Source organism: Physcomitrium patens, chromosome 15, assembly GCF_059467195.1.
Source record: "Physcomitrium patens ecotype Gransden chromosome 15, ASM5946719v1, whole genome shotgun sequence".
Taxonomy (NCBI): domain Eukaryota; kingdom Viridiplantae; phylum Streptophyta; class Bryopsida; order Funariales; family Funariaceae; genus Physcomitrium; species Physcomitrium patens.
The window spans coordinates 2,705,911-2,775,778 of record NC_143424.1 but is presented as its reverse complement, the minus strand read 5'-3'; the positions used below and the strand labels follow the sequence as shown (position 1 = coordinate 2,775,778).

General features: G+C 37.1%; 8 protein-coding genes and 1 long non-coding RNA gene across 13 annotated transcripts; 4 read left to right on the top strand and 5 right to left on the bottom strand.

The window, feature by feature from the left end:
• Positions 1-21,905: 21,905 nt before the first annotated feature.
• Positions 21,906-24,680, bottom strand: LOC112292536 (heat shock protein 90-2). Its single transcript, XM_024541114.3, has 2 exons — positions 24,354-24,680; positions 21,906-24,089 (listed from the first exon to the last, which is right to left on the bottom strand). The coding sequence occupies exons 1-2, from the start codon at positions 24,486-24,488 to the stop codon at positions 22,119-22,121; spliced, it is 2,106 nt and encodes a 701-aa protein (XP_024396882.1). The 5' UTR covers positions 24,489-24,680; the 3' UTR covers positions 21,906-22,118.
• Positions 24,681-26,253: 1,573 nt separating this feature from the next.
• Positions 26,254-30,251, bottom strand: LOC112292537 (uncharacterized). The gene is made up of 7 exons (XM_024541115.3): positions 29,302-30,251; positions 28,472-28,736; positions 28,211-28,334; positions 27,698-27,870; positions 27,405-27,467; positions 27,056-27,124; positions 26,254-26,891 (listed from the first exon to the last, which is right to left on the bottom strand). The coding sequence occupies exons 2-7, from the start codon at positions 28,667-28,669 to the stop codon at positions 26,829-26,831; spliced, it is 690 nt and encodes a 229-aa protein (XP_024396883.1). The 5' UTR covers positions 28,670-28,736; positions 29,302-30,251; the 3' UTR covers positions 26,254-26,828.
• A 1,201-nt stretch (positions 30,252-31,452) lies between these two features.
• Positions 31,453-33,057, bottom strand: LOC149987703 (uncharacterized). 2 transcript variants are annotated; one of them, XR_016506554.1, is made up of 3 exons: positions 32,502-32,638; positions 31,997-32,227; positions 31,453-31,718 (listed from the first exon to the last, which is right to left on the bottom strand). It is a non-coding gene; the product is annotated as an uncharacterized LOC149987703 (long non-coding RNA). The 2 variants fall into 2 exon arrangements; XR_016506553.1 differs by lacking the exon at positions 31,453-31,718 and adding an exon at positions 32,779-33,057 and having other exon boundaries at positions 32,072-32,227; positions 32,502-32,541.
• Positions 33,058-36,429: 3,372 nt separating this feature from the next.
• LOC112292664 (uncharacterized) lies at positions 36,430-37,949 on the bottom strand. The gene has a single exon (XM_024541380.3). The coding sequence runs from the start codon at positions 37,724-37,726 to the stop codon at positions 37,034-37,036; it is 693 nt and encodes a 230-aa protein (XP_024397148.1). The 5' UTR covers positions 37,727-37,949; the 3' UTR covers positions 36,430-37,033.
• Positions 37,950-38,062: 113 nt separating this feature from the next.
• LOC112292663 (uncharacterized) lies at positions 38,063-40,942 on the top strand. Its single transcript, XM_024541379.3, has 8 exons — positions 38,063-38,448; positions 38,640-38,713; positions 39,001-39,100; positions 39,209-39,334; positions 39,621-39,672; positions 39,911-40,110; positions 40,244-40,487; positions 40,594-40,942. Exons 1-8 carry the CDS (start codon positions 38,083-38,085, stop codon positions 40,692-40,694), a joined length of 1,263 nt encoding a protein of 420 aa, XP_024397147.1. The 5' UTR covers positions 38,063-38,082; the 3' UTR covers positions 40,695-40,942.
• A 1,027-nt stretch (positions 40,943-41,969) lies between these two features.
• LOC112292687 (trihelix transcription factor ASR3) lies at positions 41,970-44,773 on the top strand. 2 transcript variants are annotated; one of them, XR_016506552.1, is made up of 3 exons: positions 41,970-43,417; positions 43,785-44,327; positions 44,512-44,773. XR_016506552.1 is itself a non-coding variant. In XM_024541429.3 (2 exons), the coding sequence occupies exons 1-2, from the start codon at positions 42,769-42,771 to the stop codon at positions 44,093-44,095; spliced, it is 960 nt and encodes a 319-aa protein (XP_024397197.1). In that variant the 5' UTR covers positions 42,061-42,768; the 3' UTR covers positions 44,096-44,773. The 2 variants fall into 2 exon arrangements, 1 of the variants encoding a protein (XP_024397197.1); XM_024541429.3 differs by having other exon boundaries at positions 42,061-43,417; positions 43,785-44,773.
• Positions 44,774-45,360: 587 nt separating this feature from the next.
• On the bottom strand, positions 45,361-50,281 carry LOC112292686 (putative copper-transporting ATPase HMA5). Its single transcript, XM_024541428.3, has 5 exons — positions 49,761-50,281; positions 49,144-49,278; positions 47,748-48,848; positions 46,331-47,485; positions 45,361-46,158 (listed from the first exon to the last, which is right to left on the bottom strand). The coding sequence occupies exons 1-5, from the start codon at positions 49,959-49,961 to the stop codon at positions 45,748-45,750; spliced, it is 3,003 nt and encodes a 1,000-aa protein (XP_024397196.1). The 5' UTR covers positions 49,962-50,281; the 3' UTR covers positions 45,361-45,747.
• A 3,954-nt stretch (positions 50,282-54,235) lies between these two features.
• Positions 54,236-64,724, top strand: LOC112292284 (DNA-directed RNA polymerase V subunit 1-like). The gene is made up of 17 exons (XM_024540598.3): positions 54,236-54,527; positions 54,809-54,960; positions 55,178-55,304; positions 55,487-55,605; positions 55,729-55,857; positions 56,034-56,291; positions 56,685-57,026; positions 57,483-57,656; positions 57,928-58,083; positions 58,238-58,897; positions 59,010-60,275; positions 61,482-61,657; positions 61,774-61,867; positions 62,945-63,069; positions 63,274-63,440; positions 64,106-64,389; positions 64,527-64,724. The coding sequence occupies exons 2-17, from the start codon at positions 54,847-54,849 to the stop codon at positions 64,722-64,724; spliced, it is 4,389 nt and encodes a 1,462-aa protein (XP_024396366.1). The 5' UTR covers positions 54,236-54,527; positions 54,809-54,846.
• A 70-nt stretch (positions 64,725-64,794) lies between these two features.
• Positions 64,795-67,294, top strand: LOC112292285 (uncharacterized). 3 transcript variants are annotated; one of them, XM_090256203.1, is made up of 5 exons: positions 64,795-65,074; positions 65,338-65,854; positions 65,987-66,253; positions 66,476-66,538; positions 66,784-67,294. In XM_090256203.1, exons 1-4 carry the CDS (start codon positions 64,925-64,927, stop codon positions 66,502-66,504), a joined length of 963 nt encoding a protein of 320 aa, XP_090112329.1. In that variant the 5' UTR covers positions 64,795-64,924; the 3' UTR covers positions 66,505-66,538; positions 66,784-67,294. The 3 variants fall into 3 exon arrangements, with proteins under 3 accessions (XP_090112329.1, XP_024396367.1, XP_090112328.1); XM_024540599.3 differs by lacking the exon at positions 66,476-66,538; XM_090256202.1 differs by lacking the exon at positions 66,476-66,538 and having other exon boundaries at positions 66,772-67,294.
• Positions 67,295-69,868: the final 2,574 nt, after the last annotated feature.

Genomic DNA, 69,868 nt, shown 5'->3' with positions numbered 1-69,868 from the left:
TTTAATAAGTCACTTATAAAACTATTTTTTTAGATATAGTAATTAAAGATCATAATAGCATATTAATATTTAATATGATAAGATCTCCTTCAAATTTGGTTATTTTAAGATTATTGAGGTTACAAAAAATATAATCCTCAAATAGATTGGATTTCTTATAATCCTCAAATAAATTGGATTTCTTATAATCTTAAATTTTTTGATAATTTAATCTAAAATTTTATTAGCCAAGTAAAAATATATTAGTCTAATATATCTAAATCCTTATTGGTAGGTACAAAAGCATTCATACATGCCACAAAAGAAAGGTCATCTTTTGCTATATATGCCACACTCATTTTTGATAGTAAAAAGACATCAAATAATATTCTTAGTTAATATCAAGATTTTTAAGATTTTTTTGAAAAAAGAAATATAAATATTCTTTTAAAGCATTGACTTTATGATTATTCAATTGATTTACAAGAAAGAGCTCAACCACCATTTGAATTGATCTACAACTTATCACAAAATGAGTTGATTAGACTAAAAGAGTACATTGATGAAAACTTGGCTAAAAATTTTATGTACCATTTAAAATCCCAAAAGTTCCTATCTTATTTGTGAAGAAAAATGATCGATTTCTACAAATATATATAAACTATCAAAGATTTAATAAGATCACTATTAAAAATAGGTATCTTCTATCTCTAATTTTAATACTTTTGGTCAACTTAATTAAGCAAAGATCTATACAAAAATAGATCCACAAGGAACATATAAATTGGTCTGCATCAAAAAAAGAGATGAATAGAAGACTACTTTTTGAACTAAGTATGGACATTTCAATTATAATGTCATGCTTTTTAGATTCACAAATGTACCAATTACTTTTCAACATTTCATGAATGATGTTTTTTGTGAGTTTCTTGATGATTTTCTTATCTATTATATAAATGACATTCTAATCTATTCTAAAAATACAAAAAAAATATAAACTTAATATTTGTTGTGTATTAGAAAAACTTAGAGATGCAAGATTATATGCCAAGATAGAAAAGTGTATATTCTATACTACTCAAGTTGACTTTTAAGGATATATCATTTCCAATAATGATTAATAATAGATTCAAAGAAAGTTTAAACTATCATAGATTAGAATATTTCTAAAAATAATTAAAAATATATAATATTTTTTAGAATTTTCTAATTATTACAAAAAATTTATTAATTTTTTTAAAAAATTATGGCTCTTCTTACATGTCTAATATATAAAATCAATCTTAAGTGGAAGAAAGAAACGAAAGTATCTTTTGGAGCCTTAAAGATAGCATTTATTTTTGTATTAATTTTGTGCCACATTAATTTTTTTAAGGCATTCTTTATAGAAATAAACTCATCAAACTTTGCTGTAGGTACTGTTTTATCATAAATAGGAGCAAATGACAAGCTCCATTGAATAGATTTTTTTAAAAAATAATTTTCAACAATTGAAATTATTCATGAGATCTATGACAAAGATATTTTTATAATTGTGGATTTATTTCAAGAATAACATCATTATCTAGAAGGTGCCTTGAGTTAAATCACTCTATATATAGATCACAAGAATCTTAACTACTTCATATCAACATGTGTTTTGAATCACTACCAAGTCTATTTGAACATTTTTTTTATCAAGATTTGATTTCAAGATCATTAATTGATTCAAAAAACAACAAGATTTATTAGATGCCTTTTTTAGATGTTTTTTTTTTATACATCTTTTGGTCACTATAGAATGATTTTTTTGAAGCCAAAGTATTTTCACCTTTGAGCAATAAAATCAACATTGTCTATTGATTCAATCTTTTTCAACCAAGTTTAATTAAGTATGTCCTTTGATCTTCTTGTTCATAATATTAAGAATAATTCTTTTAAGTTTTATGGTTCTTCTAAATTTGAATTCAAAAATAATCTATTTTATTTTTAAGAATGATTATATAGTTTAGAAGGAAAAGCATGATTTTATATGTTTTAAGCTCATCATGATTTTATAATAGTCGGATATTTTGGATATAATAAGACTTTAAAGATAATATTGAGAGGTTTTTGGTGGCTTCAAATATAGAAGGCAGTCTAAGGCTTTGTACAATCATGTGATATTTATCAAAATAAAAAACTCATCATCATTGACCTTATTGATTTTTTTAGCCATTATCTATTTTAGAACAATAATAGTCTTCTATTTCTATAGATTTTATCATGTATCTTTGAATTTTAAGTTTGTATGATTTTATATTTATAATAATAGATCATTTTATTAAGATGGTACATTTTGTACCATGTACAAAATTTATTATAAGTAAAAAATGCCTAAGATTTTTTATAACAACATCAATCGCTATTATAGATTATCCAAAGATATTATATTGGATAGGAAGATTCAATTTGTATCATTATTTTGGAGAATTCTTTTTAAAATTTTAAAAGTAGGTATTAAGATTTCTTTGAATTTTCATCCTTAAACTAATAGGTAAATAAAATAGATGAATAAAGTTTTGAAACAATCTTTGAGGTGTACCATCACCTATCATCAAGATGATTGAACAACTCTATTGTCATTGGTAAAGTTTATGTTCAATAATTTGGTACATTCTTCTACTTAATAAATACTTTTTTTTTACCAATTTTAGTTATCATCTATAATTTGATAGTTTAAGCTTTTTAAATTTTTTTAATCTTATAGCAAAAGATTTAAAAAAATATTTGTTAGAATTATATTCAATAATAAAGGTGTAGTTAAAAGAAGATTAAAAATAATAAAAGACCAATGTGAATGCCTATTGCAAGAAAAAACCATAATTCAATATAGGTGATAAGGTATGGTTATTTCTTTGCAATATCAAGACTACTTGTCTTTGTGACAAATTCGACTATTGTAGGCTTAGACCTTATAAAATCCTATTTCTTGCTAATTTTATTTTTTGAGGTCTATAAAGATCGATCTTATATTTTACATGTCTCTTTTGAAGCCATATAAGATTGTGAATATCTTGAAAAGATGACAAATTCCACCTCTTCCTATAGAAGTGAATAATAATTAAGAATTCAAGGTAGAAACAATCTTAGATTGAAGGCAACATCAATATAAATTAAAATATTTAGTTTATTGATATAAATATGATAATAATAAATACACATGGAAGTTAGTAAAAAAATCTTGTAAATGCAATAAAGAAAATTGAGGCATTTCAACAACTTTAATTAAATCAAAATGAAGAAAAAAAAGATCTATGAAAGATGATGAGTACTTTTTATAAAACTTGTAGGTAGAAGAGAGGATAATTTCATAGACGTATGTATTTATTCCAATAATAACCTACATGATTAAGAAGAAATAAATAAAAGTTGGTTAATTTTTTAACATCTTATAAAGAAGCTTTTTAAAAGCTTCATGGATATTTCTTTGATTTTTTACATATTTGTAGTTAATTAATAGGCTAGAAACTTGATCAATAAGTTAGCCATATATTGCACATATTAATAGCTTATGGAGCAAGTTAATATGTGGTCCACATAAAAATAACTTATCTTACAAGTTAAGATATGTAGTAAGACAAAGCATTAGAAAGACATTGACAAGAGTTAAAAAGGCTTTACTCTTCTCTCTCTATATATTTTCTAATTAGGAGCTATGTAATGATATATGATTGTACAAAGTCTTTGACTGCCTTCTATATTTGAAGCCACCAAAAACCTCTCAATATTAGCTTCAAAGTCTTATTATATAATTATTCTTCAAAATATATAATATCTGATTATTATAAAATCATGACAAGCATAAAAAATACATAATTATGCTTTATCTTCTAAAATATATAATTATTCTTCAAAATAGATTAGTTTATTTTTAAATTCAAATTTAGAAGTATCATGAAACTTAGAAGAATTATTCTTAATATTATGGACAAGAAGATCAAAGGACTTACTTGATTGAACTTGCTTAAAAAAGATTGAATGAATAGTCAATGTTGATTTTATTGCTCGAAGGTGAAAATACTTTGGCTTCAAGAAAATCATTCTTTGCTGACCAAAAGATGTATTTCTTTCTTTTGATACAAAATAAGAACATCTGAAAAAGGCATCTAATAAATCTTATTAGTTTTTGAAACAATTAGTGATCTTGAAATCAAATCTTGATAAAAACATGTTCTAATAGACTTGGCAATGATTCAAAATATATGTTGATATGAAGTAATTAATATTCTTGTGATCTTTATACATATTTTCATAATGTAATAGGATTAATAAATAAAAGAGAGAAAAAAAATTATTTTATAGATCTTATTTTAAAATGTTATAAAAATTTTCTTAAAAAATAAATAATAGTCAAAAAGATAGTAAAACTAATAGCTTTTATTTTTGACTTTTTATAAAATAGACTTCTATTTACTTTGTAGAGCCATTAATAACATAAAATAAAATAGATTAAAAAATAAAATAATATATACTTGTATAAGAAGAAATTAAGAGTAGATTTTAACAAAAATTACCTAAAAAAGCCAAGAATTGATACTTGGAGAGTATTAGTTGTCAACCTCAATCAAAATCAGATCCCAAGGTACAAATCCATGCATCTACAATGACTCTAGTATTGTTTTGGTAAATTAGATAGTATAATTTGATAGAAAAATTGATAAAGGTTCTTTGGGCATTGATTTTGATTGATTGAAGTGTATAATGATTTTGTAAGAGCTTTGCAAAGTCACAATTATTTTGGGTGACTTTGAAATTTATGAAACAAAAAGGATATCAAATTTTGGAGAATTTTGTAAGTTTGGTAGTAGTTCTATAACTAAAATCGCAAGGACTTATGAGAATAGTTGTCAAAAATGAATGTTAAAATTTTGAGCTTGATCGAATAGTTGAATTGAAGGTTATTGAATTTCAAGTAGGTTGAGGTCTTGGAAATGTGACTTTGAGAGGTAGTTAGGATTTCTAAGATATTTAGCAATCTACTAATTGGATTAGAGTGAAATTTATGTATAAAGATAATAGACTTGATTTTCTATACATATGTAAATTTTAAGAACAATTGAACACTATAAGAAGGAGAAATTGGTGCTAGAAGACTAGAATTAAGTTTGAAGAAAGAGGCTGACCTATACTTGAGTAGATTTTGATATGTTTTTTTTTATTTGGTAAGTTTTATTCTCTTCAAATTTTGTGTGCTTGTTGCCAAATTGGTTGTTAAGAAGCTCGTAAAATTTTAAGAAAGATCAATGAATTAATCAATAAATATTGAAATTCTAAACTATGCTAGGCTTGAGTTGAGTTGATTAAGTTTTGATTAGGATTTGGTTTAGAATTAGAATTGGATTAGAATTTAAGATTTGCTTAGGATTTAAAAATGGGATAGAATTTAGAATTTGATTTAGAATTTAAGATTTAGGATTGAATTAGGATTTAAGATTGAATTAAGATTTAGGATTTGGTTTTGGATTTAGGATTTAGAATTTATTTAGGGTTTAAGATTTGGCCTAGGATTTGATTGAAGTCCATTAAGATTTCAACTAATATTAAATTAGGATTTTATTGAGATTTATTTAAGATATATTTTTAATTATACTAATATTTCTTTAGGATTTTTGAAGGATTCTTTTAAGATTTATTGTGAATTATTTTTGTCCTTTAATATTTTTTATTATTTTTTTGTAATTTCTTTAAGGCTTTTTTTGAATTTGATTAAAACTTGCATAGCATTTTTAAGGTTTAATTATAATTAATTTATTATTTTATTAGAATTAAGATTTTTTTGTTGCAATTTCTATTTTACCTTCTATAGACAAGTACTTTGTGCATTCTTGAGCAAGACTTTAAATAATACAATAATGGTGACTTGATTTAAGGCACCTTCTAGATAATGATGTTATTCTTGAAATAAATCCACAATTATAAAAATATCTTTGTCATAGATCTCATGAATAATTTCAATTGTTGAAAATTATTTTTTAAAAAAATCTATTCAATGGAGCTTGTCATTTGCTCCTATTTATGATAAAACAGTACCTACAGCAAAGTTTGATGAGTTTATTTCTATAAAGAATGCCTTAAAAAAATTAATGTGGCACAAAATTAATACAAAAATAAATGCTATCTTTAAGGCTCCAAAAGATACTTTCGTTTCTTTCTTCCACTTAAGATTGATTTTATATATTAGACATGTAAGAAGAGCCATAATTTTTTAAAAAAATTAATAAATTTTTTGTAATAATTAGAAAATTCTAAAAAATATTATATATTTTTAATTATTTTTAGAAATATTCTAATCTATGATAGTTTAAACTTTCTTTGAATCTATTATTAATCATTATTGGAAATGATATATCCTTAAAAGTCAACTTGAGTAGTATAGAATATACACTTTTCTATCTTGGCATATAATCTTGCATCTCTAAGTTTTTCTAATACACAACAAATATTAAGTTTATATTTTTTTTGTATTTTTAGAATAGATTAGAATGTCATTTATATAATAGATAAGAAAATCATCAAGAAACTCACAAAAAACATCATTCATGAAATGTTGAAAAGTAATTGGTACATTTGTGAATCTAAAAAGCATGACATTATAATTGAAATGTCCATACTTAGTTCAAAAAGTAGTCTTCTATTCATCTCTTTTTTTGATGCAGACCAATTTATATGTTCCTTGTGGATCTATTTTTGTATAGATCTTTGCTTAATTAAGTTGACCAAAAGTATTAAAATTAGAGATAGAAGATACCTATTTTTAATAGTGATCTTATTAAATCTTTGATAGTTTATATATATTTGTAGAAATCGATCATTTTTCTTCACAAATAAGATAGGAACTTTTGGGATTTTAAATGGTACATAAAATTTTTAGCCAAGTTTTCATCAATGTACTCTTTTAGTCTAATCAACTCATTTTGTGATAAGTTGTAGATCAATTCAAATGGTGGTTGAGCTCTTTCTTGTAAATCAATTGAATAATCATAAAGTCAATGCTTTAAAAGAATATTTATATTTCTTTTTTCAAAAAAATCTTAAAAATCTTGATATTAACTAAGAATATTATTTGATGTCTTTTTACTATCAAAAATGAGTGTGGCATATATAGCAAAAGATGACCTTTCTTTTGTGGCATGTATGAATGCTTTTGTACCTACCAATAAGGATTTAGATATATTAGACTAATATATTTTTACTTGGCTAATAAAATTTTAGATTAAATTATCAAAAAATTTAAGATTATAAGAAATCCAATTTATTTGAGGATTATAAGAAATCCAATCTATTTGAGGATTATATTTTTTGTAACCTCAATAATCTTAAAATAACCAAATTTGAAGGAGATCTTATCATATTAAATATTAATATGCTATTATGATCTTTAATTACTATATCTAAAAAAATAGTTTTATAAGTGACTTATTAAAAAGACAATAAATGACCATACATGACTTCTACATGTACAAATTTAGTTTTCTTGATTGAAAGTATTCTTTATTTTTTGACAAAGTCTTTGTCTATAAAACAAGCTAAGGTTCTTGAATCCAATATTGCAAAGACTTTGTAATTTTTAGGTCTTAAATATAAATCTATTATAAAACAAGGTGAATGATTTGAAGAGAGAATAGATCCTTTATTAGATGTTTGCACATGATTCTAATTATACACTCTCTATTGTAGTTACAAGAACTTATTTTTTTATACATTATCTTCATTGGCAATTGTGCTCTTCATTTTGTAATTGCATTACTTCTTTGGACAATGATGAGCAATGTGCTTAGCTTCCCCTTAATATTAACATAAATCCTCTTCATGATATTTAATCTTATCTTGCTTTTTGAAGGATTTAAAACTTATTGTATCAATTTGCATTGATTTTGGCGATGATGAATATATTTTTGAAAAACTATGAATTATCATTGTTACTTGACTTAGTCTTTTTCATCCAAGTCTTTATTCTTAATGCCTTTCAAACAATCAATGGTCACATATAATGATTTGAATAATAAATTATTCTAAAGATTTTACTGTCGGCATTATTAATATTAAATCTTTGATGTTATCCTTCAATCCATATCAAAATTGATTGATAAGGGCTTTTTCATTTCAATCCATGTTCCAATCAAGGTTTTGGAATTTAGCAACATATGTGATGGTTGAATGTGATTCTTGTAGTAAAAATAAGAGCTTAATCTTTGATATTTTTTCTAAAACACTTTCTTCAAATGTGACTGTAAACACTTGTAGGAATGAATTCAAATTATAAAAGAGTCATGAATCTTTTTCTATCAAAGGTACAAACCAAGAGAGAGTATTTTTAGATGGAATTGTGTTTATAAATTCAACTTGAGTAAATCCATTAGGGTATTAGAAGATATACAATCTTAGGTAGAATTTGACTTGTTGCAATAAAAATTCAAAATTTTGATCTTGTTTTATTAAACTTCTCAAGCATATTAATTCTTGTCTTTGTCATACTTGTAGAAATAAAACTTTTTAGTTTTTATTTTAAGGCTAATCTACTTATTTCCTTTAATTACATAATTTCTTCATGTAGAATTTAAACTTCTTTCATAGACATAAGATTAGTGTTTCCATAGTTGACACTAATGATGTGTGAAATATACACCCTAAGAATATTGATAAGCTTATGAAAATCTACAATAATTATAAATCTATTTTCACTTTTGCAAAGTGTAGCATCCATGATTTTTCCTTCTATTTCAAACAACTTAAAAAATTCATAAGTTAAATTAGAAGAAGGTAATGTGCAACCTCTAATACCAAATGAAAATTTCCATAAAGAAGGATCATTTTCTCTTTTCAAGAAAAAAAATCAATATTAAAAAATAAAATAGTTTTTTTAAAATTTGATAATTTATAATCTTGAAAATACAAAAATAGAAATAAGATAATCCACTCACTTATAAAACAAGTTAATAACAATGAGTTAGTACTCTTATCAAGTTGTCAAGGACATGAATCTTGAAGAAAGTAATCTTCAATATATTCTTGTATGACTTAAAAAGAGTAAAAAATCAATAAAAGATAGTAATATATTAAACTTAAATTTCTATTGCTAAAGACAAGAAAACTAGTAAGTCTTAAAATAAATCTAAAGACTAAAAAGACATTGACAAGAGTGAAGAAGGCTTCACTCTTGCCTCTTTGTATACTCTCTAATTAAGAATTACATAGCAATATTCTATTTGACTTCCAATATGTATTGACTTTATTAGGCACATGTCTTAACTTACAAGGCAAGTTATTTATATATGTGCCACATAGTTAGCTTTTTTTATAAGCTACTAATATAAGTAGTATGTCGCTAACTTGTTGACCAAGTTTTTAGCCTTCAATCAATTATAAATATCTATAAAGTGAAAGCAGCATCTATAAAGCTTTTAGAAAGTTTTTTTAGAAGATATCATGAAATTAATCTATTTTTATTTATTTTTATTCAATCATATAGGTAATTATTGAAATAAATATATATATCCATGATCAGCGAAAGTGAAGCCTTTTTCACTCTTGTCAATGCCTTTCTAGTCTTTAGTCTTATTTTAAGACTTTCTAATCTTCTTATCTTTGGTAATAGCCATTCTAATTCAATATGTTACCATCTTTGAGTGATTTTTTAGACTTTTCAAATGACATAAGAATGTATTGAGCTTCTTTTTCTTTGAGATTTTTGTTCTTGAGACTAAAAGCTCAAGCTTGATAATATTACCAAATAAACTAGATAATCTTATATCATGACTATACTAAATATATTTGGTTATTTAAGCTTAATATCATTGCCAAATAAAATATGCAACTTTACATCTTTGGCTACACTTGATATATCTAAATATTTAAGCTTAATATTACTACCAAATGAACCAAGCAATCTTATATCTTTGACTACACTTAAAATATGTTGGTGCTTAAGCTTAACATTATTGCCAAATGAATTAAAAACCCTTATATAATTGATTATACTTAAAATATATAGGTACTCAAGCTTGATATCATTACCAAATGAATTAATTAACCTTGCATCTTTGACCACACTTTAAATATCTTTGTGTTCAAACTTGACATTATTTCCAAAAGAATTAGGTAGCTTTACGTCATTGATGATATTTAAAATATCTTCATGCTTAAGCTTAACATCATTGCCAAATGAACTAGGCAACTATACATCTTTGACTATATTTGATGTATCTTGGTGCTTAAGCTTCACATCATTGCTAAATGAACTAGGCAAATTTACATCTTTGACTACATTTAAAATATCTTCATGGTTAAGCTTGACATCATTGCCATATAAACTAAACAACTTTTCATCTTTGACTACAGTTAATATATTTTTGTGCAAAAGGTTGATATAATTACTAAATGAACTAGGAAACTTTATATCTTTGATTAAACTTAAAATATGTTGGTGCTCTAATCAAATATTATTGCTAAATTAATTAAATAATCCTACATCTTTGACTATACTTAATATATTCTAATATTCAAACTTAACATTATTATCTTTTAAATTAAATAATTTTATATCTTTATCTATACTTCATATATCTTAATAATATAGCTTAACATCATTACTAAATAAATTGGAAAACTTTTAAATCTTTGATTTTAAAATTTTTATCATATCTTTAAATTTAATATTATTTCTAAATAGATTAGAAAACTTTGCATCTTTAACTATTTTAAAGTTATTCTAATACTTAAGTTAAATCCTTTGCCTAATAGATTAATCAAGCTTATTTCTTTGACTAAATTATATTTTTTTTAGTAATAAAATTTGATATTATTTCAAAACGAAATAAGAAATTTTATATTTTTAACTACATTTGATATATGACAGTACTCAAGATTAATATAATTATAAAATAGATTTGAAGACCTTAGAATCTTATATATATTTGGTATGTCAATTCTAATGTTTGACAATATTATCAATTAAATTAAATAGAGTTATATCTTTGGTCACACTTTTCACATGTAAATGTAAAAACTTGACTTCTTTTTTAAAAAAAAATTATAATCTTCTAGCTTTTAATTATTTGATATCTTTAGGTACTTAAATTAGACCATCTTTTTAGATAGATTGGATACTCTTCTACCTTTTTTTAAAATAGATGTATTAAGATGTTTATATTTAAGATATTATAGATGTTTTTTTTTACTTATATGAATAGAATTAAATAGAAGTAAGTAGAAATATGTTATGTAGATAATATTTTCTTCAAAAAACATCTAAAAGTCTTTTTAATCACAAACTAAATCTATAGATGCTACTACACAGTAATGTAAATTAATTATATTTACTGTATTAAATTTATATGATGAAAAAAAATAGAATAATATAAAGTTGGTTTGAAGGAAAAAAAAAAAAAAAAAAAAAAAAAAAAAAAACTTAGATCAGTTTTAATATTTAAAAAAATGTGCTAGATAAAATATTGAATAGAAGTTAATTAAAATAAATTAATAAAAATAATAAATATGAATTATTTTTGTGATCTTGGTAAAAGTGCAGGCTTTATTGGACTTTGCCTTGCAATGGCAGATTAAGCTATTGAATCTCAAAGCTCGATCTGCTAAATGATCAATTGAAAGCACTGATTGTTGTTGCGTGATGATGTGGAAACACACACATACACAATTATGACAGAGCCTCCGTAAAGCAGTGACGATGTGAAATGGTGACAAAACTCCACCCGATGTATTCACGATTCGTGAGTAGATGAATGTGGCATCGAAATCATCCATTCATGGATTTGGACAAGTTCAAAATTGTTTGGTTTGTGTTGAGATCATTAAATGTAGCCGGCACTCTCCATAATATTTACTATAGAATACAGTAATTACTATAGCTACAATATTTAGAGTCTAGTGGAGAAGTATTGTTTATTCTCTCCTCTTTTCTCTTCTTGTATACAAGATACAACTAGATCAATAGAATTGTGTGTGTAAAGCTCTATCTCCTTAGAAACCCTCTTGTGTGTATGACTTACTACTACTCTTGTTTATATGTATGACTTACTACTACTCTTGTGTGTGTGTATGACTTACTATTAGTCTTGTGTCTTTCTAAACATTCTCAACACGTTATCAGGATGATTCTCTTCTATATACTATCACAATTTTTTGCTCTAATCTTTGACTCTTCAAACTTCTTATTATCCTTACTCACTGTCTACTTCATGATCTTGTTCTTCTTGTTGGCCCCTCACACATTAGCTACTTCCTTAGAGCACTTGTTCTACTCTTTGCATTGCTTGCTCTGAATACTTAATCCACCCTAACTCCACCCTATGCTTGTTCCATATTCCCTGCTGCACCCTATGCCTGCCGCTGAACTGCCGTCAAATCCGTCGCTGCCCATCGCCACCCGCCGCTGCCATCCTGCCGCCCTATCGCTGCCTGCTGCCACCCATCTTATTGTTGTTCTGCTGCCTTAATCTATAAATCTCTCTTTAAAAAAAATATATATATATATATATATATATATATATATTCAAGTTCAAGTTTATCATTTTATTTGACTTAATATTTTAAGGTACGTTTTACTCAACTTTTCTACTTGATCTTGTATTTTTTTTACAGATTTATTTATAATGAGTGCTTCTACTATGGTTCGAACTATTACCAGTGCATCCCAACATTTTCAAGCTCTTTTATTTCCACCATTGACTGTGGATGGAAACAATTATCTATTTTGGGTAAAAATGGTAAAAGTAAATTTATTTACAGAACAACTCTCGGATGCCATTATGTTTGAAGAATCTCTTATAAAAAGTATTTCTATATCTCCTGCTATTCGTTGGAAAGCACTTCTTCTCCTTCGTTGTCATCTTGTACCTGCATTACAACATCAATATTTGAAAATGGAAGATCCTACAAAACTTTGGAAGAATCTTAAATCTAGGTTTGATCATCAAAAGATAATTTTTCTTCCACGTGCACGTCATAATTGGACACATTTACGTGTCTTGGATTTTCCAAATTTAAATTCTTTCAATAGTGAAATGTATAGTATTATCTCACAATTACGATTATGTGAACAAAGCATTTCTAAAGAAGAAATGATTGAAAAAACTCTCTCTACATTTCCTCATGTATCTGCTGTGCTTGCGTAACAATACAGGAACATGAAATTTCAGAGTCATTCTGATCTCATGTTCTATCTATTTCTTGTGGAGAAGTAAAATGAGCTACTCTTGCATAATACGGAAGCTCGTCCTATTGGAACTACAGTTCCAAAATCTCATGCACTTAATATTTCAAAGTCTAAGAAGAAATTATATAAACATGGAAAACGTGCTCATAAGTATTAGGGTAGTCATAGTCAATACCATTTTTACCCATATGGAAAGAATAAAAGTTCTACAATAATTATAGTAGAAAACAAAAATCAGAGATGCGTTCTTGCCATAAGATTAGAATGATTGGACATTTAGCACATGCGTGCTGTACTTTAGAATATTTTATTAAAATGTTCCAAGAAAATAAGAAATTGCAAGCTGAGGCTCATGAAGTTCATACCATGGATGCATCCATGGATTCAATTGGTATTGATGACTTAGAGGGTTATATGAATGATAGAACCTCTAATAATGAATCAAATGATGCGCTCATTGATTTTGCAACAACACATACTATCTTGCGAGATAGACAATTTTTTATTGAAAAATCTTCAACTTGGCAAACTAAAAATATGATGACCATGGCTGGAGCAAATACGTTTTGTTTCCAAGAGGGCATAGGAATGGTAAAATTACCTGTGGGTTCCATCATAAAATGTAAACATGCGATGTTTGCACCCTCAGTACCTCGGAGTCTGATCAGCTACCGAGATGTGTGTATTAATGGTTATCACCTCTCAATTGCCACTTTAAATAGAAAAGAGGTTTTGATTCTTACGAAGAACCATAAAGTTGTTGAAAAAGCTTTTACTACAAAAAATGGTTTATATCGAATTGTAATTCGGCCTCCAATTATATTTAATTTTGCATCATCTATCTCAGAGAGTCGTGTTTTTCTCTGGCATGGACGATTGGGACATCCAAGATCCAAATTATTTAGAAAGATCATTCCATGTATAACTGGGCACAATTTAAAGCTTGCAGATGTAGACTTTATAGAATTATGTCGTACATGCATACAAGGTAAAATGATTACTCTGCCTTCAATTTGGAAACTTCCACAAGAATTACCACCAATTCTTGAAAGATTGCATGGTGATATTTGTGGTCCTATTAATCTAATATTAAGACCATTTCGTTATTTTTTGGTCTTTGTGCATGCATCAGGTAAACAATCACATGTTTCATTATTATCAACTCAAAACATGGTGTTTGCCAATCTTATATCTATGCTTATTTACTTTTGGGCATATTTTCTTGATTATCCTATAAAAACATTGCGTATGGATAATGCAAAAGAATTTGCATCAAAGTTTTTTGAAGACTATTGTACTGCAACAGGAATCGAGTTGGCATATTGTGTTCCATATGAACATGCTCAAAATAGACTTACAGAGTCATTTATAAAGCGTATACAACTCATTATCCGGCCACTCCTCCCTCATGGAAATCTACCTGCATCTATGTGGGGTCATGCAGTTTTACATGCTATAGTATTAATATGCCTCCACCCTTCTTTTCTTCAAATTGTTTCACCACATGAGCTCATTTCGGGTCGTGTTCCAAATGTATCTTATTTATGAGTATTTGGTTGCCGTGCTTGGATTTCAGTACCAGAACCTCAATGGCGTACCATTGTAGCTCATCAACAAGAAGGCATATATGTTGGTTTTGATTCACCAAGTATTGTTTATATTATTGATCTATCAACTGGTACATTATTACGTGCACATTTGTAAAATTATCGTTTTGAAGAAAATATATTCCCATCTCTTCGAGGAGTATCCACTCAACAAAGAAATAAAGTACTCATATTTGAAGTATCAGAAACATTTACAATGAATTCCGATCCTAAGACATCTTTGGCAAAGACTGAAATTGCTAAGATTTTGTATTTAAAATGGATCGCGGATGAAACACCTGATGGCTTCAATGATGCACCTAGAATTACAAGAGTTCCTATTAATGAGGCTTAGAATGCACTTGCTCAGATTGCATTGTCATTGACTACAATACCTCAAATTATAACAACAACAACTAAAAGAACTTGTGGATCAGATAAGCAACTACGTAAGAAGAAAGCTATAAAATTAACTAAACTTGGTATTATTTCTCAAGAAATTGCCACTCATCTTGCAAGACTACCAATTTGTGATGATATATCCATGCATAATGTACCTTCAATTCCTATGAAAAACAAACTTGGAATTGGAAGGAATAAGAACAAGTTGAATAAAGAATTATCTATTTTGTCTTGTACTACAGATGATATTTGGAACAGACCATCTATTACAGTAGATGAATCATTTGCATATATGATTATAAAAGCCCTTTCTTATGAGGAAGATGATCCTGGACCTCAAACCATCGAAGACGCGATGTGTCGCTCAGATTGGTCAAAATGAAAAACTGCTATTGACGAGGAGTATGCCTCTTTGCCTAAGAAGAAAGTCTTTAGTCTAATTGTAGACACTCTTACATCTCGTCTTGTGGGATATAAAATGGTATTAATATACAAGAAAGATGCTCAATGCCAAATAACCCACTATAAAGCTCATCTTATTGTTCAAGGATTTACTCAACGTTTTGGCATTGATTATGAATCCATGTATTCTCCAGTCATGGATTCAATTACATTTCAATATATTATTGGAATGACAATTCATGCCACCCTTGAGATGCATCTGATGGATGTAGTACCTGCATATCTATATGGTTCTTATGATGCAAATATTTATATCAAAGTTCCACCTGGCTTAGAAATAGGAATTCCAAATCAACCCGCTGTCGTGTTGTAACACGAGTATACTGTGAAAATATAAAGGAAGAGGATTTTTATTAATGTTCAGTTACCTCGAATATTGGGAGCAACGACCAATTCCAGTGCAAATACTGAGAGGCTAGGTTCAGTCACCTCGTTACAGTCAGCCGGGGCATACTGAAATGCTCCATTCGATTCCAATAACGGGAGTCAGCAGGAAGGGAAAGGACCAATTCACACGACGGGTGAGCCTGGTTCGAAGAGCCAATTGGATCCAATTTCAAGAATTCAATCCGGGTCCTCTTACCCAATATGAGACCTGAATTGGTCGGGCAATCCAATGCAGTCTAATTATGGGAAAATCCAGGTCTTACTACGGGCCTCAGCCAATCTGACGCGAAGGACTAATTTGATCCAATTACTGGAACATCCGGGTCTTACTACGGGCCTCTTATCCAATATGAGACCTGAATTGGTCGGGCGACTCAATGTTGTCCCGATTACGGGGCTCCAATTCCGTTTCAGGCTGTTCCATCCTTTGTGCTATTCCGGGGACGTCCTTTCGGTAAAAGGATCTCTTAAAGGTAAAAACGGAGGAGAAAGCTCTGACGACGGAGCCAATTCTGGATCCAAGACGGAAAGAGCCAATTCCGGATCCAAGACTAAAGATTGAAGAAATTCAGAGGCTAGGGTTTGAAAGAGGGGAGAATTAGAGTTAAAGGGGAGGAAGGTTAAGAAATGAGGGGGGGGGGGGTTTCAGATTGGGTTTTTTGGATCGAAGAGCTAGCTTCAAGCTCTTTTCAAGGTCACTACGTTGGTTTCATTAGGGTTTGTGAGGGGAGAGCAATCGTTACTCAAAGTCAGTGTTTTTTTTGGTGTTTCGGATTTTTTATAAAACATTGATGGTTTGCATTCTCAATCGGTTTGTGCAAGTCGTGTGGCATCTATGGGTCAAAATTTGGTATTGTCTGGATAGTTGGGTGTGCTAAGTGTATACCAAAATTTGTGTTAATCTAACGATGCAATCAAGAGATATCTGGGTTTTAGTACAAAGGGTTGTCGGAAGTTGGCAGTCTAGGGTTGGATAGGGTTTCTATGATATCTAAAGATCTACTAGTTGGATTGACGTAATTTTTGGCTTGGTAATAGAAGATTTGGAGATCAAGTGGCTATTCAATTTTGAGCTGGAGTTAACAGTTGACAAAGGAGAAATCACTTCTGGAGTTTCTACATCAAAATTCAAGGTTGCGGCCGAGTGTCATCAGTGCGGTTTTTGGACGTTTTCTTGCAATTTGTAAGTTGGGTTGGGCTGAAATTTTTTGAGCATATAGAAGGCTTATACTAGTATTTGGGTGCAAAATTTCACACTAAGTGGACGGTTGGATCAAAAGTTACAGCTTGTCAAAGCTCACTGGCTAGGATTAGGGCCTGTTAAGAAAAACAAAAACAACTTAATTATAAAAGAAATAAAGCAATTGGAATATTGTATGGTTAAAATGACTATGAGGAGTGTTTTTAAATACTTGGAAATTGATATTTTAATTATATTCTTCATACATGGATAAAATCTATTAGGGTTTCTTTGTTATTTCCAAAAACAACTATACCTTCCACAGCCAGATATCCAGTGTATTCTCGAACAAGACAACACGTTATACGATACCGCTCCAGAAAAATATTGTGGTATTAAATTATGTAAGGCCTTGTATGGTTTAAAACAATCCGCACAAATGTGGTGTCAACGTCTTTGAGATTATTTATTTACAAATAATTTTATAAGTGATCCACTAATCCCTTATTTGTTTATCAAACGAGATAAAACTGGTTTTGTGATCATCGCTGTATATGTTGATGATCTTAACCTAGTGGGCACTACATCTGCATGTGTTACAGCTACAAACCTACTTATATGTGAATTTGAGATGAAAATGCTAGGAAAAATAACTTTCTGCATTGGTCTTTAGATTATGCATCTTAGAGATGGTAGCATTTTTTTCTACCAATTAACGTATATTAGACGAATCTTGCAAAGATTCAATATGATTGATGCTTATCCATTGTCCACACCAATGGTTGGACGTGGTCGTAATGGTCATGATCCATACCGTCCATGCGAGGAGGAGGAGGAAATATTAGGAGACCAATATCTATACCTCGCAGCGGTTGGAGCACTTATGTATTTAGCTACATCTACAAGACCAGATATTGCATTTGCAGTTAGTGTTCATGCAAGACATAGTGCACGTCCAACACTACGACATTGGAATGGCATCAAATATTTATTATATTATTTAAAAAATACTGAAGACTTGGGATTATATTATACAAAATCTAAAAATTCAAAATTGGTTGGATATTGTGATGCAGGATATATCTCTGATATTGCAATAGCTAAATCTCAAACAAGATATGTATTTTTAAGACATGGAGCTGCAATATCATGGAAATCAGTGAAACAAACAATAACTGCAACTTCATCCAACCATGCAGAAATTATTGCCTTACATGAAGCATCTCAAGAATGTATTTGGTTGCGATCAATTGATAAATTCATTCAAACAACCTGTGGATTTTCATATGATGATTTTCCAACTATCTTGCATGAAGATAATAGTGCTTGTATTGCACAGATGCAAGTTGGTTTCATTAAAGGCAACAGGACAAAGCATATTGATCCAAAGTATTTTAGTTATACTCATGACTTTATTACTGATCAAGCACTTATAATTAAGAAAATTGAATCTACAAATAACCTTGCTGATCTCTTCACCAAAGCTCTCCCATTAAGCAACCATCGTCAACTTACTTATGGCATTGGTATGCAGCAACTTGCTTTTCTTGAATATGAAAGTTAATGAGCTCTTTAAATAATTAAAGAAAATGATGTTGTACTCTTTTTCCTTCATCTATGGTTTTGTTCTTAAATAAAATAAGGTTTTCCTAGATAAGGTTTTAATGAGGCAACAATTCTTGATCTTGCAAGATCACAAAAAAGTATAGATCATAATTCTATACAAATTTTATATTATGTAAATATTATGATGAGCGAAGAAGAGTGTTGAGATCATTAAATGTAGCCAACGCTCTCCATAATATTTATTGTAGAATACAATAATTACTATAGCTATAGTATTTAGAGTCTAGTGGAGAAGTACTGTTTATCCTCTCCTCTTTTCTCTTTTTGTATACAAGACAACCAGATCAATAGAATTGTGTGTGTGAAGCTCTCTCTCCTTAGAAACCTTCTTGTGTGTATGACTTACTACTACTCTTGTGTGTGTGTATGACTTACCATTACTCTTGTATCTTTCTAAACATTCTCAACAGTTTGCATGTATTGTATTGGATTGTATTGTTGGTCCAAAGATGATGAATGTAGGTGGAATATCATATTTGAGGAGATTGTGTTTTATTTTATTCATGCAATTATATTAGAAGTAGCATCTAGTATAATGTTTGTATTAGTGAAATGGTAGACGTTGCAAGTGTGAAAAAAATTGGATTTCTCTGAAGATTTTTTTAAGATTTTAAAATAAATAAAGTAAATTTTAAATTCTAATTCTAATTCTAATTCTAATTATTTTTTTATAGGAATAAGACACTTTTATTCAGTTGAAAATATCACATACATGTTAGTTTGTTTAAGAAAATAAAATAAAATAAATAAATAATATTCTATATATATATATATATATATATAAACAATATTAATATTTGGATTCAATCCCAAGACTTCTAATAGCACAATATATTCATTTAGACATGTTTCATGGCTAATTATTGTTGTTGTTGTTGTTGTTATTATTATTATTATTGCTACTATTCTTTCAAAAAAAATTAAAATATTATAGTAAGGATCTTGCCACCTCCTACAATCTAAACATTTTCTTGCAGATAATTTTCCATAGTGTAAAGCCAATCAATATAATCTTGTAATTTTTTTAAAAAAATATAAAAATCATATAATACTATTGTAGGAATATTTAAATTTAGTACTAATTTCATTTTACTTATGGTTTGTTAAAAGTTAGAATTTTTTAGATTTGCCTATATATTTGATTGAATCTATATTTTATAAAAATTAAATATAAAATTAATTCAAATATCACTAAAATTAGATAAAAAGAGAAACTATAATATTTTTTATTTTTTATAACTAACATAAATTATAGAATTTTAAATCACAAATATACATATAAAAAGTATTAAAATTAATTATATTATGGTTTTCAGAATTAGCTTTTTGGAATCAAAAAATTACAAAATAATACTTAAACCATATAATTATAAAGAAGAACATAAGCTAGTTATTACAAAGACTAGTAGCTTTTCAAAGATGGCATAAATTAATAAGATATCATAAAATGTAGTGACTACACTTGGACAATTTCATTAAAAAGATATGTTTCTTTTAAGTAGCACACATATTAGAAACTTCTTAAGTAATTACTTAGAATATTTTTTTATTTTTTCAATTTATATATATATATATATATATATATACGTGTGTGTGTGTGTGTGTGTGTACATACATAATATGATTTAATTTTTAATTTTCACTACTAATCTATTGTAATTTTTTTTTATTTGTGTTTAAGAAAAATTTACTTTATTATCACTGTTAGTTATATTTATTTGTGTTAAATTAATTTGACCTTAAAGAAATAAAATCACTTTTGTATTTTGTAAATAATTTTTGTGTTTAATAATATATTTAATATAAAGCTGCATAAATTTTCTAAAGATGTGATTATAACTTATACCAAATAAAAATATCTTTATGCTAGTTAAATGGCTCTAAAGTATAATAATATAATAAATAGTGAAAGTTATTTAATTTTAAAAAAATCTCATATTCTTTTACTAATTTCTTTCAATTAAAGATTATAAAATTAAAGAGAAGAAATAAATGTATGAAAATATATCAGTTATATCTTATCATATACATGTATAAGATGTAAAATAAAGTAAAAAACAAAAATAAAAAATAAAAATAAAAATCGTTAATTTTAATATACATATAAATAGTTTATATTTTGTAATCATTTTTTAAAAGCCGTCTTGTTTGCTAAAATAATAAATTAATTCTAAATGCACTAAGCCACCAACACAATTACAACAAATTTTTATACATTATAATGTGGTTTGTTCAAAAAACATTTATTTAACCAAATTAAAGTTATGAATTTTTAAATAATATTAAATAGAAATGTTTTTTGGAGCTATAATTCATTAATATTATTTTTGTTCAAGTTTTGAGAAAATGAATAGAAAAATCTATTGCTTTAAGATATGAACACAACTATGTGAATACCAAATGCTCACTTAAGCATCAAGAATTGTGAGAGCTTTGCTAAGTCACAGATGTCTTAGGTGATTTGAGTTTTGAGAAATAAGAAACAGTTGACATTTTTGAGAAATTTGTGAGCATGGTTTAGGGCTTAGGGGACATGTAAATCTACATGCTGTACATGCGTTTAGAAAATTTGAACAACATTCTGGTAAGCTTGGAATTATTATTTCATTTTAGATTTGGTAAATGAGAATCATAAGTAAAACTTTCAAAAAAATAGAAAAACAATCCAAGATTTAATAATATATGATAATTATAATTTTTTTCAGTTAATCACTTTGTATTTTTTTAAAAGAATTACAATATAAGAGTTCTATTAGTGAAAAATTCATCTTGGTCTCGTTTCACCCTAATACATTTTTATCTGTTAAGACCATTGTAAAATCGAAAACAGAAATTGATTTAGAATTGACTTATTCGGTTGAGTTATTATTGACATTACTTAATGCTATGCACGTCATTCTGGTTTAGCAAGTAAAGTATTTCCTTCTTGCAATCGTCGAATAGATGTCTGCCTCAAGGACTGAACAGCACCGTTTCGAGACTACGCGAAGTACATAGAAAAGACAAAACTAAAAGAGTGTTGAATAAAAACGGCACCCTGCAGATAAACCGGAGATAGGAGACAGTTGAGTCGAAGATATTACGCCTGATATGAAGAAAACGACCTTCAAAAGGTCGATATTATGATCAATTTAGGGGAGGATATTGTCCAATCAAATGAGATAGTTACAACAAATTACCAACTCATCTATTTGCGATCCTAAAAATGCAGGGTAGGATACCCATTCTCAATTCTTGAAACAGCCCCCAGCTAAGAAATGTCAAACCAAAAAATATAAAACCTAAGAAAGGGGGTCATTTACACTTAATCCACTTCCTCCATCTTGGAGCCCTCCTCCTCGACATCAGCCTCCAACGCTGGCATGTCTGCGTCAGCATCCGTGGCGTCATCATCGATGCTCAGACCCAACTTCAACATCCGGTGGATTCTGTTGCCGAATGTGTTAGGTTCCTCCAAACTGAACCCTGAAGTCAACAACGCAGTCTCGAACAACAACAATACCAAATCCTTCACACTCTTATCGTTCTTGTCTGCCTCGGCCCTCTTCCGCAATTCCTCCATGATCTGATTGTCTGGGTTGATCTCCATGGTCTTCTTCGAAGACATGTAGCTCGACATGCTGCTGTCGCGCAGTGCCTGGGCCTTCATGATCCTCTCCATGTTCGCCGACCATCCGTACTCACCCGTCACAAGCACGCAAGGAGAGTCCACAATTCTGTCCGACACCACAACCTTCTCGACCTTGTCACCCAGAATGTCCTTCATGGTCTTGCACAAAGTCTCGAACTGGGCCTTCTTCTCTTCCTTTTTCTTCTTTTCCTCCTCAGTTTCCTCCAATACCAACCCTTCTTTCGTGGCCGACACCAGCTTCTTCCCGTCGTACTCCTTCAATTGTCCCACTGCGTACTCATCGATAGCATCCACCATGTACAGCACCTCGTACCCTCTCCTCTTCAGCTTTTCCAAAAATGGAGAGTTCTCGACTGCTTTCTTACTCTCTCCGGTGATGTAGTAGATGTCGTTCTGTCCCTCCTTCATCCGGGTTACATAGTCCTTGAGACTTGTCATCTCATCCCCGCTCTTCGTCGAGTGGTACCTCAGCAAGTCTGCCAGCTTCGTTCTGTTCGTGCTGTCCTCGTGGATACCCAACTTCAAGTTCTTCGAAAACGACTCGTAGAACTTCTGGTAATCCTCCTTGTTCTCGGCGATCTCTGCGAACATTTCCATGCATTTCTTCACCAAGTTCTTCCTGATCACTTTCAGAATCTTGCTCTGCTGCAATGTTTCACGAGAGATGTTCAAAGGAAGATCTTCCGAATCCACCACTCCCTTCACGAAACCCAAGTATTCCGGAATCAAATCTTCACAGTTGTCCATAATGAATACCCTCCTCACGTACAGCTTGATGTTGTTCTGCTTCTTCCTAGAATCGAACAAATCGAAGGGGGCCCTTTTCGGCACAAAGATCACCGACTTAAACTCCAGCTGTCCCTCGACAGAGAAGTGCTTCACAGCCAAGTGCTCCTCCCAGTCGTTCGACAAACTCTTGTAGAACGACGAATACTCATCCTTCGTGACATCCTCCGGCTTCCGCATCCAGATAGGCTTCTGCTTGTTCATCAAAGCCCATTCGTGCGAAACCTCCTTAACCTTTTTTTTCTTCTTGTCCTTCTCTTTCTCCTCATCAATCTCCTCAATCTTCCCCTCCTCTTCCTTCTTATCCTCCTCTTCTTCATCATCAGAAACTTCCTTCTCAGTAGTCTTCTCTGTCCATAGTGAGATTGGGTAACTGATGAACTCGGAGTGCTTCTTCACCAAATCCTTCAGCCTCCTCTCTTCCAGGTACTCCAACTGGTCCTCCTTCAGATACAACTTAATGTGTGTACCGCGCCCCAACTGCTCACCAGTGGTGTCTCGGGTGATAGTGAAAGATCCTCCAGCTTGAGATTCCCAGATGTACTGCTCGTCATCATTGTGCTTGGATGTAACTACAACCTTGTCGGCGACAAGATATGCTGAGTAGAAACCTACACCAAACTGACCGATCATGCTTACGTCCGCTCCGGCAGAGAGAGCCTCCATGAACTCCTTAGTACCGGATCGGGCGATGGTTCCCAAGTTGTTAACCATATCAGCCTTAGTCATACCAATGCCACTGTCGATAATACTCAGGGTATTGTTCGCCTTGTCGGGAATGATATGGATGAAGAGCTCTGGCTGGCCATCGAGCTTGCTCTTGTCTGTCAGTGACTCGAAGCGGATCTTGTCCAGGGCCTAAACATAAGACAAATACAGTTCAGGGGATGGCAACAACACTCAACACCCTTTCAAACACGTAGACACATCACGGCACATTTCAAAGTAAACCTACACATAGCTTTCCGACTCTATAAGGCCGCGTTGTATGATCACCTTTTTCATGTACGCACGTCGCTTGCGGAAGGAAGCATTCAAAGCATGACACAACTGCCACAGAAGACGAGGAACCCAGAGACAAGCGACCAAGCATAAGGAAAAAAAAGTTCCATGGATACTTACATCGGATGAGTTACTGATCAACTCTCGTAAGAAAATTTCTTTGTTGCTGTAGAAGGTGTTGATAATCAAACTCAGCAACTGATTAATCTCTGCCTGGAAGGCGAAGGTCTCCACTTGCGCATCACCGTCGGCCATCTTCACGGTCGCAGACAACACCCAACCGTTCCAACGAAAACTATCACAGAGATGAACCTCTCAAACCTTCAAAAACTAAAATAAAACTCGAAGGAAACACGCTACAAAGTGGATCAGTTGGTTAAACCCTAAAAGAGACTCCACAGTCGTGTCGAAAAATTCCGGTGCAGCAAAGTGAGTGCAGAGCTGCGTTCGGCGAGAGACGGAGTGCTTCGGCCAGGGTTACATGCTTTCATACCAGAACGAAGGCCCAGTGGACGCTTCCAGACGTCTATAGCGCGCCGTCAGATGCATACAGCCCACGGCTGGGATCCATGGCTCGGCCCTTCTCGAGCCTTCCTCGCCGATCCTGACATGAATAGTTAGTCACGGTCGCCCTCGGTTCCATAGGCATTCGGGGGAAGGGACCGTTAGATGGGGATCATCCACGGGGGAGATGGGTCTAGGGGAGTTGTAGCATTAGGTCGTCGGCTGCGAGGGGCTTGCCAAGTTGTCTGCAAGTCGGCCAGTTTGGTTCGGAAAGGATCCAGATTTTTCCACTTGTCGTCCACGTCGGATTATTGCATACATAAGATTTTTGTTGTTGGATGGAGGCGTTTTTGGGATGTGGGTTTTGTACGAGCCCCGACTTTGGAGGACGATTTGGTGTGGTGTGGTGTGGTCAGTTTTGTTATGGTAATGTTTAGCGCGTTGGAGTGGATCGATGTCGTGCGCTGTAGTTGTGTGGTGTTGATTCTTTGCGATGTCTGTGCATCCCTCTTTTTCTTCCTCTTATTCTTTTTCTATTTCTTTCGTGAACATTTTCAAGCTGGTTGCAAGGGTTTTGCTTCCTGTTATTGAAGAAGTTCTTTATCATTTTCTGTCTGATGGCACACCACTTCAGGTGCCGTGTTGTTAAAATTGGAACTGTTAGACATAACTTAGTCAGTCTCTGCCTGTTAGATAATTTCTATCATGTGTTACTCCATGATCGTCATTCAAACTATGGATTGCTGCATCTTTCGGTATTTTGAATCCACTTGGACAATTTCACATGTGCCTGCAGCTGAAGCTGCGAAGTCCCGCAATAATTTTGGCTGGTTGTGGCACAAACTAAGAGTTTTTAATTGGGTAAGAGACAGTCCAATTTTGCTGGAGATCGTCATTTATCGTCCATAAAATCAATGACTCGAGCAGGTCCTTGCAAATCATTGGATATCAATGAATCCTTCGATCCAACGTGGAAAATACATCTTTAAACTAAACTTTCGTCAAAAGTATAATGTCCCAGTCATAGACAGTCAAGCGGAAAAATCCATGCGTGAACGCGACGATCCAATGGGATGTCTGCTCGAGGTGAAGAATGTCATTTTCCAAGATTATGTACTAGTTCATCACGAGTTTCGACCCTTGCTAGTATTACGTGAGAATTTATTCAGCGCATCATACATGTAATGCATTTGAACAAAATTAAATACTCTGCGTGGTAAGTGGTCGAAATAGGGAAATATATAATGTAATCAACGAGCGGGGAAAAAGAAACACTATGGACGAGCAAAGTAGTGTGACTAGAATTACCTGTTCTACTAAATGCATAATGATAATCTTTTCTGAAATGACTTCTATATAGTCTGACTACTAGCTTTTGCACATCGTGTAGCATCCTTGCGACAAGTGATTACCACAGCACTTATTGCGTAGTGTGAAGCAAGACCATGCGAAAAGGGTGAACGGGGACTGAAAACTGCACCGACATGAAAAAAGAAAGTACAAGCACAGTCACATATTATGTTGTCGCATAAGATTTCCTTGTGTTATATAGTTAATAATTGTACAAGATAACATAGCCACAAATCTCAGGTTTCAGAGCACTAATGCAGTGTAAGCTACTGAGTGAGGTGTACAAGGTAATCCTATAGTATGTCAGGAGAGAATATCACCAGAGCATAGGAATAGTTCAATGTACAAGGAAGCTAGGGCGATGGCTGGCAAAACAGGAAGAATACTACTGCCCTCCCTTTGCCTAGAAGTCATGTACAATTGGTACATAAATGAAACTAAAGGGTTAATGATTAGCCAAATCCTGAATCAATACTGAGCTATTTGTACATACTATATGTGCGAGGCCCACTTCAAAAATAAATCTAAGCCTACTAGTTGGCTCATTATCGACAGCCTTTATACACTAACGTTTTCTAGTATACAAGATGACGGGCAGAATGTGAATTGCCTTTACAATCCACCCATCCAACCACCAAAGCCGATCCACTACTTTCTGTATATATTTGTCAACAATCGCTAGGCTTCTCAGGTCGTTGACTTCAGCGAGACCATGCAATAAACATTTGCGGGGTGCATTTTCTACGTTCTTAAACGCTTTGCAGCCTGCATGAAGCCCATTATCACTTGTACCTCGTCCAACTCCTACAATTCCAGAGCCATAAACCGTTCTCAGGGAATCGACTTTTGTGGCGTCAAAATACAGTGGAAGTTCAAGGTTACCGTGGAGACGACACCTCCGCTATCTAAAATTAAGTAAGAAATTTTTAGACATGCAAGCGAAAACCTCAAATTCGTGTAGCTCTTACCTGTGACATGAAATGTCTACAAACTGCATCCACAAGCTGTTCTTTTGATGAGTTCGGACCAACTTCAACCTTCACAACAGAGTAAACATAAGATCAGGTTGTACACTTAAAGTTATCTATGTAATCAACCCTAAGCAAGACAACAATACCAACGGCCAGAAAATCAACGTTTCTCAAGATTACAGCAGTATAAGAAATCTATAGGCCCAACTGATAATCAGCTAATCTCTTTATTCACTGCAAGAAAAACCTGGAATTAAATTTAGTATTCTTGAGCTAGAAAATCTCAGAAGAAAAGATAACACTCGTTCGATTATATGATTCTTGTTTGACGTGAGCAAATAATTACCAGCTTAAAATGCCTTCGATATCTCTTCAGAACAGCCGTCTCCAGCTTGCTAAGATTCACAGACTGTACCCAAAGAATGGCCATCACTTGTCAGGAACGCCTTCACAGGATCAGGACACGCACACTTGTTTTTGAATTTCCTAAGGTTCTGTTATCGTTCGTCGCATGAGAAACTATGGCAATCAGTGCTTTACTACAGTTTCATCGGACACAGGAGAACACTGCTATGTCAAAATTTAAAAACAATAAACAAATAAACAAAGAAACAAAGAAAAACAAAACAAAAATCTTACCGGTAAGCATCTGCTTGACAGACCTTTGCGGTCAACGAAATTTTCTTTTCTATCATATGAGTCACAGTATTGAGCTGCCCTCCTGATATTTCCTGCCGCTCCAGGATTGGACGACACTGGTGATGTTGGCTTCCGGGGTTGTACTCGGAATGAATTCGTTGGAAAATTGTTTTCTGCGCCCATCCAAATCAATCTTCATTTAAAAGTGAATCTATTTGATTGACGACTTGCAATGCAGGACAGACTACCTAAGAGGCTTTCTATGTAAAAAAACATGAACATAGACAATATCGTAGCAAAAGCATCCTTCAATCCTGATCTTTCTCACTGAATCCTACAGGATTTTACAGCCCCCACTTGATATATCAAGTACCCTTACCTCCCTCAGCCCTCAGTATAAGCAACGAATCAATCTAGGAGAAAGACATTGTGTACATCAATGAGCACAGATCTAGATACTCCCATCTCATTGTGTGCAGCACAGTGTCTCTACCCGAGGAAACAAATACAAACCTTGGCTTGTTTCACTTGAAAATGGATTGTCATCATTGTCATCATCTTTTTCATGACCAGTTGGACCCTCAACCACGCTCAAGGCATTGCGCTGGAGCTTGACTTCGTCCCCATTCGTGAGTACCTGCCACGTGAACACAAAATTGGTGACTTCGATGAACTTTCGAGGAATTAAGAGTAAATGGCAGAAGATACACCGTGAAAATATTAACATTACAAATAGGCACCAGAAAGCTGCCTCAAGTTCTTCAAAATGATTACCAGCCAATGCCAGCCACCCAGACCCACAGCTTTCGTGACGACGCCGTGAAGACCAACCAAAACAGATTTGGTGCGATTGTTTCCTGTAACCAGCACTTTCGTATGCCTTGGCAGTACAGACATTCCATCTTCTCCGCTATCTTCACCAGATTGACTGTGGCAGTGAAGGCCCTCTTCTGCGTACCCCATCACTACCATTCACTTGAACCAAATGTTACGGCCTTTGTAATGCTTCTACTATTCTCCAAACACCAGCCCTATTCTCCTGCAGGGGTAACTCATACATGAATCAATTAAAACATTTATCGAACCTCGCAAACAGTTGCGGTGAATTGCACAGCAGTGCTCAACAATCAATCAAGATCAGAACATTCTCTGTCGTCATCTCCTACCCAAAACCAAGCTGTTTGTTCGACATATGACTAGAGATGTGTTCCGGAAGCAAAACTGCTGCAGTGGTTTGCAACTGGGCTTAATAATCAAAACTGCTTTCGGAGACTACTGTCACAGCATATACTAAACCAGCAATAAGCATTTTCAGAATCCCACTAAGAGTTGCCTAAAGTTGTGGCACGAATCATAAGCAAGTCGACGATCAAATCAGATCTTAAACGACTGCTGGTTTAGCAAAGTTCGCTGGCTAACAGACACTCTCCAACAACAACGCTTTATCACTATACCACTTTTAAAGTGAAGCATTACTACCCCAAAAGAGCAATTCTGAAAGGTCCCTGATACCAACTGAGCCCTGACCAGAGAAATGCTATTAGCATGGCCCAAAATCTTAAATTGCAACGCATGTGCAGCAAGCTATAGGAAATGGCTGCTACCTTGGTGGATTAAACTCAGGATACTGCAAACGCAACCATGAATCAACTCGAAAGCTCCAGGAAAGCTCTATTCAACTCTTCATACTCTTCCAGAGTTGGTTGCAGGCCTGGGCGTGGCGGGGGATCCCAAAAAAGAGCACTCTTCAAGCAATTCCATGATGTTTCCCAACACGATGCACGGTAGTCTGCTTCAAGATCCTTGATTCGAAGAACTTCAACTCCTCCCTTAAGGAAAACAGGCTCAGCGCGTCCACTAGAAAGTGCCTAATTTCACTCACGCTCCTAAGAAATAGAACTCTGATTTACGCCAAAACTCTATACAGACGATATCCAACACGAAGCATGGCAGAGTTTCCAAACAGTGTAATAATTAGCAATGCCACTAGCAATGGTGCACTAATTGACCTTCACACCAACAAACTCAATTATCCTTATAAGAACTCCCTCAATAAAAAATAAACTTCTAAACCCGCAGTACTCCACTAACTAAGCCCCGAAATTCCAAATATGCTACCAAACAACCCCCTCACCACAATCCCACTTCAACTCATCCCACATTCCTCTTAAATCAAGCACCACGCCAACCGGCATCTACGATCCCCTCCAGACACACACAAACGCAACGTCCTCTCCTGGCGGCAGACACAACCCCTGCAACGACAGCAACTCGTGCTAATCCCAGTCAATCAGCAACCCCACACCCTCCTACTCGATCCAGGACCACATTAAAAACAACCCAAACAATCTATCCAAACTCAGACCCCAATTATGCACGTCGCATCGCTCCAGCGCCCCCAACTCCGCTACCCAACAAACGCCATTTCCTATCAAACCCACAATAAGCAGAATTTCCCTACCTACCCCATTCCCGTGTTTCCAGATCACAAACAAACCTCCCGTCTTCGCAATCTCTCTCTTTCTCTCTCGCACTCGCAATCGCTCGCTCGCTCGCCTGAAAGCAGGGGGAACGAATCCATGGTCCCACAGCTTTTGCTGACAACGCCTCAACCGCGACTTACGAGGCAGCGGCTCACAAGGAGCGTTCCCGAAGCTCCCATGTTCCCATGGAAGGCTTGCCTTTATTTATGAGCCGCGCTCGCACGTTCTCGCCGTCCCCGAGGGGGGCCCTTTTTCCCCGGCTTGCATTTATTAGGTCAAGCCTCGTTTGGGAATGGGGTCTGCAGGGCTTGGATTTTTCCTCGATTTCATTTTTGTCTTTCTACTGGCGATCCACGCTCAGCCAATGATTCTGGGCCTCCCGCTTGTGCCCTCATCTCAATGCTTTGGCATCTCTCCTTAATCGTGCTTTGTTTCGTGAGGGTTGTCAGGGGGGGGGGTTACTAAATAAAAACCGGGCTTCGTGAATTTGGTTGTGAGATTGTTGTTTTCGTTGATGAGTTTCGTTTTTTACCCTCAGTTTTGGTAATTGGTGAAGTGGGGGATGGTTAGAACATAATTTAGGGTATTGTATTTTTTGGGTTGAGTGAATTATAAGCGGGATTGTTGGAACGTGCGTGATGTGCTTTCTGCTATGGTGCCCTTCGGATCTTCTGTAGCGATTTTCTGTGAAAATGGTTAAATGCGTTACATCCAGAAAAAAGCGCTCGAAAAATAAACGTGGTGGAGGATTAGCAATTTGTGGGGTGTAAAAGATGGGGCCATCAGTGTGTGGTAAGTCGGTTCCACAACTCTGTTTTCGCTTGGCTAGATCAGAGATTATCAGATTCTGATACAGTTGAATCGTATTGCTTAAAAGAGTGTGTGGGAGAAAGCGCGCATGGAACCCTGCGAAACCTGGGGTCTGATTCGTAGTGACTATCACAAATACAATCCACAAGGGTTTTGGCACACATAGTGCCTGTGGAGCTTTCAAAGAAAAGATACTGGTAATTAACAAATAAAACATGTTCTACGAGGATGGTGAGTAATAGGTTCGGAGCAACTGCACACATTGGATATTTGTATACAGGAATCTTTTGCGCAAATTCAGGGTCAAGTTTTATTCAACACGCGGTTGACTTGATATGCAAGTGTGTCAGAATATCTGCATAAGACACAAGAAAAGTGCTGGCACGACGACACTCGAATGGTTTGACGATCCAAGAGCGCAATTTCTACGACTCGAAACGTTACGGTTTCAAGTGCAGAGGATTTTCATAATATATATTGGTCAGGCTTTGGAAAATTAAATAAATGAATAAATCATAAGTTTTAAACAACGGAGACGGCCGCTGGCAACCATTCATGATGTTCAAGCTGAGGAGGAAGGAAAATGAACAAGCTGAAAACTTCCTCAGCTTTCACCAGCTTTTAATCAAACAATTCTCAACTCCCATTGCTTGGCTTTCTGCTTGCAAATATTTGTGGGAGACGTTCAGCCATTAACCATTGTGGCAAGAGAATCACAAAACGGCACCCTGCACAAGCACAATTGTCGGTAAGTTCAGAGCATTCCATTGACTGAAATCGTCAGTCTTGGCACGCAAAGTTGGGTTCGTACAGTTGTTTCCCATCAAATAAACTTCACTTAAACCCCTTATTTTTTAGCTTTGCGTGGTGGTTGCATTACACAGGTTTTAGAGGTGGTAGTTTTAATTATGCAAAATGAAAAATTGGCAAATTTAAATTTTAGAATGTGTAACCAATAAATGACTGTGTCACAACCATTGCATTAGGAGAACGAATAGGATTTTACCAGTACGACAAGAGTCGTATCATCCTCAAAGACCTCGTTACTGGACAAAGTTGGGCAAGCTGCTCGCCACATCGAGGTTAATCTAGCTGTGAGTGCTGACGACCGTAGATCCTGAAAATTTTGCCCATTTTTGATTACACAATTTAGGAACTTGGGTGCATGCTAGAGATGCCTCAGCTGATTTTTCGGCTGGACTGTCGTGGCCTTGCATCCCACTGCTAGATTCCAGTCCTACAACAGAACAATGGCACTGGAGAAACTAAATTTGCTTCCCGAGGCTGCCCATGTTTTTGCCACAACACCTGTCACAGAGTTGACTGACTGGAGCAGATCAACACTGAAGTACAGTGCAATGAACGACAATGAAGAGTAAAAGTAATTGTAACGCCCAGAACATCTTTAAGCAGCAACAACTTCGCCCCACCAAAAAAACAGTGCGTTGTCCTGAAACACACAGCTTAATTATCCTTGAGGTACATCAGACAGATCGGCACAAGAGTCTCACCAACTGTTGCCACCAAAAGTCTTCTCACACAAGCTTGTTTCTGTCAAGATAAAACTCCACACATGTCTTCATTACAAGAGTGGAATTCACATCATATCTTAAGAGAGTGTACGATGTTTTTGACATTGTTGTCGAGGAAACATCGTAAGAATACTCATGATCGAGACAACACAATGATATTATCTCGAACGACAAGGTTCATTACTTGCTGAAAAAAACAAACGGAAGACACTGCAGCACAATTCAACTGATAGATCTTTGGCTGAATCTCTTTCACCTATCATTATTGATAACTGGTGCTTTATGATAAAAGATGCAACAACGCACGGTTGTGTGAATGTCCCGTCTGTTGGACAACATTTCCTTGTGGCATCTCTGTGCAGCTTTTCATGAATCTGATGAACTACGGCCATTTTCTCAAGTTCGTGGTTACAGCTTCGTTGAGGCTCAAAACGAATACCAACACAATGGGGGAAAAATACAACCTACTGAAAGTTGTGTTTGTAGATTATATGCCGAAGTTTACAGCTAAAAAGTCCCTGATCACAAATCTGTCCACAATGACCTCACTACTAATGCAATTTCTTCCGCATCGTTTCCCACAACCATATCTGCATCTAAATCAGTCATGCATGTCTGTATCACGTTCTGGAGAAGCGACCACTCGAATAAAATACGGGAAGATATTTTTTACAGCGAATTGGTGCAACAATGTTGAGAAAGAAAAAAACATCATCAAGCTAAATCATCTACGTCAAGGTTATCCCTGCCTTACTGTGAGTAACAGAATACCGATAATCGTCGCCGAATTCGTCCGGCTTTACAAAATAGCGAGTTTAACACCCTGGTCTCGGGTGCCATTTTCACGGCCATACGATTAATACAAAGAAACTCTTTCGTAATTATGAAATCGGTGCTTGTTGCAAAATACTGTCTACCCGCTTCAACATTATTAAACCTCTACAGATGTCCAATAACAAAAGAAACTACTGACAAAATCCACCACCATATCATCCTTTGCAGGGTTTCAAATTCCTTCCGCAAATAAGTTCACGCACAAATGGGTCAAGTACTTCTCAGCTTCAGACTAATTCTGAAACGCTGTTTCGGAATGTTCTATCCTTGCCCTAAAACCTAGACTCCGGAATAGTAAAACCGCAATCACGCAGCTCGCTTCTGCAACCCCAAATGCATCAATCAGCGGACCATAAAATCTCACAGAATCGAGCAAATCTGGGATGGACTTGGCAGGGGATTGAAGGGGGGGGATCGGCGAAGGGCTTCGACATATGAAGCTGAGATCAGTGAATGCTGCGTTGGGATTCTGCCCGTCTTTGAAGACACAAAGCGGTTCTGAATTCGACGACGGCCACGAAAACGAGAGCGAAGCATCGGGGAACCGTCCTCTTCTTCGGCGGTGAAGGTCCCTCAACTTTGCCAGGTTCCCCACGAGTGGAAGGGAACTTGATCCCCCTGGCTGTCCCTCCTGTTCTCGGCTCGTGGGAACTTCGAGGACGCACTGGGAGAGAACGTCCATCCTCATACTTTTCAGTTTAAAACAACGTACTAAAGTTCTCTTTAGAGCCAAAAAGTTTGTTAAGGAAAAATCTTGTGGGCTTTGTCATCATGCACTTCCTATTTGGTTTAGTTTTTTGCAATTCTTAACCTTTGACATTTTTTTTCTTTTTTTTTCTTTTCAAATTTTTTAGTTTTGGTTTGCACTAACTTTCTTTGTTGTCAAATTTTCATTGTGGAGATGTGATTTGGTAAACTTTTGAAATATATATATATATATATATATATATATGTTAATATAAAAATAATTATTGAATGAAAAATTAATACCTTCCATAGAAATAGATTTGGTTTACTATAGAATTTGTTATATTAATCATTACTTTTGAAGTTGGGACAATATCAAAAGACAACCTTATGTTATGTTGTGTATTTTTATTGATATCATACAAATTGTGCTCTATGTTATTTTTTCTTCTTTAACAAATCATATCTTTCAAGAGATTTTATAGTAACACCATGTCATTAGTTTTCTATCTTTTTGAGAAATTTCCATCTTCAAATTCTCCTTATTTGATGTCTCTATCCTTGTATATCCAATGGATATTTTTTGTATATTTGTTTTAATGCATAGGGCTAGAGAAGGATTTGAAATTATAATTTAGGTTGTCAGTTTCTTATCTCTTCTTGATGTAAGTATTTTGCTTTGACTATTGTAAATAGAATATAGAAGGATTATTTTTTATTCTTTTATTTTAAGACTTGAATTGTAATCAACATGTTTTATACTTTGATGGGTTCTTTAGTCTAGAACAATTTTTCTTTAGTCTAGAACAATGTTTTGTAGTACAAATTGACATAGTCCACATTTAGTCGCTTCAAGTTTGCTTCATTTGGTAGTTGGATAAATTCAATGTTATCCTTGATTGTGACATTGCTCTAGTCTTAAGACAATATAGATATGAAGACATTAATTTAGTACCAATACAATGTGGATTTAAATTGATGTAGTCTATATTTCTACCTTCAACTTCCTTTCACAAATATAAAATTGTTTAAAAAAATAATGTGCAATCTACAAGTTTTTGGCCTTTGCACTAACTAAACAACATAAATGATGGCTAATACTACATATCTTTGTGTTTTGAAATAAAAAATAAAACATCTTATAAATTTTATCTTAAAAACCAAAATACTTAATTTCATAACTAATATAACCAGTTATTATTATAAGTTTTACCCAGTTGATATTAGGTCTTGATAAAATTTAGAAGACTTGATGATTGATTCTTTATGCTAATAGTATACAGGCTATGCCAATTAGTAACAACATAATATAAAAGAAGCACAAACATTAACTATCCAACCATTATATATATATATATATATATATATATATATTTTGTATTGAGTTAAGAGATAAGTTTATTGTACAAAAAATAAAAAAATATAGGATAAAATTATGAAAATAATTGGAAATACTAAGAAAAAAGTATAACATACTAAATTAATAAAAATAAATACAATAATTATTTTAACATTAATACAAGATGTACAAACAATTATAAGATTTGTGAGGTATATATACATACATATATATATATATATATAGCGAGAGAGAGAGAGAGAGAGAGAGAGAGAGAATTTTTATTTTAGTTTTAATTTAGTATTGATGAATTTAAAAGAAAAAGTTTAAAGAGGTTTTTACATTTTTTATTTTTTATTTTTAATATCATGATGTTTTTTTACAACTGAAGATTTTATTTGGCATTAAGATATTACAGATTTATTTATACTACCAATAAATTATTTTTAAATTTATGTATGTCACTTGATATTAGTCAACAAAAATATATACATGGTTGATCAATGTTGTGTACACTTTAACTTTGATTTGAACTATATTATGCATACTCTACATAACTATTTCTATATTTTATACATTTGTAATGTTCAATTTTATCTAACTTTGCTCAATTAATGTTCTGTTTTGTAACTATTTGAGATTAATTCTTTCAATATGAAATTCACATACCTTTATAATGATCAGAAGCATAAGTGATAGTATATTTTTTTGTACATCACTGTACACTGTTATTTTGTATGTATAAATTGATTGCACAATAACAATCATAGAATATTAGATATATGAACAAAAGGATATTTAATAAATTTGACATGAACATTCAGATTCAACCTTACTGTTAAGTATTTTCTAAAGAGACTAGACAAATACATAATATACCATTAAATGTAGCTGGTATGACATTAAAATTTATAAGAACAAATCCATGAATCCTAGAATAACAAAGGATAGAAATTACATTTCCTATTTATCGCCGAAGTGATTAGAATATGAACATAATTCATGCACAAAACACACTTGAAAACTCCGTGATACAGTTGAAACATCTAACGCAAAAAAGAAAAAAACAGCTCATAGAACAATGTTTCTGACCAAGCATCCACTGTGCAAAGTGGATGGGTTCAGATACAAACGAATCTGTGAAGGTCTTAACCTCACAGCAAACACAACGTCACACAAGAGCTTTGTGAAGAATCAGAATCACTGGGTTCATGTCACATTGCGTTGAACTGTCTGGTACCCAACCCTAATGCATCAGCCACAACATAAGAGCAGCAGCTGAAGCAGCAGAAGAAGAAGAAGAAGAAGAAGAAGAAGAAGACCAGGAATGGGAGATGGTGGAACCAGAATCAAGGCTGGCTGAATCTGTCACCACATAATCGTTTGACAGAAACCCAGCTGGCGAGATGCGAGCAAAGAACTGGAATCAAACCTAACAAGTTTCTTGAGGTTTAGTAAATGAGCATACTTCGCACTCATCTCTAGATCACTCATGTGAAAATCAGAATGTGTAGATGCTTTTAGGTTTGAAAGTTGCAAGGGTGACATAGTGAGGAAAATAGAACCCTCCTACATGGATGGAACACTGGAAAAACACTGCGCTCGTCTGAGAGGAGAGAGCACTATGACTAGAGAATAGCCCTTACAAAGTTTACTTGGCGCGCTTGGCAGCCCGCTTGCCGTGACCCTTCTTGGGAGGGCCCTTGCCTCGCCGCTTCAGCCTCTCGTTCTTCAGCTGCCGGCGCTTGATGTTGGGATCCTCAAACATGGGGTCTTGGTTTTGAATTGGGGTGGGATACCAGGAGACTATCTTGTCCCCGATTAGTTTCCTGCGCAGCACCTTGTGCGCGGACCGCTCCCCGTTGCCGATCACATGGCCGAAAATCCTCGCCCTCGCCTCGTCTATCGATTTTAACTGTAACGTCCTGGCTTGCGCGGCCTCATCGGGCACGGCAGAAGTGGATTGCAGCTCCGACTGCACTTCATTCGGGGTCTCCAGCGATTTCTGCTGCACACAACCCCATGCTTTGAAAAATCGCTTGCCTGTCGCGCCACTACCCGAAGCATTAAGCCCTAACCCTAATTTTCCAAAACCACTTTTTAAGCCATTTGATGGCTCAACGGCCTCGACTCGCGGAATCGTTCCGATCGAACTCCCAAACCCTCTCAATGTTGCTAGATTCCTGTGTCCACCAGCACCCGTCAGCTGCTGACTCGTAACACAAGAAGTTGAGTGCGAGGCCACCTTCTCGTTCATATGGCCAGAGGCTCCTGGCCATGAGGGACGTACTCCCCATGAACCAACAAGACGTCCATGAAGCAATCTGGCAGCCCTAGCTGCCATGTCCCTCCTACAACCTGCAACAAACCTCTGAGATCTCTCTCTTAGACCCTATTCCATGAGACAGTGCCGTCCTCAGATTAACTTCAACCTAGTGCCGCACAGACACAGGAGACAAGAACACAGGAGATAGTGGCAGCACCCTGAACAAACGCAGAACTTCAAAAACTCCCGTAATTCTCAAATGACTTCTAGTGCTGAAGCGGAAAGAAAGCTTCCATTTCGCTGGTGCACGGTCACATTTGACTCTGTTCACACTCGGTAGTTGTATTCCATTAGTGGGTGGATTTTATTTTATTTTATTTTTTCTTTTCTTTTCTTTCCTTTTTCTATTTCTATTTTTATGCTGATAATTCCTTATGCCGAGTGTCTTCAGTTTTGCGAGCCCTGCGTTGCATTGTTTGCCAGCAGCCATGGGCACCACTCTGGCCCTTCACTCACCTCTTGCACCTACTTCTCACCACTTTTCTTCGTCTTTTAGTTTGAGAAATGGGCGTCGTTTATTGAGAAATGTTTCAATTCAGAGTTATATTTGGACTAGCAAGCTCCAGGCGCAACCTGGGTTGTTGAGCGATGGTTTCAGTCTAAAGGAGAGGGCTACTTCGAGCGGAGTCGCAGTGAAATGCGCTCAAGAGAAGGCTGCTGCGACGGTCTCTCGGCCAGCCTTCACTCAGGAAGAATTTGAGGCATTTCTCGTGAATTTGCAGAGCTCCATTTGCGATGAGGTGTGTGTGTGTTTTCTCTGGTAGTTCCCTTGATTTTGGGTGTGGATAAGTTTGTGCTTTATGCATTCGATTAAGTCCACAGTTCTGCCTTGGATGGTTTTCTCGCTGGAATTGGATCCCCAACTTCATATTGTGTACGTTAGAGACTACATTTTGCCGTGAATCGTACATTCATGTTTGTTGCAACTCAGGCAGCTACTGCGGATGGAAGTGGGAAGATGTTTGGGTTTGACAAATGGCAACGAGGGGCTGACCCATCGAATGGGTCAGGATTTCTTAACACTTCTTACAACTTCTCTTCAGTTCAGGAGTTTCATTATTCTCTAGTCAGCTCTGTTCTGTGAGTCGTATTTACATCGAAGCACTGTAACCTGTGACATCGATGTAAGCAATGGCATTATTCTTCCATTTTAGTTCCATCTTTTCCACTGAAATTACGGTATATACATTCTAATCGTACTGGGGAGGATGAGGTGTGGACGTCTTTGACTACCGTAAGTGTTAATCTTCTGTTCGCGTGCTATTACTGACTAGTTAAGTCGGGATCAATAGGTATGGTATTACTCGGGTACTGGAAGGTGGAGACCTCTTGGAGAAGGCGGCAGCAAACGTATCGATAGTGCGGGGCAGTTTGTCCGAAGCTAGGGCTAAGGCAGGTAGAGCCACCTTCACCCGTAATTTCACTTCTTGAAGTGCTCATGGATACTCCATTCCCAGATTATTGTGGATTTTTCCCCTAATGGCTTTTGTCACATGGCAGGCAATGAGTGCACGGGGTCGGGGTGTTGAAGCTGGGGCATCGTACTTTGCCGGGGCACTCTCTCTTGTCTTCCATCCTCGCAACCCTTACGTGCCTACCTTCAGATCAGACATCCGCTACTTTGTGGTGTGTTACTCTAATTTCAGTCCTGATCATGTCCTAGACACTATTTCAAGTGCTAACCGCATTGTCTTTTAAAAGTCACGATACTTTTCTGTTTTGCTCCTGTGAACCTGCTAGTTGGAACCCGCAAACTGAATGCTCGCATTATTGGTGGAAATGCAACCTAGTGTCCCTTACAAGACCTCCTAAGGCTGAACTTTGTTGAGAATGATTGTGAAATGAGATTTATTCAAATAATTATCATATCTGTAACAAAATGGCGATAAGACATGGCATTTTTGCGTGTCAGGTCGAGGGCAGCCAAGGTTGGTTTGGAGGGGGCGCGGATCTGACACCATGCTGTAAGCACTCCCAACCACCTACGTCGTGCTGGTTTCACCGATGCAAGAGACCTTGCTAAGGTGTAATTGGACATTGCTTAAATTGGCGATGAAGTTGTTTGTGGCGGTAATCTAGGGCCATTTGAGGGGCAAGGCATTTTGAGAGGCGGGTCTATGTGCCTTCTTTGCCTCCTGCAATTGTGAGCTCTGAAGTACTCAACCCTGCAATTATTTGCACATCCATTTGTACATGTGACAGATCTTTTCGAGGAGGATGCAAGAAGCTTTCATGCATTCTACAAGTCTATTTGTGATAAGTATTCACCCAGTCTTTACGAAGAGAGCAAGGCAGCGTGTGATGCTTACTTTTACATACCAGCTCGTAAAGAGCACCGTGGAACGGGAGGGATTTTTTTCGATGACCTGGAAACCTTTCAGAAGGATAGCGATCAAACCGCGGTATTCTAAACTCAACCATTCTCTCCTGTACTTGCCCAGCACACGAGCACAACTTTAGAGTCCAAGGGCCTTGCTGCTTTGGTAGCTTCACATTCCTCTCTTCGTAATATTCTTGTGTTTCCATATATTTCAGAATGGAGGTGCCTCTGAAGAGCCAGACACAGATGCAGTTTTTGCTTTCGTAAGAGACGTTGCACAGGGTTTCATGCCGAGCTATCTACCTCTAGCTAATCGAAGACGAACAATAGCTCATGGTGAGGCAGAGAGGCAATGGCAATTGCTTCGTCGTGGGCGGTACCTGGAATTCAATTTACTGTATGACCGTGGAGTGAAGTTTGGATTAGACGGTGGCCGCATTGAATCTATCATGGTCTCAGGTATCTTTGCTATTCCAGACATCATGTCTAGCTACAAAACTTTGCCAATTTTTATTTCATGAATGCAGATAAGCTTGGTTCGATTTTGACGGCCCTTCTTGTGCAGCTCCTCCTTTGGTGGCCTGGAAGTATGATGTTGCCCCAGAACCAGGGTCTCGTGAAGCAGAGCTTGTGAAGATCCTTCAAAACCCTCGGTCGTGGACGTAGCGTATGTTGTGGCATACGAAAAAGTGTCCAATGTGGGCGATCAGCTCTAACTTTAGTTTTCATGCACCATTAGTTTCATACTCAGACCAAAATTTCCGTCTGGCTAGGGATAGGAAGGACATTCTTGTTCGATTGTCAATGGGAGATTCTCTGGCTGACCCAGATGACGTGCTTTTCCAGTTTGGATTGTAGTGGAAATATGTGATGGCCAGTTTGAATGATGAGGAAGGCTCGAAGTTTTCATATCATATTTTATCCATTTTCTATTTTTTTGTTGTTGTTTTATACAATTTCCTGATTGCTCATAGATGGGTGCTTAAGTATCGAAAGGATGAGAGCTTCCGACTTGTTGAGAAGTCTTATTGGACAATATTTTTCTTGCAAGAATACTGCTATGAAGCTGGTGCGGAACACAGAGCCGGAGATGGACCACAAAGCTCGGCTCTGTTTCGGTCCTTATCTTCGATCACAATCTAATCAAGTGACCTCTGAATATGCATATCAATTGTGATATTTCATGTGTATTTTGAAGTTTGTAAAATTTAAACCTCTCAAGTAAGTTTAGTACAAGTTGGAAATGATGTGTATATATATATATATATATGTGTCTGCAAGCTCAAGTATGAAATCATTTGTAAAGAAGACTGTAAGTTTTATGTATGGGTTTCCTTTTCGAGAATTCATCAAATTTTCACATTTTATCATTTCAGCTGCAATTGATCGTCAAATGTTCAATAAATTGGTCCAAATACTGGTCACAAAACTTGATTTATCCGGCGACATCTGGAATGGATTCTTTTGAGGATTAATAAATTATACTACAATACCTCGAAATTTTTTCACAACTCTGTTGTGAATCTTATTTTATTTCATTTCTTTATCTTCTTTTCCGTGGTCGATTTATGCTAAACATTACATCTATAACCCAAATATTCTATTTATGTCGAAATTCCTTGAGCTTCTTGTAATAGGTCTCGGAAGAACTTTGTGAAACTCCAGAAATCAGGAATGAAACACTGTCAATCGTGGTATTTCAATATTGCGGTGAAAAACATTCTAAGAATAAGTCAGAAATTTTATTTTAAAGAAAAAGAAAAACCAGTTAACACCTAAAACTGGATTTCTCAACTTTTCCATCACTTATTCAAATATTGGGTGCTACTCAGAGAGCACATTTTGTAGTACGGACATACAAAACCTAGTTTCCAATGAGAATCGACAAATATTTCTTTTTAAAAAACACAGATAGAAACCTTTACCGCTAGTCACCGGCACTCGGAGCTTCAAGGGGGTGAGGATTGCGGAGGGGCAGGGTGAAAGTAGTCAAGTACTGAGATCGTTGGTGTGCGTCTTCGAACAGATTACTTGTGAATCCGTGATGTTATTCCCCACTTGAGTAGTTGATTTGTGAAACCTGAAGAGAACCATCATCATCAACCCTTTGAAGCTTGCGAATGAAGGTCGCGTGGAGCACTTGCCGGGAGGATACTGGACCAAGAAGTGCCAACAAGAACCCTTGAGGTCCCGAGGGTTAGCGGAGTTTAGATCCAAGAGATATTGTTGCTGCAATTTTTGGAATGTTTCTACAGATCACTACTGCATTGTGTAAGAGCGCTTCAGGGCAATAGCCGAAGCCGACTTCCGAACGATCATGTCTGTAGAGCTAGGAGAGGCTGCGATGTGGGTTTTCCTGATCTTGAAAATCAAGGTCGCCGAAGTTTAGTTATTCTTGGAGGTTTTTCTTTTTGTTTTTTTTTTTTTTTTTTTCCTCCCCTTGGTGGTGTTCTTCTTCTTAGTTTAGGGCATACCAGGATGCCAATTTATGGGTACGTATTGGTTGCAGTGTGAGGGCGGTGATATTATCGCTTGGATACCATGCCATTCGCAGAAATGATACGGAGCAAGCAGTGATGGCGTTCACCCACTTAGATGCTCTGGAGCTGAATTAGCTGAGGTTTGCACACGAGTTGCCATCCCTGTCATGCTCGAGGAAGATAGTGTGTGGAGGACGGAAACGGTGCTGTAACTTGTGGGTCTGTTCGAGGGTGGAGTAATTTTGAGGTTAGTTGGGGTAATGGAGGCTGAGCGAAATGCAATAGTGTGCATTACCGCGCCTGACGAGCTGGATGACGGTATGCGAGAGAAGCTGTCGGTGTCACCCAAAGCTAAGCGGGTTGCCAGCCCCAGATGGTCCAAACACGAAACCCTTGTCATGATTGAAGCCAAGCGGAAACATGAGCTTGATATCCAGCAGGCCAACGGTTTGAAGGGAAGGACGCAGCTGACGGATGTGAACAAATGGGACCTTGTTTCGGCGTCGTGCCGCGCTGTAGGGATCGACAGAGATGGGAAAATGTGTCGAAAGAGATGGTTCAATCTGCTGACGGAGTTCAAGAAAATATTGGAGTGGTGCAAAACCAACGGGTTTGAGGACTTTTGGAACATGTCGGGAGACGAAAGGAGAGAGAAGAAATTGCCCACTGGGTTCGACCAAGAGATTTATCTGGCCATGGAAAGTTTCTCCAAGTCTCCGTCTGGAATGTTGCCGGATGAGAGTGGGTCTCGTGGCGCAACAGATGATGGCATGTTTTTGGAGATTGAGCAGGATGTGCAACCGGCGGAGGATGCTCAGCATCTGGAGAATGGCACAATGCCTGTGGAACTCGGCGCTGGGAATGGACTCCGAATACCCTCTGTTGTGCCCGAACCTCTGATTTCTAGAGGTAGCTACTCAACCATTTCACAAAGTTTAGCAGAATTTGTTTATTTGTAAGTTTTATTATACCCCCATCGTTTTTTCAACGTCATTCTTTAGCTGAATTAGGTTCTATTAGTTGATTGATTCTACATTAATTTTAACAAGAACACTGTGAGATGGACATAGCCAGTCAAGAGGCACACCACAAACAGATGTGTTGTCTGGGTCAGAGAGATCGTGAGCATCAACAAAGGAACCCATATCGTCAAAATGTAGTCCTCTTTTTCGTGAATAGCTTATCTTATTAACATAGAAGCCTCCACTGTTGTTCTAGCATAGAGTTTTCTGTTTTAGAATTTGACATTTACTCCCGAGAATTGTTTTTACTACAGGGATGTCACCTGAGCGGCCTCGGAATCTGAAGAAACGGAAGCTTCCATGTGGACCAGTTCCTGGCGAAGCAGATCCAAAAGATCCCTACATTGCCATACTAGAAAACACCAGCAAAAGCTTGCAAGCCGCCTTCACAGAAACTATTCAAGCACAGCTGAAGGTGTACAGCCGCACTGTACATGCTCAGATTGAGGCTCAAAAGCAAGAGAATGCGTTGGAGAGAGCATTGCGCAAAGAACAGGGTGACAAGTTAATCGGAGTTTTGACCACATTAGTCGATGCATTGTCCAAAATCGCCGACAAGTTGTAATAGATACCATCTGTCAGGCGGCTCGCATGAGCTCATCAGATGCTTCCATTTTCGTTCCATCTGTAAGATTGGTGACGCTATGCGAGGATACAGGAGCCCATCCGTTACAGCCCAATGAGAAGAAGATGCATGAGCCTTTTCCAATTAAACGTCTCAGACTCTCCTGTGGGTTGTCTGTTAGTATACATCGAGCACAACTTATGGAGGACAAGGGCAAGGATCACTTAAACAGGTTCAGATTCTCAATCTCAAACTCTGATATATATGTCATAGAAGCTGCTCCAAATCAGACATTCACACATGAGTGTGATCATTTTTCTGCTTATTAGATAGTGGTGTAGTGTAGGAGAGAGAGCAAGGAGTTTTTTTCCCCATTCTGGTTGTCGAATTGACATCCTCAGACATGTTGTTTCTAGGCACCCTTCGGGCATCATTTCTTTGTAACATATGGATCAGCATCAGCATCAGCACCTATAGATTAGGATGACTGGGGCTCGGTTTAGCTAATAGAGTGTACAGCTAAAATTAAGCAAAGCTGATTTGCGCTGCTCATGCTCTTTTGAGTTTCTTGTCACATACGCAGTGAAGAAGATGTTGAAACATCTCCTAAATGCTGCTGGCCTGAACTTCTGTCGTTGTGCAGTGTGCACAATGAAGATTATAAATGGTTTTAAAATATATTTCTTAACTGGTTTATTGGTTGTGTAGTAACATTTAATTTTGATCACTATTAGACATAGTGTTTGTTAAAGGGAAACATAATCAAAACTGCAATTAGACTTGTGAAAATTGTTTAATTTTTTAATCAAATGATGCAGAGCATATATTGTTGATTGTTATATCATGTAGTATTAAAGATATTTAGATGTTGTTTAAAATTTGCCATTGAACATTATTTAAGAAACTAACCAATTAAATGAACGATTCAATTTTATTTCATTTTAAATTGAATCGATGTATAATAATTAATTCTTTGCATTGAAATTGATACTATTGTTTTATTTTGGTTTTTACACGTACACGCACATTGACACACATACATCAAAGTCAATACTCGTGTGTTATTTCATTTTGAACAGAACATGCAAAAATTAAAGGGAAAATTAAACTCATTGATTTTAAGTATATCTGGGTTTTTACTCAAGCAATACCATTTTTAAACTGTTTTCCTTTTCAAAGTAGCTTATGTAGTAAGATTTGTTCACTTTAGAAAACATAAAATTAGGCGACAACAATGTAAATGCACATAGTCAAAAGAATCGAAATTGAACAAGAAAAATTGTATTAAATTACAAGTATCTGTAGATGAATCCCATTTAATTCGAATTATATAATGATTTGAGTATCAATTACTAGAATTTTAAGATACATAAAATATTCAAAATAAAATCATCAATAAAAATGCCCACAACAAAATAAACTAATGAATGAATAAAAAATCCTACCCTAAAATTATCAAAGGTGAACACAAATACTATAAAATTAAAAAAACATATCTATTTACATGTCACCCAGAGCGCTGTGTTTGAGGCGACACCCGCCCCTGAGCCCAGGCACGAGCAGCGCCTGAAATACAGCTCCCCGAAGACGCTGTGCAAAACTGATCTGCTTCGCAAAACTGTGAGGAGGCACTGGAACGTGCTCCGCGCCTACTACCGCTGTACACTCGTGTCTATCTCCTCCACCACCTTCGGCCTTTTGTAGCGTTTCAGCCACAGCGACGAACATACTACCGACACCGATGACGCCGCCATGGCTGCACCCGCCACCCACGGAGGCAACCGGAACCCCGTGCTTGGGAACAGCGCCCCCGCAGCTATGGGGATGCCCAGCACATTGTACCCCAACGCCCACACGTAGTTCAGCCAGATCCTGAAGAACGACTTCCGCGACAAGTCTATCCCTGTGATCACGTCCTCCAGGTTGCTCTTCATCAGCACGATATCCGCCGCCTCGATCGCGATGTCCGTCCCCGCTCCTATCGCCATCCCCACGTCCGCTGCGACCAACGCTGGCGAATCGTTGATGCCGTCCCCCACCATGGCCACCGACGTCCCTGCCGCCTGCATCCCACAAACCTCAGCGTCAGCATGCTTGTTCACCAAGCGTCCTCATCACTCGCCTCTGCTTCCCCCATTACGCAATCCAATCCCACCCCGGCGCTCGCGTTCCCTCCCCAGGTCAAACTTCCCCCGCAGCCCCCACGCATGCTCGTGCACCAGGCAAACCACGAACCTGCATTTCTTCCACGATCCTGGCCTTGTCTTCTGGCAACGACTCTGCGTGCACGCATGGCCTCTCGATTCCCAACTCCCTCGCAATCGCCACGGCTGTGCCCCAGTTGTCCCCCGTGACCATCATGCTGCGCACGCCCATTGACTTGAGGATGCTGATTACTCTGGCTGCTTCCGGCTTCACTGGATCCGCGATGGACACCACCCCCACCAACTCCCTCTCGATGGCAACCATCACTCCCGTCCTGGCCAAAGTCTCCACATCGCGCAAGTGCTCCTCCGCTTCTTCCGATATGTGGATCCCGTGCTCCTTCATCAGTCGCATGTTCCCCACCAGGGTCGCCTTGCCGTCCACCACGGCGCGCACTCCCTGCCCTGGAATGGCCTCGAAATCACGCACCTCGTGTTGCTGCTGACCATGGGACGAATGCTCGCCGCTGATCTTCCTGGAGTACGCGACGATCGCTTTTCCCAGTGGGTGCTCGCTGTTGACCTCCGCTGCTGCGATTGTGTCGTAGAACACGTGCAGAGGAATGTTCGTGAGCAGCTTGGTGTGAACGACGATGGGCTTCCCGATTGTCAGCGTCCCGGTCTTGTCGAAAACCACCGTCTTCACCTTGTGTGCAGCCTCCAGTGCCTGACCCCCTTTGATCAGGATCCCCTGCGTCGCGCCCTTCCCTGTGGCAACCATTATTGCGGTGGGTGTGGCCAGGCCGAGGGCGCAGGGGCACGCGATGACGAGCACTGATATCCCGAACTGAAGTGCCAGCTCGAACTCGTCCATCGCAGCCGGAATCCATGACTTTGGGTACGAGCGTGCTTTGCCTCCAACGTACCAAGCCAGCCACGTGACGAACGCCGCGACCATCACGGCGGGGACGAAGTAAGTGGAGATGCGATCCGCATACTTCTGGACCGGGGCTTTGCCCATTTGGGCGGCTTCCACCAGCCGCACAATTTGTGCCAATGCGGTCTCCGCCCCTACGTGTGTGGCTCGTATGTGTATCACGCCGTGGTCGTTCATGGTGCCTCCTATCACCTTGTCCCCTAATTTCTTCGGTACGGGGCGGGCTTCGCCTGTTATCATGCTCTCGTTCACGAAGGATTGTCCCCACACCACCACACCGTCCGTGGGTACTTTCGAGCCCGGTACCACCTGCGCAAGCCAAAACGACTTTTCATTGCAAGAACGGGCACAACTACAATCATGGCTGCCACGCTACCCACTAGGACCGCTTCACGGGAACGACACGCACCGCAACTCTCTAGCACAAGCTTCTACAATGGCCCACATACAAACCCGACTCTGTTTCCAACCGTCCGACTCTCCGAATCGGTATGGACAGCCGCATCCAACAACCCCCAGCGAAAGCCCAAGCCTGAAACGTAGCACCTACAACACCAGCGCGTAGGCCTACCTTGATGATGTCTCGCCGCTGGATGAGCTCGGCCCCGATTTCCCTCTCTCCTGCCACGTCCCCCTCCTCGTCCAGAGTGAGCAGAGTCGCCTTGTCCGGAGCGAGGTCCATCAGCTTGGCAACGGCTTCCGAGGTCTTCCCCTTGGCCATTACTTCCAAATACTTTCCCAGGATGATAAACGAAATGAGCATCGCGCTCGTTTCAAAAAAATCCGTGCCCTTGAACGTAGGAGACGTAGCCGCCCGCAACACTACGTACACAGAATAAAAGTACGCTGCGTTCGTGCCCATGGCAATTAGCACGTCCATGTTCGACGACCCTCGCCGGAGCGCCTTGTACGCTCCCACGTAGAACCTTCTCCCGATAACGAACTGCACCGGAGTCGCAAGAATCCACCGCAGCAAAGCTCCGATCGACAAGCCGTTCAGCCTGCCGTGCTCCAGACCCTCCATAATGCCTGGTATGTACATAAACACCATGGACAAAAAGAACACCGGGACCGTGAACACCAAGCTCCAAAGGAAGTACTTCTTGTGGTGCTGGATCTCCAAGCCCCTGTCGTGACTCCCACGACCACGAGGTGCCTCCAACTTCGCTGTGAAAACTCCCGCCTGCTCGATGGTCTCTATGAAAGTCCTCGGCCCAGCCCTGTCGGGCTCGTACGATACTGTGACCATCGCATTGCTGAAATCCAAATCCACTGATGTCACGCCGGACAGAGCCACCAGCATCTCTTTCACGAGCTGGAAGTCCGCTGCAGCCGTCACGCCTTCCAGCTGCAGACGGATTCTGTTCGTCTCTTCACCTGTGATCAGAAGCTCGGCCTCGTAACCCAGGTCATCTATGGCGGCGGCAAGCTGGACGTGAGAAATCACTCCAGCATCGTGCCTCACCTCGCACTCCTCCGTGGCGAGGGCTACTACGGCGTTTTGCACTCCATCCAGCTTTTTCAGCGAAGACTCTATGGAGTTTGAGCAAGAGGTGCACGTCATGCCCTTGATACGAAAACGGCTGATGCTCCCGCTCCGTTGACCGGCATCGTCCACAATTGCTTCCGCCTCGAACCCCGCGTCCTCGATCGCCTCCCGAATGCTTTCCTCCTGGATTCCACTTTCCCCGTGTAAGATTCAATGCCTTCCAATTCCACCGCTGCCCACATCCATCTTACTTCTGAGCTCCTAGCTGCCACGGTCCATCTGGCGGATTGCTAAATTGACCCTCTCACCACATGCAAAGTTTTGGAGCACCCCTCACTGCACACCTTTCAAGTCGTTTCCTACAACATTGCTACAAGCATCTTCTTGCCGTCCGCATTGCACCGCGTGCTGCGCGAACGATCCCCGCTTCACCGGTCCCGACGGAATTCTGAACAACACGGAGTGGGAGGAATTGTACCTGTACGAAGGCGGGCCTGTACACAACTTGAGCCCGGTTCTGCAATACTGACACCGTTGCTTCCTCGATGCCGGGCAACCTCTTCACGGCTTTCTCGATGGACCCCGCACACGCTGCGCACTCCATCCCTGTAACCTGTACACCCAATCAACACATACATATGAAATGACGACCCCGTGGAATCAATTGCCAAACCACACATGTCCCATTTGAACCAGCCCCACGCACGTTCTACCACTGGATCAGAAAGTCGAGCGGCGCCGCTAAACGTTGCTAGCACGATCCGCTTTCGGCCCCTGGGGTTCTCCTGTGCAACAGACCTTTGAGGAATTCTGCTCCCATTCATCGCTCTCATGTTCAAGTGCTCATCACTGCTTTTCTCGCGAAATCCCCGACTTATTCCAGCGCCAAGCACTTTCACCACGACCGTTCCTACTGGAATTTAACAGGGACTCATAACAGAGATCTCCCCTCCTCCCAGGCCGGGCGATAACCTGCCCAGATGTGGCGTAAACAAGAAGGCAAGAAAATCACTCCAAAACAACTCCACAACCACGCCACTCCGGCGTTTCAATGCCGCTGCTAAACCCGCACTTTGTGAGGGTTGCATTACAGACCTTCAAATTTGCTTTGCGAATCTCCGAGACGTCAACTTCGCCATGCAAGTGCGACGGCGGGTACCGCGGCATTGACGGATACCGAGATGAAGACGACAAACTGCGCTCCAGCAAAACATCCTCCTTCTTCTTCTTTCTCCTCTCGCTCTCCGTCGCCGACCCCGTTCGAGGTGCAAGCACAACTTTCATCAGCGACTGCATCGCTCCACAACCACCTCAATCCAGCTCTCACGCTCTTCAACTCTCTTCTGCTCCCTCTCTCTCTCCCTCTTTTACGAGCCTCTCAAGAAATCCTCTACAACCTCTTCTACCTGCAATCCCGACCGTCCCCGCTCCGAAGCTTACCGCAATTCTCACGCCTGCGCTCTCAATTCCCGCCCACGCTAATCCCAACGACACAAGGTCCTATTCGAACAAGCGGCTGATGCGACACCAGGTCCTCCCCACGTCACGTTCCCCGTCATGCAACTCAGACAGCAGCGCGAATAGGCGCAACACGAACCGTATCCAATTTCAATCCCTACGCTGACTCTACTCCACCACTCTCTCCCACCCCTCCTAATAGACCTCACGAAATCGCTGCGCCGTCACCACGGAACGAATTCCTTGTGTCGCACTTTCATGGTGGATCCCAGGATCTCGAATAAGTTCTCGAGGTCTCGAGAGCTGCAGGACCCTTGCGTTGTTCTTGAAGGTGGGCCCCACTGTCAATGCCGTGCTCGACAGGCTTGTCTATTAACAGCTGTCCAATGAAACAAAGCGAACGATCCCCCAACACCCAAGCAAAATATACTCGACCAGAAGATTCATGCCCAGTTTCGACCCCAACCCACACGGCATCAGGGCATAGTCCAGATAGACGTCGGAGGGGTCGAGACAGGACGCCGCGAAAGCATCGCAGACGGCTCACGTTCACTGATGTCTCGCGGATGTCGCCATTCACGATTTCCAATGGTTCATGAACACACTCACCTACTGCAGTACCGCATTGCGATGCCGTTGCGAACACAGTTGCGAACGCAGATGCGGAGCAACCCGATGACGAACACTTCTGTCCGGGTATCTGCGTCTTGCGGACGAATCCTGGTCGTTGTCAAGGAGTAGTTCCACCGCTTGGCCTTCAATCTCCTCAGCAGTGCTCAATTTCATTGTTGCTGTCACACCGACATCTCTGTGTTGTATCCATTGAGCGCATGCACGCCGGCTGATGGTGATGGGGCTCCTTTGCTGTTCGTAAGGTAGACAACCCATTTCAGATAAGCATTTCAGCATATATGCAGTAGGTGCATAAATGGAAAAAAAAAAAAAAAAAAAAAAAAAAACGGGAAAGATCCGGCAAGCTCCTCCTCACTGGCGCTGGGATTACTGCGAGGATGTGTAATACCACATATCTGGCCTGCGAGCGATTGCGAGGTCCAATGCTCAATACCCTGACACATTGTGTTAGGATTTGATAAATTTATATGCAATAATTTAAGCAAGTAAGATATCAATTGAGGATAGGACTTTTTTAGGATTAGGGTTTTAGTTGAGCCTAGCAGTGGAGGTTGCACTAAGGTGAGTCATAGTGCCTATAGTACCATTTGTAGTGGGATTGTAATAGTGTGAGGAGACAACATGACGATAACCACGACCTATGCTGTGATACTAAAAAGCAAGTTGACACATGCATCCCTGTCTCTTACAACATTGAAGGTGTAGTACAAGAAGAATAGATCTAGGAAAGAATAATTGGAATTTGAATTGGTTGCTACTATTGCACAAATGGAGCGGGAGATAGATATCCATCCCATGCGAGCATCACCAACTAAGATCCTTTCTAAAAGACTTTTTTGTAGCAAAAAAGATTTCCTACTAACAAAATGTGTTGTTTGGGTGATATTAAACGAGGCCAAAGTACCAAAAGAAATGGATTGTTTTTAAAAGAAAGTCATAATAGCATATATTGTGGAAGACAATCAATTACCAAAAATCATATAAGACTAGGTGATAAGTATCTCAAAAGAACTTGGAAAAGAATTGAATTTAAGTCGCAAATTAGATCATGGTTTCTTCTAGGTCATAAGGAAGGATGTGTCAAGGACATGAATCTCAAAGAAAGAAAACTCAATACACTCTTGTATCACTCAAAAAGATTAAAAAGTCACTCAAAGATAGTAATATATTGAACTAGAATGGCTATTGCTAAAGACAAGAATATTAAAAAGTCTTAAAACAAGACTAAGGACTAAAAAAGCAATGACAACAATGAAGAAGGCTTTACTCTTGCTTCTATATTTACTATCTAACAAAGAGCTATATGACAATGTTCTATAGGTCCTCCAATACATGTTCATTTTATAAGACATATGTCTTAATTTGCAAGACAAGTTTCTTATATATGCACCATATTGTTGCCGTATTGTAACACAACTATATGGTAAAAATATAATCAAAAAATAAAATTTTAATTAATATTTAATCATCTTAGTTCAATAGTAATTCAAGATATTTAAGCATGGCTTTTATAAAAGTCTCTTAGTTTATTTTCTTATCTTAATAGCTAGTAGATTAAAGGTTGGTTAATAATTTTACCTTCTAAACTATTATGAGTTTAATTTTTCATTTAATTTTTGATAGAAATTATTGCGGTCTTGCATTTCAAGCACATAAGTTGTAAAGTGAAAGAATAACTATCAGAATCAACATCCTATTACAGATTTTATTTCATTTTATTTTCCTAAATGAGAATTTGGCTATTGCATACATAAAAACTAACAAATAAGGAACTAAACAAACAAAGTGGCCACAAGATCAAAGTCAACAGAATCATTGTTTGGGCTTTATAGTAATTTTTTGGATAAAATTAATCAGCAAAGAATGCATATTATATATTATACATATTATATATATATACACACACACACACATATATATATATATATATATATATATGTGTGTGTGTATTTGTGTATGTGACAAGTTATGTCATCTTGTATCATTAAAGGATACTTCTAAATGGAAATAATTGAACATGGTCTGTAATGGATATAACCAAACTTCAAGCTTCTAATACTATAATTAAATCTGATAATTTGGAATCTTAGACACAGGATTTGTTTGTTTTAAAAAAGTTAGAATCGAAACTGCGGTTAATCCAGAGGTCATTTTCGAAATTAAATTTACAATTAAAAAAAAATGAAAATCATATAGTGGTCTTTATTAGCTTATTAGGTTAGCACAGATATTCTTTGTGATAAAAATGGACACACACATACACAAAATATTCTTATGTAAAAAACTGATTATTTAGTATAAATTAAGAAATATATATATATATATATATATATATATATATATTAAAACATTAGCAAATAAATAGCATTTTTTGCTTTGAATAGTATAGTTTATTTAACTTAAGAAAGAAAATGAAAAGACTTGATCGTAGAATGTTATAAAATAGGATCAATGAATGGATTTATAAGCTATGTCATGAAGCCACAAGACTGCTTTTTTAACATACTTTGTTCTCCTACATTGAAAATATTTATACAGTTGTAATAAAACCACTTAAATAATACAAGCTTCATAAATGATGAAAGCTTGAAAATAATTATTAATTCTTTATCTAATTGATAGTCATTTAATGCTTTATCATGTATAATTTTAAGACAACTAGATTTTGGTACAAAAAAAACCATAAATTTTACATGGATAACAAACTCGTGTAAAATGCTGTTTAAAAATCAAATTTTAAATTTTAAACATAAATAATTAGATTGAACTCTATACAACTGTAGTTGTAACTTAAAACGGAGAAATCAACAAGTGTGTACTTCTATTTGTAGTTTGTACATTTAAAGTAAAATTTGAAAACATCTCAGAACGAAAGATGACCTAAATTTCTTCAGTCCAATACATGAATTAAAATAAAATAAAAAAGTGGAGAGTATATATATATATATATATATATATATTTATTGCTAGCAAGAATGATAAAAAATTAAAAAAAAGAGGCTTAATCAAATAAACATACATCAAAGAAGAAGTTTTATGACAAGTCATCCCAGCAATACCCCCAATGAAATCAAATGGAACAAGTCATTTCCAAATGATTACTAATACATGGGGATACCGTGTCATCTTTTCAAGTCACCTTGAACTTCATAGTCCCATAGCTCCCATAAAAAGCCCTAAAAGAAAACCATCTCTCAATTTCCAATTACCCAAACTCTTTCATGTTCTCATCCCCCTTGTGCATAAGGACCACACCCACAATCGCAACAAATAAATATAAAAAATATAAAAATTATAAATACATACAAACTTCAAATGTGAAGTGCAATAACAACAACGGGGGGGGGGGTGGAGAACACGATGTGTCCCAGTGTGAAACGGGCCCAGTTTCATGCCATTTCCTCGGGGAGGGGGAATGGATGAAAAGCGAACGATCATAGATGAATAAAGGATGAATGATGGGATGGCTACAACGGCGCTGGTCATCATGAGAAACATTCATTCATCCACCCCAGTCACTTCGCCGTTGAGGCCTTCGCTTCGTCGGAGCTTGAGGAGCAGCAGCAGCAGCGATGCATGGCGGCAATGCCGAGCGAGCTCATGCTTATAATCCTTTTGTGCTTATTTAGAATCCTGCACTGCGAGCTTAGGAGATAAATTTACTTTTTAAACTTCAATGTAGTGCGCTATTGAAATTTTTATCCCATTGGCGTTTCTTCTCTACAATCCTCACCGAGTCTTTCTTCGTTTGCTTACTCCATTCACGACGAGGTCAGGTTCTCAATCGCTTCGTTGTTGTAGAAAGGCTTGGAATCTAATCAGTGCGGTTTTGGTGTCAATGAGATTTTGCGCAGGTTAGATTTTTTCTGTTGTTATTACACTGAATTCGGATTGGCTGTATGTAGGATTGGGACTTTAGGAGGCCTTGTTTTGTTCTTTGGGAGAATTTCGGAGGTTCGTTGTTATGGTTTAGTTTGTTGACCTGTTAGCTCATGCTGTGCGTTCGAGTGGTGATCCTGGTGGTTTTTAGACTCAATTTTCCCTTGCTGCAGAGATGTATGGAATTTGATGAGGATTGAAGCACTTTAAAATGCAAATAAAATCAGAGGATTGGACGTGGACCCCAGGCAATGTGCCGATTCCACCTCCACCCTCTGCAGAAATTGTTGGCCTCCAATTTGGTCTTACTACAGCCAATGAGATCGTAAGAATCTATGCTTGATTTGCAGTTATATGCGTTTCGATTTATGTGTTTTGTCTCAGTAAATTTGGTCGGTATGAAGAGCAATTCAGAATTACCTGCAGAGCACGTCAGCTTTGGAAAGCTGAACCTGGTGGAGATGGCTTAACATTTATACCATATTGGCGTAGTCGTGAAGTCTCGCAATCTAAGTGGTAGTTTTATATGCGGACATGAACAGGTCGGATTTTCTGTACAGAACAGAGCAAGAGACACTCTTTCCAGTCTTATCGACCCTCGCCTTGGATTACCAGCAGAAAATGAAAGATGTGCAACCTGCAGCGGCACCAACATCAACGAATGTACAGGTGAGGCTCGCAAATGTTCCGTCGATGTCAAATTCCTTTCACATGAACTATCTGCTTCATCAAGTCGGTTAGTTTTGCAAGGTGGATGTTATTTTTATTACTTCATCGGCTTTGTGGTTTGGATTTGGTTGTGTAATGCACGTCCTCTGTTGTAACCTATCATTTATTCGTTTTGCGCACAGGCCACTTTGGTCACTTGAAGCTCACCCAACCGATATTCCACCCTCACCATGTGCGGTTGTTGCAACAAGTACTTTCAAAAATATGCCTGGCCTGTGGATCTCTAAAGGGAAAGAAAAAGGTATGATTTTCACCTAGCAAACCTTCGAAATCTGTGTAGCTTAGTTGTATTCTAATCTTTACAAGCAGTTTAAAATATTTCCCAGTATGTGTATGTTTCCCTGACAGACATGTTCTGGTACAGAAGCTCATCTTTAGCGAAGATGAAGCAAAAGCTACCTGTAACTGGAAGCAAAGTTCTCCAAACAGTGACTCGGTGTATAGTTTGAGGGACAATGACTATCTTGACTTTCCCGAAGCTGAACCGGTTAAGGTGCCCTCTTCGCTAGATACTATTCTTTTTCGGATGGTGGTGATGTTGACTGAAGGCGTTGCTGTTATTGCCGTTGTTTTTGTCAATGATAACGAGAATACATTAGATAGTTAAGATCCTTGAGTCAAATCAGTTAGTTGATATTTGAGTTAGAGATCGCATGTGTGGTTTTACAGAAAGATTCAGATGGCGATATGGTAAGCATTTCATCAGTTGAAGAGGATTTTACGCGTGACATTCTTCAAGTTGTTCCACATGGGCCCGTGGATTTTCGAATTGACTCAACGTCCACTCAGTGCACTGTAGCACATCTCCCGCTGTTGGGCAGTAACAAGTCCACAGGGAAAGGCCAAGGCAATAGGTCAGCACATATCGAAGCTACAACCAGCGCTAGTTTGAAGCATTCTCCATTACTGAAATCAGGTTCCTCTAAGGTAAAGTGCCGTAGGTCACCTATGCGATCTTAGCAGTAATAATATTATTGCTTTTTCAGATCAAAAAGATTTCTGGATTGGCTAGCCATGATGATTGATGAGACATATTTCTCTTGGTGACGTTATGATCTAACTGTTTGTGCTTTAGTGGTTGTCCACTTATCCTCGTGTCATAGCATTTCAAGCTATGACACGAGGTTCCAATCACTATGCCTGTGGTTACCGAATACGTTACACTGTGACATAGAAAATTCTAGTAATGTAGCTTATAGTTTTGACGGTTCCAATCAAACATATTCTAATGTCACGTTGATGGTGCAAATTTTCTGCAGTTGCACGGTTTGCCGCAGTATTCAACTAAGTTCCTCGGGTTGAATGTACTTGGATGTGCAGAACTTCGGGAGAAACCCCGTCAAGATTTGCAAGGGATCACCAGCAGGTTTAGACGTTCTTTCCGCAGACATCCTACGGCAAGTTGAGTTCCCCAAGAAATCAACATGTGTACATTGTTCACCGGCATATCCGGATTATAAACCAATTCTCGTGAAAATTCTCCCAGTTAAGGGAAGGAAAAAGAATGACATTTCTCAGATACTTATGTTAGAGGCTCAGATTCCTGAAAAACAGAAAGATAATGAGCTTCCACTTGATTATTGGGCTTTCCTTCAGAGTGCGCCAGCTCGCCACCAGCATTATTATAAGGTTCCTAAACAGCACTACCTGTTACCTTCAGAGGTGAGCTGGAATACTCTTACAAATCAGCTTCCAAGAAATTTGCATGATAGCGCACCTTGAGTGCTTGAGTTAAATGAATGTGGAGCATCTATTTGCTGGACTGCAAGTTGCACCGCTACTGCGTCTGAATTTTTCATGACATTTTCCCTTCATCATATTTATTCATTATGGTCATGCCAATCGGGAGCTATATTGAAATGAATCCATTGGTTTCCGTCAATAAATGCCTTCCAGTTTTGTTTTTGATATGCTTTGTCTCGCATGTGGTGGCTTACCAAAACATTAGGCTTAAGCAACAAAAGATCATCGCTTAGTTATGTCGTCTTACATATTTTCCATTTCAATGAAGAATATCAGAGAAGTCATGGATCTGGACGATAGTTAGCTCTTCGGAAATATCATTAAAAGTTGATGCAAGTTCATCAGTCTATTCACAGTTGAATGCAATCCACACAGGCGTTGGCTATACTCAAGAAGATACCTGAAGGAGCTATCGGGAAACTTGGGATGAACAGATTGGTAGCACGTCCCGAAGGTCTTATAATGAAGTGTGTGCTCATTCCACCCAACTGCACCCGTACAACGGATTACAAGCATGTCAACAACACAACTGCTGTGCGCTTTGGCACTGTATGTGCCACTTTCTTGTAATGCGTCTCCGAGAAGTCAGGTTTTTTTTTAATCAATGGCTGCATCTGCACTAGAAGATGATCTTCTAGTTATCATCAAATTTGGAGGTCATACAATCAGTATCTTGGGAGTAAGATCTGGGTAGTAATAAAAGATTATACAGAGGGGGGTGTTTGATAGGATTCTGCAGAACCCAGCGAGAAGATTCAGAGCTTGGCCTTCCTGAGGGATAACGAATTTTCTTACTCACCGTTCCTTTGTGGGTGCTCAGGATAATGTGACCAGAACCTTGCAGAAACTGGTTGCAGAAATTGTGCACATACGCAAAACTAGAGCGGGGAAGGCCACGAATAGAACACAACGAGATGAATCAACAAAGCTACAAATACTTACAGCTGAGTATTTGCGGGAGAAAGGAGCTCCCAAGGTACAGGGTCATCTCATTCACAAATCAATAGTCTGGAGCTCGTTGACTCTTTCTGCCCTGGCAATCAATCTGTCCAGGGATTCTTAGGGAATTATGGGGAATGTTTTTGAGGCGACACTGATAAATTTAACTGGGATTGGTTTCGTGGGAGCAGGCTGTTCCAGGCAAAGAGCCATTGAAAAGAGACCGGAATGGTCGAGTCACGAAGCAAGACTATCATCGTTGGACCAAGGAGTGGTTGTCTCAGAATGTTTTGGGAAAGAGTGGAAATTTCACTGCCAAAGCTGTACTAGCCGGTGATCCTTTCTTAGGTATAGAACAGATAGGAATTCCTTGGCTTATCGCGCAAAAGTTGACCTTACCGGAGAGGGCTAGCCAGTGGAATCACACCAAGTTGCAAGAGTACGTCAATGTTTCCCAAAAACTTCAGCAGGAATCTGAAAATACTGCCCACGCTACTAGAGTTGAACGAAATGAAGTAGTTTATCAAGTTTTATCGAAAACCTCACTCAAAGTGCAGATTGGTGATATAGTTCATCGACATATTCAAGATGGCGACTATGTCTATGTCAATAGACCTCCATCAGTCCACAGACATTCTCTTGTGGCCTTAAAGGTTCATATTCACCATCAACCTACAATCACGGTAAATCCTTTGATATGTCCACCATTTTCTGCCGATTTTGATGGTGATATATTTCACATCTTCGCTCCTCAGTCACTTCAAGCCATTGCAGAGCTGGATCAATTAATGGCAGTGAAACAGCAAGTAATATCTGAACACGGAGGACAGCCTCTTCTTGAACTTACGCAGGTGATAATCTACTTTCATTCATTTGAATCTATTTTAGTCACAGAGCTTGATAGCATTCAACGTTTTAAATCAGAATGTTTCTAATATGAGTTTTTCCTATATGTAAATGTAGGATACATTGCTGGCAGCTCATCTATTGACAAGTAAGAAATTGTTTTTGGACAAAGCTACAATGGACCAGCTTTGTTTGTGGGCTTCAAAGAAACCTCCGGAAGCAGCCATTTTGAAGTCTCCCAAAGGTGGTCCATTTTGGACAGGAGAGCAGGTATTTGCGCTCACACTTCCAGAAGATTTTGAATTAGGTGCCCCTCAGGAAGAAGTTTTCATCCAAGGAGGAGAGATTATAAGATGGAGAAATGGCACTAAACTGCTACGCAAGGGTAATGATAGTGTTGCAGCAGCCCTTTGTGTGCAATTGGGACCAGTGGCTCTCGTGGACTATCTGAACACTGCAACAGGAGTGTTGCATACCTGGCTACAAGTGCAAGGTTTTAGTACAGGATTGACCGATTTTCAGGTCACTCCCAACCGCACCAAAAGGCAGGAAATGCTTAAAAGCATCCTAGAAGAATCCTTTTTAAAATCCATTCAGGAATCATGTGATTTTGTGCGAATTCTTGATGCAAAAGTGCAAGCACTAGATTCTGATGAGAATCCAAGCCCAGAAAGTTTGACTAAAAACATCAGATTCTTAGAGCAGGTTGCAAGAGAGATATTTCAAAAACGAAGAAGTGAAGCTGGGAGAATTGTAGCGAAGTATGCAGAACAAAGAAATTCCTTGTTAATGATGGTAGAGTCAGGAAGTAAAGGTTCTATGGAAAAACTTCTTCAGCAGATTGCAGGAATGGGGCTGCAGCTTTACAAGGGGCAACATCTCCTTTCGTATTCAAGCTCACGGCGTCCTGCAATGACATATTCCTCGCAGCTGGATTGGTGGGAGGATATGGGGCTTGTCAGAAGCTCTCTTGTTGATGGGTTGAAAGCAAATGAGCTATTCAGACATGTAATTGCCGATAGAACAGGTATTCTTCGGAAACACGTGGAGGTGGTGCAGCCAGGGACCCTTTTTAAGGCGTTGATGTTTTTTCTGCGAGATCTTCATATTATGTACGATGGCAGCGTTCGCAGCCAGTGTAGCAAAAATTTAATCCAATTCTGTTACGGAGGAGCACGGGGATCTCTTATTCCACGGAAACCAACGGAGGAAACTCTTGCCTGGGAAGAGGATGATCATAGACGATGGCCTTTGTCAGTTTTGGCTGGGGAGCCTGTTGGAGTATTGGCTGCAGCAGCCATATCTCAACCTGCATATGAGTTGATGTTGGATGCGCCTAGTTTGAATGGTCCTTTCAAGCCACGACCATTAAATCTTATCCAGGTATTATACTGGTTCCATTTTACATGCCTCGTGAATCCTCAGAGTTTGGCTTTTCCCTTATTGAGCTGACTGCTACTTCAATCACTTTGATTTGGCTTCATGATCCTCTATTTGATAATCTACCCTCTACCGTAGTGATCAATGTGGAGGGACAGGACCTGCCCTTTTAAAACCTTCTTCCAGTGTCGCTTTCTTTAACTAGTGTACTCAAGTTTTTACGTTGAGAATCCTTTTCCTTCAAAGCTTTCTGTTGGTTTAAACCTAGCTCCATAGATACCGCAAGTGGAGTATACATCTTTAAAATAACTTCTACACCATTTCATTTTTTCATTTTCTTGTTTGGATCTTCATTCTTTACGTAGAGACTGGTTTTCTTGCTTCTCGGATCCTTGTTGTTCCAAGTGTGTCAACGACAAGGGTGGGTTAATCTCGATGGTTCTGATGTTGCTCACAACTGTTCCAGAGATTATCCACAACTTGGAGATTTGCACATGTGCTGCATTATACGAACCTGATCTTTTCGCAGAAGTGCCCTGTAGATGTGATTGTTTTCTAAATTTGCTTCCTAAAGACTTGTGTAGGTCTTCTCTTAACTGCAATCCTGTTCTTTGTTAGTCAAATTTCCAGTATCGTCACATGGTGACAGACCTTACTGCTACGGGTTGGCTCATTTGATATACAATCTGCAGTTTTCTGCATGGTTGAGTTTGACTATTTTGCAAGTCAGTTAGACATGAAGGATTCCAATTTATTAGGCTTCATTGTTGTAGGTAAATCTCGTAGTAGTGTTTTGAATTTTTCCTTTTCCTTAGGAGTCTGGAGGGCAATAGATAATTTCTGTTCGAAGTTTCTTTACCCTCACTTCATAACCAAACGAGAATCTACTAGCGTTTCCTTTCGTCGTTATCTTCTGAATGTAGATGATGGAACTTGCCAACTATTCAGTTCCTTGTATTTTCATGCCCTGTTACCAGATTTGGTTTGTATGCGTCTTTGTTCAAATTCTACAGCAAAAAAAAGTCTTGCACAATGAGTGCATTCGAAAGATGTTTTTACATATAAGCTTTACCTCATTCCAAAAGATGCATTCACGATTTGATTCGCGTGGTTTTTCACTTTTATTTTTGGTCGTATCTGTTTAAGAGCTTGTTATTACTTACGTTGGAAACTCAATTTGAATCTCTTTGTTATCCCAACGTGAAACAGGAAACACTATATCCACGCGAGAAATCCTCATTGAAGCCAACGGATCGGTGTGTGGTGTTGAGACTTGTGCACTGTGAATGCACAGAGTCACTGTGTCTGGAAAGGAGGGTTCTTGAAGTGCAAGCTCACCTGAAAAGAATCAACTTGAGGATGATGGCTGAAAGTGTTGCTGTTGAGTAAGTATGTTTATCTACACTGAAGTTCCAATAATTGTAGTGCCCTTGCTGAATGCAATATTGGTTTGGATTTTTCATCTATGAGAAGTAATGGAAGGACGGTTTGGGTTTCCTAGGTATTGGAACATGGAAGACTCTCGAGCGGCTGGGCCAAGTGGTGACCTAGTTCGATTGGGCTCACCTTGGTTAGGGCACATAAATCTATCCCAGGTACTTTAGCTGACTCACAATGAACTGAGCATCAGCAAATAGAGCCAGTCTCTTATTCCCCAAGCACTAGATACAGTCGATGTTCTGTGCAAGACTTCTTTGAACTTAACCAGATTTGTATTTCTTAATTCTTGAAAGTTCTTGGCCTGTGTCTCTGGTTCACAATACTGGTGTCAGGGATGTGAGGTCACACTGTCTGCATGATAATGCTTGGCTTTGGGCCAAGTAATCAATTTTCAGAATACGTCACCCTAATGCAACTGCGACTGGATGGTTGAAATAGGTAAGTTGGGTTAAGGAATCGTCAGATTAATACTCCAACCTGAGCATGATTAGGAACTTGTAAGTCTGATGTGAGTGCTTATTTAGTTCAAATGAGTCTCATCTACGATCTTACGTTACTCAATCAGAGAAAGTATTCTTTTTCTTTTTCCTGTTTTAAGTAAACTGAAATTTCTTCCGTTGCAGAAATGAGGTCACACGTACTGCTTATGGAACTTCCGCAATTTTCTAATCAGTTGCTACCAACTTTTTTTTTGCAATCAAAACTTTGATCATACTCCCGATTCACTCGGTCCTCTGTGAGGAACGATCAAACTCAGCAACTAACTGGTTTTAGAAAAATCTCTCGTGTTCAATTGAAGTGGTAACAATCATTATTGATAGAAGATGAATTTTATTTTAAACAACCTTCTACTGGACTACTAAGTGTGACACAGCCCAACCGAAAAATCATGCCGCCATTTAGGATAATGGCTAGTGAGTTAGTAACAAGGAAAACTACTTAATAAGGTGGAAGAATTGCTCTGGAAATCTACCTACCATATTGACCGAACACAAGCTTTTGAAATGCGTTTTTTATCATATTTTCCTACCTTATGAATTAGTTTTACATAGTATTCTTTTTTATGTTCAATGCTTTCTTTTTTGTCGAATCAATGTCTTTCATAGGGGCTTTTCCGTCTTTGTTGTCTAGGTTTCGATATATCGCTGTCACAAGTCGTAAGTTTTGTTGTCAGAAGTTGAAGCTAAACCTCTAGCAATCATAGCTGCTTACCCTGAGTTTTTTGATTGCAGGATGCAATGAAACAGTGTGAAGTGAATGTTGAGGATATTGTTAAGCGGCTTTGTCAGAAGTTCAGTCAAACTGCAGGTTACGTTTTGAAGAAGAATAAAATGGGTCAAATATTCTTCTGTCACAGGTAAGCTGACTTTAAATCTCAACAGGAATGCCAGTCAAAGATCCCTTTCTTGGCTTTTTGGAAGTCTGAAGTTTGATTGAACGGAGAAATCCTCTTTTCAGTTTGATAAAGTTTAGCTATTCTTGGTATTGTGTTGAGGAGCATGGAAATAGTTTTGGATGGTTTGCTTTTGGGAACTAAAATGCATTTGCAACATGTATGCAGTTATAACTGCAGCTTCTCCAATGGATATTGCCTTCATTTTTCTCCAAGTTTACCAATCAAAATGCGCCATTGCTCAAATGAGGACAGGTATAACAAAGCTTTACTGGATCTACTACTGAGGATCCAGGAAACTATAATACCTGGACTTCTTGATTGCACAATGAAAGGTACGCAATGTTGTAATTCGTATTAGTCAATAAGATGTGATGGGAAGATTTGGTTACAGCAAGATACAATCAAAAAGAGAGAGATCCAGTCCGGATTAACTCAAGCGCATGTTAATTTCATGTTGGCTTACACCGATTCTAAAATACTTTGATTCTGTAAGGAAAACCAGTGAAAAAATAAAGCACATCAAGGGCTTCTATAATATTAAGTTAAATTCACGCTTGGAGAGTATTTGGATGTAATCTTTTATTACATTTTATTCATGAGTTCATTTAAAAGTACTAAATGTTAAAAAGAGAAAATGTTCACAGTTTTCATAACACAACCACTAACTTGAGGGGGTTATTGTAAATTTAATTATGGTCATTATTTTACTTTGGTTTTTTACGAAGTGGCCCTTAGCATATTTTAAATGATAATTTTTAGGAATTGTTTTACACAAAGGTTCAAATAAATGCACTTTCAACCATTTTCTAAATGCAGATATGAAAATTTGCTGTTTTCTAGTGTAACTTTAAGCTCTTTAGTGAATTGGGAATGTTTACATTTACTTTCCGTGACCCAATTTGAGATAGGGTCAAAGTAATACTATGCTAATAACTATGCGTCTAATTGAGTCTCTGCATAGGTATCAGTTGGTTTAATCAGCACCTAAATTTTGCAGGTGATGAGAGAATAGAGACAGTAAGAGTAGTATGCGAGGGACCAGCTTCAACAACCTGGCACAGGAGGTTTGCCCATTGCACTGGGAATCTTGATGAGGAGCTGGTTTTAGAAGTTTACGTATCTCCCTCATCTTCAAAATCAAGGGGCATGGCTTGGGCATCAGTGAAGCAAGCATGTGTTTCTCTGAAGGATTTAGTTGATTGGAACAGAAGCATGCCTTACAGTATCCAAGAGATCCGGTGTTCCTTGGGCATTGAAGTTGCTTACCAGATCGTTGTGCAGGTACGAGTCATTTTATTTATCTGAGTAAAAATCATGGTCCAAAAAACTAATTGTATTTGTGGCCTTACAATGGAAATTGAATGAAGGTCCTAACTTTGCTATTCAGTCAGGCTTACTGTCTTTTTGCTTGTGAGCAGAGACTTGGATTGGTGTTGGAAAAGACTGCCCCACATACACATTTTGTGCATGTGAAATTGGTAGCAGAGATGATGACATTTTCTGGAGATGCAATTGGGTTCACCTTCTCTGGTTTTAAAGATATGAACAGAAGTATTTCTGTTTCAGCTCCATTTTCTGAAGCATCATTTCAGGCTAGTGCAGTTGCTTGTTCTTGATTAGCTGTAGGATTGACCAATTTGCATGAGATCTTAATTCACTTAAAAGAGTGTATATTTTGTGGATATATTCTATGCTTAATACAATTAGTTTTGATCTTTTCTGAATGGCTGCTTGTCTTCCCCTTCAAGTTCTTCAAGTTATAATCTTTGGCAAGTAGTTTCTGGTCTAGTTTCCTGTATGACATTTTCACTGCCTGATGTTACAGCAACCAATCAGAACTCTTCTGGGTGCAGCAGGAAGAGGTGCTACTGATTCAGTGGAAGGTGTGATGACAAACTGTATTTGGGGCAAGGAAGCTCCTTTAGGTACAGGAGGCAATTTTGGTTTGTTCTGGCAGAAACCCAAGGCAAGTGTATAATCTTATATTCAAGCAATCAGTGCTCCTTATTTCAGCAAGTGTGCTGTATATTTATGATTGCATGATACATGGTGCTCGATTATAAAATATTCCCAAGAATTTTAGTCAAAAGTTTCCTTTGTTGTGTTGTAAAACAACGATTTACCAATATTTGTTTGCTCATAGGGAGTCATCTTCAGAAATTCATTGTCTTCTATGCACTCATGGTTCTGGTACTGTTTGATCTCAAACAAGTTCCGTTAATCTTCCAGGGGATTCAGAGATTTGGAGCATCAAAAGAAGCTGTAAAGGACGTGCACACAATCCTGAAAGACTTAGAGGATGAATGTATACCTGATAGATTTATCTCATCTATGCCAACCCTTTTACCCCCACACCTGCATATATTGCCTGAAGGAAACCTGGAGTTTGACGATGGAGCAGGGTTTTCGCCACAGCGTGTTTCAGATTGCAACGAAGGACTAGATGACAGGAACCATGGAAACAGTAGTGTGGATGATCAAAGGGGAGTCTCTGACACAGCAGTTGACGGAAATGTTCCCATAGATTGGATTAAGGAGGAAATCTATCAAAATAGTGACATAAAACCTGATGAAGAGCTAGGAGCATGGCAGCCAACAAGCTATCAAGGTGGTGGTTGGGATGATATAGATACAGTGCCTGGACTGAGAAGCTTGGACAATGTTTCCTCTGATGCAACTGGATTCAAATGCTATGATACATCAAAGAATTCCAAAAATGAAGAAGTTGTGATGGTTGAAACAACAGGTATGTTTGGGTCCATGTGTTTGTTCCAAGTTTTTTAAGTGACAACATTCCATCTTGTTGCTCCTTTTACTGCCACTGTGTTATTTTATTACCAATCAAAGTTATTATCTTTGGCTCCAACTCTTTGTGAAGGAATCATAAGAAACGTGGAGAACAACAGAAATTGGGGTACAAACTGCATTCAAGACATTGGCAGTGATGGTGGCTGGGATGTCCCCTCATCTGAGGTTGCCACAGGTGGTAGTTGGGATTTCCTTGATAAAAAGTGTCAGAATGATAGTTCTGGGTGTTGTGGGTCGAAACATCTTGATCACAAGCATGGATCTAGTGGCAAGTCCATTCTTTTGCAAGAGAGGCAATTTACAGCACATGAAGCCTTGGACCAAGACCCAGCCAAAGGTTTGTACATGCTACTTCCAATGCAAATGATGTTTAAATTCAATGCTTATTTTTCCTCATTATTAACATAGAGTAATGAAAAATAAAAAAAGAGGGTTTATAACTGGTATCGTAACAAATGATGGGCCAGAAGAGTTCTCAGGCATTACTTTTCTAGCTATAATTATTGACCATTTATTTATTTATTTATTTTTACTTTTTATATTTGTGTAACTCTTTCAGGCTCTGTTTGCCTAATACCCCCGTCATGATGAAAAACCTGGATGTGGTTTTGCTTACACTAAGGTTGGACACTATTCTGCTTTGTCAGATATTAAGTTAAGAAATATGAACAAAGCTATCAAATTGAAAGTCAGATTATTTCAACGGATACCTGAAAGGCTTGATTTTGAAGACATTCGAAATCTTGATAGTGTGGTTTTAACTAAAATGAGGTCAAAAATTTCTTGTGTAATTTTCTTCAAGATTGGGATCTAATATATCCCAGCAGTTTAGGTTGTAACACGGTTTCTTTGTAGATGACATAACAGGTGGGCAACAGTCCAAATTTTCAAGACATTTATTGCTTCTGGATGGTGAGAACTGATACCGGCTTTTCTCGCCACCAATGCCTCCTAAAGAAATTGAGAGGGAAACTCCTCTGTTCACAAATATGGAGCTTTGTGCACCAGAGCTAGAATACCACCCGCGAAAATCCAGTGGAGGAACCAAAGCCTGCCAACTAGCAGGTCAACTACAAACATGCAGCCCTTAAACAGGACGTGCAGTATACAAAGGAATCCTGTATGAAAGCAGGAATTGTGAGCACCTGTATGATGTAACAACAGCAGAAAAATTCCCAATGAGTAGCTTAGAAATTTTGTTGCACTAGTGTTGAACTTGGAACATGTAGGACCACTTGAGCTGGTGAACTGAACTTTTTGACTTGGACAATAGCTTTGCAATTACATTCGAAGCCCTAACTTTTGATCAGCCTAACTAAGGATTTGGGTACTCAACACAATTCTCATTTTGCTTATCAAAATACTGTTTTCTAGGCTTTGGAAATTGCCAATATCCAGATCTTTGACAACCACATTTGCTGTCCTTCCTGAGTTATAATGTGGTTTTGCAATTGATTCTCTCGACCTTTTGATTTCTGATCCTAGTAATTAGTATTATGCAATCAATTAACCTGTCAATTATTCCATGGTCACCCTTGAAACTGTTGCAATGTTTGGTAAGCTTGCATTTGCTCATCTGAAGGATATAAATCACAATTGGCACTTGTAAACTTGTGTTCTTAAAGATTAACTGCACCAAGGTTGCACAAATTTCACTAATTATGGGTTCAAGGCACTAATAGAAAGACAATTTGCAGTCTTTAAGCTATAATAATATGCTCAGTGAATTTTCCATCCCTGAAATAACTTACTTTTTGAAAAAGCCCTGAGACATTTTGCATACTATCATATTGTAAACCTAAAAAAGACTATTATATGTGAACAAAACTTCATCATACTATTGATACATTCTCTCAATATCTTTTGCTATTTCTTAAAAAAACTGTTGTTTACATTTGGAATATTTTAAAATCATTATGAGAAAATTTCAAAATTGAGATGAAAGCAGTCAGATAAGCTGAAATACACTTTAGAATGATCCTTATTTTGAAGAAGTGGAAGACTAAGAATTTTATGATGGAGTTGATTTTGAGCTCTGTTTTAGGATTATAAGAAAAGGCTCATTGAGATAGTAAACCCAGAATGAACCACAAATTTTTATTGGTGGCTTTTATTTTCAAACAATACAATTTTAGAAACTTAAGGACTTCATTAAGGTAAAATTGAGTTATTAATATAAATTTAAATACTTCCATTTTTCTTATAAAATATATGTATTTTTAAAATTTGATTGTTTTTATTTGATATTTTTTTTATATTTTAAAATATTAAAATATTTTTTAGAGGTTTTGTAAGTGTATCTTTAATCATGCTATATTTATGCATAATACTTCAATCATGTTATTTCATTTTTAATCATCTTATGTATAAAATAATACAAAGTATTTTACTTTTTATAAAAAATTGGTGGTTGATATAATTTTTTATAAATTCAATGCATCTTTGATTGTTATATATTATAGATGTTTTTTCTAATTTCATAAGTTTAATAATAATAATAAATTTCTTCATCCAAATGATATTTTATCTAATATTATTTTTATTTTATTTTCTTTGTTTATCATATAAATGATATAAAATTATTACTCAAATACTTAGAAAATATTTAGGATTATCAAGTTATTGGAATAAAATAACTACAAGAATAAGTAAAATAATTATAAGAATAAATATTAATTGATATATAAAAAAACTAATAATTTTTTAAAATATTTTTATAATATAAATTCATATACATATTAACCTGTGAAATAACTAACTTATAAGAAATGCCCTAACATCTTTTGCTATACCAAATCATAACTAAATTATTCACTGATAAGTTTGATTTTCAATAAGCTCAAAGAAAATCCATAATCCTCTAATAAAAATCCATCCTTATATCATAATTTTTTCATAGCTTCATATCTCCATCTTTAATATATGTATATATATATATATATATATATATATATATATATAAAGTCTTGACTCTCAAAACCCCCTTTACTTTGCATAAAATACCCAAATTGTAGCAAAATCCTTTTAAAATATTTTTCTCTCACAAAGGATTTTTTCTCTCCAAACTTTAGAAATTCATATTTCTTGATCCAACTATTCAATTTTTCTAAACTTTCTAAATAATTTGGACTTTATTCTTAAGCTTTATCACAAAAGAAATAAATCATAAATCTACTCTAAATCATCTAGCATCTTAAAAATCCTAACAAGTATTTTAAATCCTAATTTATAAGCATTCAAACCCTATTTTCTCTATATCTCAAAAATTCAAACTCCAAAAGCCACAAAATTTGAGTATAAAATTTAGTAACATAATAATACACATTCTTAGAAATTTTTAGCCAAAATCTTATCAAATTGCTTAAGATATAGCTCAAAACACAACCACTAGTAAATCAGGTTACTTATTGCGCTTAGATTGCAAGCACTGACTTCAACTTCCTATGATTCTTTCATCTTAGCTTAGAATTCATCAAGTAGTACATAAAAAATATAGCCAAAAAAGTGATTTCTTCAACCTCAATTGCCTATCTTTCATTGCTTTCCATATAAGTGCATTATGTCCAAAAGAATGATTGTAAGTATAAAACCAACACCTTAATTTTGAGTACCTATATCTCTTTCATAAAAACTCCAAATCATCCAAAATTTGTACCAAAACCATAGCTTAAATCCTAAACTATTTGATTCTAGCCTCTTAGGTTCGAATGATTTCAAAAGAATAATCCTAATTCCTAATAAGGCCTCAAGCAACCTCCTTGAAGTCCATTAGGTATGCCTATTGGCCAATAGCAATCGAGATTTTTATCATCCATCTCCATTCATCCATATAGATGTCCTAACTACTTTTGCTACCAAAACTCTTCTTCAACTCTTTTTCTTATAAGATTTATATAATATATGTCCTAAACATGAAATAAAAGAAACAAAATAAGATTACAAGAACCACCAA

Excerpts from the sequence above, each read along its gene's own strand:
- LOC112292686 (XM_024541428.3), bottom strand. The coding sequence starts at position 49,961 with ATGCAGTCGCTGATGAAAGTTGTGCTTGCACCTCGAACGGGGTCGGCG. Across the intron at positions 48,849-49,143 it reads ACAGGCCCGCCTTCGTACAG|GAGGAAAGCATTCGGGAGGC; the intron begins GTACAATTCCTC and ends AGTGGAATCCAG. Across the intron at positions 46,159-46,330 it reads GGATCGTGGAAGAAATGCAG|GCGGCAGGGACGTCGGTGGC; the intron begins GTTCGTGGTTTG and ends TGTGGGATGCAG.
- LOC112292285 (XM_090256202.1), top strand. The coding sequence starts at position 64,925 with ATGTTACAGCAACCAATCAGAACTCTTCTGGGTGCAGCAGGAAGAGGT. Across the intron at positions 65,075-65,337 it reads TGTTCTGGCAGAAACCCAAG|GGGATTCAGAGATTTGGAGC; the intron begins GCAAGTGTATAA and ends TTAATCTTCCAG. Across the intron at positions 65,855-65,986 it reads TGTGATGGTTGAAACAACAG|GAATCATAAGAAACGTGGAG; the intron begins GTATGTTTGGGT and ends CTCTTTGTGAAG.
- LOC112292536 (XM_024541114.3), bottom strand. The coding sequence starts at position 24,488 with ATGGCCGACGGTGATGCGCAAGTGGAGACCTTCGCCTTCCAGGCAGAG. Across the intron at positions 24,090-24,353 it reads TGATCAGTAACTCATCCGAT|GCCCTGGACAAGATCCGCTT; the intron begins GTAAGTATCCAT and ends TCTTATGTTTAG.
- LOC112292284 (XM_024540598.3), top strand. The coding sequence starts at position 54,847 with ATGCAAATAAAATCAGAGGATTGGACGTGGACCCCAGGCAATGTGCCG. Across the intron at positions 54,961-55,177 it reads TTACTACAGCCAATGAGATC|GTCGGATTTTCTGTACAGAA; the intron begins GTAAGAATCTAT and ends GGACATGAACAG. Across the intron at positions 58,084-58,237 it reads GGGAGAAAGGAGCTCCCAAG|GCTGTTCCAGGCAAAGAGCC; the intron begins GTACAGGGTCAT and ends TCGTGGGAGCAG.
- LOC112292537 (XM_024541115.3), bottom strand. The coding sequence starts at position 28,669 with ATGGTAGTGATGGGGTACGCAGAAGAGGGCCTTCACTGCCACAGTCAA. Across the intron at positions 28,335-28,471 it reads TGGGTGGCTGGCATTGGCTG|GTACTCACGAATGGGGACGA; the intron begins GTAATCATTTTG and ends TTCACGTGGCAG. Across the intron at positions 27,125-27,404 it reads ATCGAAGGCATTTTAAGCTG|GTTGAAGTTGGTCCGAACTC; the intron begins GTAATTATTTGC and ends TCTGTTGTGAAG.
- LOC112292664 (XM_024541380.3), bottom strand. The coding sequence starts at position 37,726 with ATGGCAGCTAGGGCTGCCAGATTGCTTCATGGACGTCTTGTTGGTTCA.
- LOC112292687 (XM_024541429.3), top strand. The coding sequence starts at position 42,769 with ATGGAGGCTGAGCGAAATGCAATAGTGTGCATTACCGCGCCTGACGAG. Across the intron at positions 43,418-43,784 it reads CGAACCTCTGATTTCTAGAG|GGATGTCACCTGAGCGGCCT; the intron begins GTAGCTACTCAA and ends TTTTTACTACAG.
- LOC112292663 (XM_024541379.3), top strand. The coding sequence starts at position 38,083 with ATGCCGAGTGTCTTCAGTTTTGCGAGCCCTGCGTTGCATTGTTTGCCA. Across the intron at positions 38,449-38,639 it reads AGAGCTCCATTTGCGATGAG|GCAGCTACTGCGGATGGAAG; the intron begins GTGTGTGTGTGT and ends GTTGCAACTCAG. Across the intron at positions 40,111-40,243 it reads AGGATAGCGATCAAACCGCG|AATGGAGGTGCCTCTGAAGA; the intron begins GTATTCTAAACT and ends CATATATTTCAG.